The sequence below is a fragment of the Medicago truncatula genome, chromosome 6 (assembly GCF_003473485.1).
Source record: "Medicago truncatula cultivar Jemalong A17 chromosome 6, MtrunA17r5.0-ANR, whole genome shotgun sequence".
NCBI lineage: Eukaryota > Viridiplantae > Streptophyta > Magnoliopsida > Fabales > Fabaceae > Medicago > Medicago truncatula.
The window spans coordinates 2807838-2879926 of record NC_053047.1 but is presented as its reverse complement, the minus strand read 5'-3'; the positions used below and the strand labels follow the sequence as shown (position 1 = coordinate 2879926).

General features: G+C 32.6%; 7 protein-coding genes and 1 pseudogene across 7 annotated transcripts; 3 read left to right on the top strand and 5 right to left on the bottom strand.

Annotated features, from left to right (window-relative positions):
- Positions 1–1515: 1515 nt before the first annotated feature.
- LOC11412287 (UPF0481 protein At3g47200) lies at positions 1516–2995 on the bottom strand. The gene has a single exon (XM_003618422.4). The coding sequence runs from the start codon at positions 2954–2956 to the stop codon at positions 1727–1729; it is 1230 nt and encodes a 409-aa protein (XP_003618470.3). The 5' UTR covers positions 2957–2995; the 3' UTR covers positions 1516–1726.
- Positions 2996–18881: 15886 nt separating this feature from the next.
- On the bottom strand, positions 18882–20301 carry LOC11423787 (UPF0481 protein At3g47200). Its single transcript, XM_003618395.4, has one exon. The coding sequence runs from the start codon at positions 20296–20298 to the stop codon at positions 19042–19044; it is 1257 nt and encodes a 418-aa protein (XP_003618443.1). The 5' UTR covers positions 20299–20301; the 3' UTR covers positions 18882–19041.
- A 3098-nt stretch (positions 20302–23399) lies between these two features.
- Positions 23400–24030, bottom strand: LOC25495251 (kunitz-type trypsin inhibitor-like 1 protein). Its single transcript, XM_013595449.3, has one exon. The coding sequence runs from the start codon at positions 24027–24029 to the stop codon at positions 23400–23402; it is 630 nt and encodes a 209-aa protein (XP_013450903.3). The 5' UTR covers position 24030.
- Positions 24031–26275: 2245 nt separating this feature from the next.
- On the bottom strand, positions 26276–27762 carry LOC11433973 (UPF0481 protein At3g47200). Its single transcript, XM_003618397.3, has one exon. The coding sequence runs from the start codon at positions 27734–27736 to the stop codon at positions 26483–26485; it is 1254 nt and encodes a 417-aa protein (XP_003618445.1). The 5' UTR covers positions 27737–27762; the 3' UTR covers positions 26276–26482.
- A 9132-nt stretch (positions 27763–36894) lies between these two features.
- LOC11428444 (kunitz-type trypsin inhibitor-like 1 protein) lies at positions 36895–37650 on the bottom strand. The gene has a single exon (XM_003618400.3). It carries the CDS (start codon positions 37612–37614, stop codon positions 36982–36984), a length of 633 nt encoding a protein of 210 aa, XP_003618448.1. The 5' UTR covers positions 37615–37650; the 3' UTR covers positions 36895–36981.
- A 5890-nt stretch (positions 37651–43540) lies between these two features.
- Positions 43541–45101, top strand: LOC11428445 (AAA-ATPase At3g28580-like; annotated as a pseudogene).
- Positions 45102–58605: 13504 nt separating this feature from the next.
- On the top strand, positions 58606–60254 carry LOC112422667 (uncharacterized). The gene is made up of 3 exons (XM_024785997.1): positions 58606–59149; positions 59387–59583; positions 59790–60254. Exons 1-3 carry the CDS (start codon positions 58606–58608, stop codon positions 60252–60254), a joined length of 1206 nt encoding a protein of 401 aa, XP_024641765.1.
- Positions 60255–68259: 8005 nt separating this feature from the next.
- Positions 68260–69993, top strand: LOC11425334 (AAA-ATPase At3g28510). Its single transcript, XM_003618406.4, has one exon. It carries the CDS (start codon positions 68378–68380, stop codon positions 69938–69940), a length of 1563 nt encoding a protein of 520 aa, XP_003618454.1. The 5' UTR covers positions 68260–68377; the 3' UTR covers positions 69941–69993.
- The last annotated feature ends 2096 nt before the right edge of the window (positions 69994–72089 follow it).

The following is a 72089-nucleotide window of genomic DNA, read 5'->3' as shown; positions in this document are numbered from 1 at the left end:
GTTTTTATACAAGCAATTGTCATGGTAAGCATTTGTGCTATAAGCTTAAAATAAGATATTTATCATAATAGGGTCATGGGTGTTTTAATGTCACAAATTAGATACTCTCGTTGCATGATGAGGACTAGGCTTGCTTTGCTTATTTTATTTTTTGTTAATTTAAAGTAATCGTTTTGCGTTACTTACAAAACAAAATTATATTTATGTGAGTTTGTGTGAGGAAAAATTATGGCATCTCAACAACAAAAGTGACAAGAGCTTGAGGAAAAGGCAAAGGAGGGAGAGCCTGTTGTCATGTAGTGTTTTAGTTTTAACTAATTCAATTTAAAATCTTAGTTATGAAAATTGTTTAAAATTTGACATTAGTTACATTTGTTCATTGCTTTTTAGTACATTTGTTGTTTTTATTCATAGTTATAATTCAGAATCGTTTGTTGCCATTTTATTTATAATTTGACATATTATCTTTGGTGATTAATTTGGTGCCAGAATCATTGTTTAGTTCTTTTTTATACTTTTCTTCTTTTAACATTGTCTTCATATTGGAGGTTTGACAAATGATGTAAAATAATGAGATATTGTACCTTGACAAAAGAATTGCCATCATATGTTGCAATTATTTATATTTTTGACATTTTGTAGCATAGTAGACATAATTTGCTTGTCTCTCAATACTGATGTTGTATCTTTTATGATTAGATAGTTACATATTTGCTACAAAGTTTTAAATTTGATATTTGCGTATAAAGTGTTAAATTTTGGGCGGGGGTTGCCTATTTTTATAATCACACACAGCTTTTAGACAAAAAAAATATAAGGGAAAAAAAGCCAAAAAAAAAAAAAGAAAAGAAAAGAAAATCAATTGCTCCCTATGACGTGGCATAACGTTCAATATACGTGGAGGTGCCACATGTCCCGTTAACTGCCACGTTACAAAGGTTTAACTAACAAAACAAACCGAAGGGGTAATTGACTAACGTTTGACAATTTCAGAGATTTTTTTTTTTTTTAAGTTTCTTAAAAGTTAGGGTTGTTTTTGACGAAATTTACGATTTCAGAGTTTTTTTTTTTGCCTATTCACTCGTTGTACAACATCTACTATTTCATACAACTTGAAATATTAACTCACACTTGACACAACAACATCTATCAATCAAGTGTTAGACTCTCCGAGTAAGTGATCCATCACTCTATCAACCTTTTCACTTATTTTATGGATGTTCCTCTTCTTTTTTAATCATTCAAACTAGTTTTGATAAATTCACTCTTAAAAGTAATTTTGATCTAAATTCTCCAAACAACTTGAATTATGAAAAATCACTTTTCAATCAAGATATCCAAACATAAATCATGATACATTAAAGTCACTTTCACCAAAATCATTTCTATAAAATCAATTAATTCAAAAACAGTATTTTATCACCATGGAACGAAACACATGTGAGACGCGACATTAGTTAGGAATTTCTACCTGCACCCCTAGATTTTGCCAACAACACTATCAGACCAATTTTGTTCAACAACAATACAACATGATCAAGTTGCTTTTTTATTTAGCAGAACACCCATTTATATGAAATTACAATTTCAATCTAATGCAACACAAAGAGATTAATGAAACCATTGAAACAAACAACGTACATTGATAATAATAATAATAATTATGAACTCAACAATGAAAGAAATCACGCCTGAGAACAAACTTGCAAAGCATTAGGTTGTTGTACTACTTGCAAGAACAAACTGTTTGAAGTAAAGTGAGAGCAAGGAGTACGATTCCAGCAATGGAAGCAGCAGTTTGCCAAGGAGTTTTGCCATAATCACGCCTCAGAGTGGCTTTCAACTTATTCCAAGGATTACTACAAAATGCATTTATTTCTTTGCCAATAATAGAGAATTGAGAACTGATATTAGAATATACAACATTTTTGCAAATACCATTAAACCTGTTAGCCACAGAATCACTACTTTCTCCAAGCATATTATCTAGTATATCCCTCCGAACAAGTATATCCACATCGGTACCAGTATTTATAATGTAATCCAAAACAACAACATAATCAGCAATATATGACTCCTCAGGGTAATGACACTGCTCCAAAGCAACCATATTCCGAAATAAAGTTTCGGTTGAATCCTGAACTTTTAATTGAGGAATTTCAAGAACTCCTTCCGAAAACCTCAAGTCAAGTAAACACTTACTTTCAGTGTTCACTTTAAACCTAACTCCAGCTTCTAACAACTCAGTTGCACTCGGTAGATGTTTTATCCATTCTACAACTCTACTCGGCCGACTTTCAATAGGATGTTGCAAATGAAATATCCTAATCAGATCAGTGAAGTGCCTTATACTAATATCACCCTTATCAAAATCCAATTTTGATTTATTGTAATAACCAAAATAATGAATAGTGAGTTTAAGAAAAGAATGGATCATAGTGTTGGGAACATTAGTCAATGAAAGACTGTAAATTTTTTCAATAACGAAAAAGGGAAGCTGATTTTCAAGTAACCATAAATCGTGTATTATACCAGTACCTAACCAAGGTTTAAAGAGCTCCCCTTCATAACAGGATGTCCAAAAAAGTTGAATTATAAAAGCGGAATCGATTAAGATTAACTTAACAAGTTCATCATGAGAAAATGGTAGGGTTTCAGAATAACAACTTTTGAAATCAGATAAGATAGATTCTATGTAGACAACTAAGTCGTTTAAACATGCCTTGGTTCTTTGGAGAAAATCCTTGAAGTAAATGAGTTTCTGACTTTCCATGTTTTGGAGCTGGGGGTGACCATGGTGAAAGGGGCCAATGGAAACGACCTTGGGGGTGTATGCGTCTTTGTTGTGCCTGCGAATAACATAGGGGACCTTGTAGATGCAACACTCATCTGTTGAAGGTGGATGTGCTGTGTGGAGCATCGCATTGATATCATTCACCAAGCAGGAGGATGACATCTTCAGAGTCAGCAAGAGAATGAAAAGCTTGGTATTTGGAATTAGGTTTCAAGTCTTATGGCACGGCACTCCCTTGTGTCCTTATTTATATGAAGATTTTCAAAATGATTTTCATTTTTCTTATTTAATACTTGTCTTATGATATCATTTAATAGTATTTCACAAAAACCATGTAAAAAATACTATTAAATGATTGCACTGTTTTTGATGTTTTTTTGGTTTTTCTATTTACTTTTGCTGTTTCAAATCATTTTATGAATTTTACATATATTAAGAAATATATTAATGGGAAAATAAACATTAAATATTTATTGATATTGTAAAATGACATATTTAGAATAATTTTCTTTTTGCTAATTAAAATGATATATAATTTGAAACAAATTGAGTATAACAAAGACCAAAAGGAGTATTTCCAACGACAATCGAAGCATATGATAGACTCACACCCAGAAGAAGGAAGATGCTATTTAACATATACTTCATCCGGTCATTATTATAAGCAATAATCAACTTTTTAGGTTTATCGAATAAATGATGTATTTTGTCAATAATATATGGACCAAATACATTATTATACAAGTTCATACACTTTTTTTTTAAGCATTAATATTCTGATGACTTAGATTTTATCATGTTATTCTATTTGATATACTCTACTCCCTCCGGTCCTTATTATAAGAAAATTTTTTTTAAAATTTTTTTTTGGTCCAATTGATAAGAAAATGTCACAATTTTAAAGGAGAATTTATTATATGAGTATGTGTTGTTTTTTTTTTTTTTTTTTTTTGTTGAGGGATGAGTATGTGTTGTTGATGATGTGTTATTGATGAAGAAATGCCTGATCCATAGTTGTTTTTGAATTTTTTATGAAGAAGTGTGTTGAAGAGGAAGGAAGAAAGAAGATGACGAGGAAGGAAGAATTTATTTATTTTTTTTCTGAGTTTTTTTTTTGTTTAAATGTCATTCCATTTTTATTTCCTTTTATTTATTTTTAAATTGAAAAAAAATAATTTTTTTTTATTTTTTTATTCGTTTTATTAAATCCAGCTGGCAATAATTTAAAAAATATATATAATATGTGGCACCTCACTTAAGTGATTTGGGTTCCACGTCAGCGTTGAATGAGTCAAAATCGCAACATTTCTACCTCCATTTAATGTTTATATTTTTCATATTAGTGGGTATATTAATGTTTCACAATTTTTATCAGGATATATTTGTAAAAATATTCAAAAAATTACATTAATTAATGAACGTGTTGATTTTGAATTTTTTTTAATTTTTTTTTATTTCTTATATTAAGCATAGAAAGGGAGTATTTATTTATACTTCTTGTCATAAGAGTGATTCTTTACTTCCTGCATGGTGAGTCCTTTTAATCTCTCTTATCTTTATTTATACTTCTTGTCAAAAGAGTGATTTTTAACTCTCTTGCATGGTGGGTCCTTTTAATCTCTTTATATGATGTAGTTATAGGGACACAAAAAAGAAAGATTCACGGGGAAGTGTTTTTGTACCATGTTTCAATGGAATCATAGAGAGCAAGGTGGTGGCTTAATGTAGCCTAAGGTGGCTTAATGGATTAATGCTATCGTTTATGAGAAAAATTTATGATATATACCTAACAAGCTAATTCAAACCACGAGAGATCATCTCCATTTACTATAATAAATGACAATGTTCATTACTATTGTTTTGGTATAAATACGTGATATAAATATACACATTTTTAAAATATAGACTAAATTGCATTTTTGGTCCCTTAATTAAAATTTGATTTATTTTGGTCTCTTAACTTCTCTCTGTTACACATTTTGGTCCTTATGGTTAGTTTTAATTCAACAACGTTAGGTTTTCTTCATTTTCTTCTAGAATTTTTCTAGGATTCTTGTTGTTGAAAGTTGATGGAGATGATATGAAGATGAAAAAGAGGAAAAAAAGATGAAGAAAACCTAACGTTTTTGAATTAAAACTACTGGAAAGGACCAAAATGTGTAACAAAGTTAATGGACCAAAATAAATCGAATTTTAATTAAGGGACCAAAGTGATACTACTTAAATAGTTAACGGACAAAAAATGCAATTTAGCCTAAAATATATAACATTAATTGAACATTTATTCACTAAAACTATTGGTGTTATTTATTCACTAAAACACAAGAAAAACGCATTTCTAGTTTTGGTGTTATTTTTCATCTCTCTTCTAAAATTTTGACATGTTTTAGAAAGAGTATACTTCTAGGGTACATTAATTATTTGATTGATACTACACTTTTAGGCGACATAAAATTATTATTTTTTGTGTACATTCAAATTCATATTTAAATGTGGGCAAAGTGTTTTTTTTAAAAAGGTCTGTAAAATCATATTTGAGACATATGCACTTGAATACTTCTATCTAAAATTTGAATATTAATTTATTATATTGTGAGAGTTTAATCCTTTTTGACAGGTTAATCTAGTTGATTCTTTTAATCTTTATTTATTTATTAGATGAATTTAGTGTCATGCAGTGTAAATTTAAGACCCATTTTAAAGTTTTTTCTTTTTTATCAAAGTTCATTTCAAGTTAGTTTTTGTGTTTCAATTGGCCAGACATGTGCTACAAAAGGTAAAGAAGAAAGATAAAAATAAAGATAAAGATAAAGAACCAATGGAAGAATTTTAGCTTTAGTTAAATTATAAAAGTACTAAAAGAAATTAAAAAGAAAAATTAAATGATCTTGAGGTGTAATCCTGTACATGATGATTAATTGTAGAAAATGATAAACCGACAAAGGATTCAAACTAGGAGAAAAGCACAGCCATACTTGTACCCATGACTTTAAAAAAAAAAAAACGATATATTGATTGATTCAAATTAATAGAGTATAAAAATACAATAACATGATAAAATTTAAGTCATATATCTATATTTTCGGTGTCTCCTTTTGTATAGATACTTTCATCCATTTGAATATATCAAAAAGAAAATATCTAACAAAGTCATTCTTATATTTGAAACTGAAAAACTCCTTATAATGAATTGCATACTCTCCAAACAATTGCTCTTCTACGTGTGCAGAGTACACTGGCAGTTAATAATTATTTGTCCCAAAGACAATAGTTTAGTTGTCCTTTGTTCAATTAATGCACCGAGATCTTAATGAAGGAATGATTAAGATTATATTGTGTCAAAGTAAATGTATATTTTACGTTGTATTTGATATATTACTTCCTACAACACTAAATGTATAACTTTGATGATTTTTTTAATTTGGTTGACACAGAGCTTTAGAGGTTCATCAACTTGCTCAGGGCAATAGAAAGAAGGCTAAATGGTTTCGTCCCAAAGTAAGTATGGTGTAGATTCTGTCATTTTTTTACGTTAATAAATGAAATTTGTTTTTTTATTATATGAATTAATCACTATATAAAAATGGTCATTCATTTGTAGCCAATATTACTAAGTCTTGGATGGAGGTATTTTAATTTTATGATAACATGTTTATACTATATGTATTGCCAAATATAAACATATCCTTATTAATATTAATTACTTATATTAACCTACACATTGTAGGTATTCAATGATCCAACGACATTAACTGAAGATGACTTATATGATTTGCGAAACCAATGGGCAACTTGACTTGTATAACATGTAGGATTTACATGGTATATTTCACAGCCAATCTCATAATTTGACATTTGTAGAGAGAGTAGAATTTTGAACGAACTTGTATCTGTCTTAATGTGTGGTGGTTTTGGTGTGTCAAGTGCTTTTATGAGTTGAGATAACTTTTTCAATTGATTTTGTTTTTTGTAGATGAAAATTGATTATGATGTGGTTGAGATGAGACATTGCCGGTGCTTACGACTGAGATGAAATGAGATGCTTTTTGTAGCTGAAGCCTAGCATATTTACAATGATGATTTTGCTGTGGATTTTTTTGTTTGTTTGAAATTTCTGCCTAAAGTTGTTTTATTGGATTATTTCTAACTATATTGTATTCATATGCCTCTTTTATAGATTGGAATATTGGCGTAGGAAATAGAGGATTGATTATGTAATATCCAATTAGATAATATAACTGTTTTTTTTTTTTGCATTAAAATTATCCATAATTTGTTTCCATTTTGTTACTAAAAAAAAAATAAAGAGCATGTTCAAGCTTATTTGATAAGCCATTTAAAAGAAATATTTAAACAAAAAAAAAATAAAAACTATTTCACTACAGTGATTTTGAAAACTGACGTGAAATATACATATTTAACTTCAGTTTTAAATTTCAAAGTGGGTCTATTACAACTGTGCAGGCGGAACTGATGTAGAAATTCAATATTTCACATCGGTCACAACCTGATGTGAAAGGATGTGGACTTACCACATCATATCACCTTACATCGGTGGCAAACTGATGTGAAAAATCATTTTCAACTAATGTAAAAAATCATTTCTGTAGTAGTGAAAGGTATCTAAACTAGCATTTACATCGGCTGACAGGACACACTTCATCAATTGAAAATAATGGAATCATGAGGCGATATTGGAGGATAAAGTTGTATTCCGTTGGTGATAAATGTTGAGCATGTGTTTCTAAAAAAACACCCAAAAACTTTTTTTTTTGTCTTGTGGTCATGTAAAGCTTCACTTTTATATTTAGGTGTATCAAATGAGAGGAGTGTCATAATGACATGATGAGAGGAAAAAATAATGACTCTTGTATTAAAATGAATGGCTCACACTAAAAGGTGCACTTTAAATGGTAAGTGACTTTATCTTTTCTTTCCACGCGCTCCCTTTGTCTCAAACGTTTCTCCTTTCTTGTTCAATCTATTTCTCTCAATTCTCTATGGCAATTGACAATAACATCTCGTGAATCTTCGTTCTTGTACTTCCGTTCACACTAATAAACATAACCAGTGCAGTCTGCACTGGTTTTTCCAGGAAATTTGTCCTAATTTTGCATCCAATTGCAAATTAAAGTAAAGAATATAAAACATACAAAATAATATTTAATAGGATAAAATTAAAATGCAAGAAATAATATAAAAGGTATGTCGGGAAATGTCATAGAAATACCAAAATATACGGAACATGTCATAATTATATATCACCATGATCATAGTCAAAAAGTACATAAAAAAAGGTGCTTACGATATCCTCTTTAGTCATCTCGGCTTGCCTGGCCACAATATCATCAACTATATGCACCACATCCCGGATGATTGTCAGTGTGTCAGGCATCTCCCTGGCATGCTCCTTCTCTATGATCTGCTCCACGTTCGCCGGCCAGGGAGGAGATCCTTCATCAGGTGGGAGAATACGATGGTGAGAGACTTTGACATACCAAGTCATGCAGCAAGGCTCACGAGGACTATTTTTTTATTTTTTTTATATAAAATGCAATACTATATCCTCTTAACAAAAATACAATACATACACCTATTGATTTTTTTTGGTTAGTTAAAAATTTGAAATTTCTACTATATACATATTGATTCGTGTTCTAAATCACCGACGTGTTTTTCTCTTTTATTTTTATTTTTCCAGTTTTTTTTGGTGGCAGGGGTTCGAACCGGACTTTGCATATATTATGTATTATCCATACCAATTAAGATAAGTTCACGAGGACTTATTTTCCTAGTTTTACCCTAACTTACAAAATTTAATCTAATTTTTTTTTTTTGTCAGGTAGCCTAGTGACTAAAATTCACCTTATACAGTTAATAAGTGGGGTGTCCGAGGTTTGAACCCCGACCCCTGCATATAACAATGCATTGTCCCTGCCAACTGAGCTATGCTCACGGGGACAAATTTAATCTAATCTAATTACTATTATTATTATATTATATACGTCGGCTGATTCAACATTTACTTGGTTGTTCCCTCTATGGAAATACCCTCCTTCGTAGCCAAGTTACCCTCCAAAATGGATATGTGATGTTGGAGAATATTGGTGGGACATTCGGTTTTAACATTTATTTGGCCAAAGCACTTTAGCTTTATAACGAAAAATGTGTAATTATTGCATTGACCAAAGTAACAAATTGTAATTTTAAGAAAAAAATTTCTTTAATAAAATCCTTAAATAATGCTTTTAGCATACTCGTTAGCAAGACCTTCTCATTAATTGATGAAATATGTTCTATAAGATGCGTTAACGTTGTGGTCGAAAACCACTCACACATAGCTAAGATGCTGCTAACAATGACGTCATTCTTTCGAGCTACATTGCCTATTATGTATTTTTTTGTATACATTACATTATAGTTCTCTTTCTAACTTGTGTAAGAAATACAATCACAAATGAAACAAGCAATTGCATTTGCATGTAATTTCTGTCCTTATTAACACCATTGACCGGCAAGAGAAAAATGAGACTAACATGATAAATCCCACTAGTGATGTCTAAATTTGAGGATGAAAGGGGCTAACTTTGATGAATAGGGAGTGCAATGATAGTAGAGGTGTGGGAAATGAATTTGTGTATTGGTTTATGTATATTTGAATTGTAAGAGGTTAACGTCTTATAAAAAAACCGTTTAAACCTTGTTAGGTTTGTAGTTTGTGATTGGCCACATTTTGTTAAAACAAGTGTTCTAACAAGATATTAGACAAGATGTCTTGACATGTTGGTAAGACATCGTAGCGTGTTTTGTTTCACTTTCTTGGATTTTGTTTTTTTTTAAACGTGAGATCTCTGAAGATTCTATGAAAATATGATTCATGTAGAGTGTTGTCCAAGAAGCGTGTGTTTCTAGAAGCAAAAAAGGCCGGATTGAAGATTTGTCGTATTTCCTAGAATGGATGTCAAAACATTTAAGGAAACGATTTATATGCTTCCTGTATATAGTGTTGAAGACCGTATTGGATCAACTATGTGTTTAGCCCGAATTGCTCATCAAGTCCATGCTATTCTCGGGCTATATAAAGGAAGACTATAAACCTAAGAAGTCTACTGAAGCCGCATTTTGTGAAAGTGTCAATTAGGGTTTTATTATATTCATTGTTGTTTGTGAGCCACTCTTGTATCACCTTGATGCTAGAGTTGGACTGATAGTTGAGTTGTAATTGTGAATCAATCTTAAGCTTTTAAGTAAGAGTGGATTCTGTTTGGAGTGTGTCTCCATCTGGATTGTATTTGTTGTAATAATTAGTTGTGTGATTGAGAGGAAGTGAAAGGGGTCTCATATTTAGGAGAGTCTTAGAAAGATATACCACTCGTAGTGATTAAGTGAGAAGGCAGTGAACCAGAGATTGTTCACATAGGACTTTGAATTAATACTATAATAATGAATTTTCTTTATGGCTTGGATGTTCCCAGATGTAGGTGACGTTTCATCAAATTGGGTTAACAAATATTCTGTGTTATATACTTCCTGCAATTTACTTTTGTTATTTATTGTTAATTGTGTTTTTACGTTGTCCTGACACTGCATTCGACATTCTTGTGTCGTGACATCGTATACGATATTTGTCTCCTACGTGTCAGAATTTCAAATCATGATGTACATTGATAATGTATCTAAAAAGTTTTAGACTTATGTAAAGAATTATATGGATGATCTATATGATAGAAATTCAATCCAACAATTAAATTTGAAAAATATGTATTATGTAAAATGTTACTGAGCGATGTTATACTGATGTAATATAATTTCATTTCTCGTAAGTGTTTATTCAAAAAAAAAAATTGCAGAAAACTATTAGTGTTTATTTAAAAAAAAAAATCAAATAAACTAATAAATGGGAATGAAACGTGCACTGGTTATTTCATTCTGTGTCTCGTATTATTTGAACAACCATTTGGTTAACAATTTATAAAACAACCATATTTTATAAAGAAAAAGTAGATATTTGCACGAAAACCAAAATAATAGAGAAATAAAGTAAAAAATAGTGTGAATATGAGAAAGAAAATTGTCATAAAATAAATGTTCAAATATCATTTCTCTTGAATAAATATGTAGATAAATAAATTGATCATTATATATGGGTGGTTACGTAGTACTCCCTCCGGTCCTATATATAAGAAACAATTTACTTTTTTGATTCATTAAATAGTTGATGTATTTGGTCTATTTCACGATTCTGTAAACTACTCCCTCCGTTTCAAAATATAAGTAAAATTTACTTTTTAGGTTCATTCATTTAATTATGTATGTGGTTCATAATATGGACTATAAATGAATGAACCTAAAAGGTGAATTTTGCTTATATTTTGAGACAGAGGGAGTAATAAAATCTTACTAGAATTATTTGCATTATCACATAATGTATAATAACTTTTTTGAGAGGATAATAAATAATTTAAATTAGAGACATTTTTAAAATTCAGAACTAGAGAAAGAGTAAAAATGAGATCATTATGTAATTTTATATTTAAATATGTACTAAAAATATGATTTATATCCATCCATCTTAGTATAAACATATTGAGAATTTCTGTCTATTTGTGGCTATACAATGTTTTGTAGGATAACGGTCTTTGGTCGTGATTTTTATATTTTTTTTACCCTGTAAAAATGGAAGAAAACAATAACGTTGTCTTTTACGCAACAACATTCACTTGACAATACATAATGGAACTCTTTCCAAGGTGGGTAAGAATAAGAAATAAAACTACTTCATTAATGAGATAAGCAATTGTGCTGCAGTTTTACAATATCACTATGGTCTTTTTGCTCATCGCAAAAGGTATTGTGCCGCGGCACACCATGCATGGACTGGCATGAGAAGAAAGACTCAGCTATGAGAAACCCTATTAGTGATCATGACTAACTTTATGTAATAAAACATCTTGTCAAGTCTTTGTATACAAGATAATGTTCAAATTGTCCCAATTAATATTTTCAAAATATAAATTTTCTTGACAATTTTTGCCAATAGATAATTAAATTTGAACGAAATATCAAAAGAAATAGTTTGTATATAAGTTCCATAAGTATTTCGTTTGTTACAAAAAGTTTAGATCGGTTGAGTTGCAATGTTCACCAGACTCATAGTAGGTCTTAAGGTTAATAACAGAAGATGAATCAACGTCCTTATAGATGAGTCAATTTTTTATCAATTAAATAATTCTTGGACAATTTTTTTTTTTTGACTGATATCCATTAATACAAAATATTAACGGTTACAGTTTCAACCTCTACTTACTTTTCTCGATCTTGGAGTTGGGTGTGTGCCTTTAGTGGAGTGTTTCTTTTCTCTTTTTTATTTTGCCCTTTTCCTTCGAGGTCTTGGAGTGTCTCGGAGGAGCATTTTTTACTTTGTTTTTAGTCTTTACAAATACATCACTCTTGATTTTGGTTGTTAATGTTCTAATTTGTTTCAGTCCTTTCAAAATTAGTTCATATTAAAGATTGGTGTGACGGAATTAGTTGTGTCTACTTTCTTGTCTTTTAACTGAAAAAGATAATTTTTTCTTGTTGAGAGGAAAAATTAATGGAAAGATGTATATATGATTTGAAAATTAGTATTTATAAATGTGTTGTAGATCGTCATCTTCTTTGCTAACTTCTTTATTTTGAAAGTGTCCTGTGATGGTAAGAAAACAGCAATTTAATGAAATATTTCTGGTAAAAACAAAACAAATGTTGTAAATGCTTGGCAACCAAAGGAAAAAATTGCAGTATAATACTACAATTTTTGATGCAAAATGAGAGTTTTTGTTTTTTATGTTTTTTTGTTTTTTTTTTGTTTTTGCATAATGAGAGTTTGTTATCAAAGCAACCGAGAAAGAAGATAGTGAAACCTACACCCATTTTGGGCGGTTGGCATTGCAATGTGACAATAGAAGAAGTTGTGAGCTTTTAAGAATGGATGATAAAAGATTTTTTCTTGTTGGTGAGATAATAGAAGAAGTTGGAAACAAAACAAAATAAATATAGAATGAAGAAGAATATTAAACGTATGGGATTTGTCAAAAAAAAAAAAAAGAACGTTTGCTCAGTGGTGGAGCCAGGAATTTTATAGAGCCTGGGCAAAAAATTTATCGCAAAACGTTACTTCCTTCCTACGAATAATTTCACATTTCCTGCAGATAATTTCACATTTCCTACGGATATATCTTTCATGCGGAACCTAAATCCTTGGCAAAATCTGCAGGAAATGTGTTTCCTGCGAAATTTACACTAAAATCCGCAGGTAAATCCGCAGGAAAAGATAAAAATGTGAAGCAATAGTTCAAAAATGTGTTTCCTGCGGAACCTAAATAGGCTAGACCATAGGCCCCTGTCGGACGGTCGTTTCCACCCCTATTAGTAATTAATGATATTAAAAAATGTTATAAAAACATTTTAGTAACACAAACTTTACCTAACATTTGCTCAAATGTTACTAAACATAATTAGTAACATCTTTTTTTGATTTTGTTACAATTTTTAAATGTTCCTAAATAATGAGATCCAGTTTTACATTGCTCCTTTTGCTAGAGACCAAAGGAATTAATAGTTCTTATCGATACCATGGATTATTTAAAGGAGAGTAAAGTAAATTCAGTGACTAAAGAAGTAGCTCTATATGATACCATGAATTAACAAGACCAAAGTTGGAAACATACAGTTTTGTTTATTTGTATCATCTAAATATAATGGTTTAAATATATGTCTTTAAACCAAGCAGATAGTCCTGGGATTTTTAGTTTTTGTTTTTAGTCTTTGCAATATATCACTCTTGATTGTGGGTCTCTATGATTATGGCATCCACCTTGACCATATTCATATCAATAACAATAACTCTGTTAGTAAAATAAAATAAAGAGATGGTTAACAAGTGTATGATGCAAAAATAGAGGGAGGGAGTGATGCATTTCTTGTCTCCACTGTACAAAGTAGTGCAACCGTATTGCATCAATCTTAAATTGATCTAATACGGTACCCCTCTTGAAAGCAAGTTCTTGAGAGGTATAAACCCAATATGGCATAGAGTGCATTTTGATCTAACAAAAACTAAATTACAATCTCTTTCACAAAAATAAATAAATAAATACAATCTCTTTCTCCTCCTCCTCCTCCTCTCTCTTTTAAGATTTCAAAAATTCAACCTGGATATCATCTAGATACACGAGACACCAATCATTGCAAGGATCATATGACACCAATCTAAAACAAGCAGTAAACCAAACTAACATGACAGGACATGGTACGATAAGAAGTCGATTGTCAACCTTAGAGACAAATGATATGATGAATTAACTCATGATGTAGATAGACAAGATAGCAGCATGAATCAAAGACGAAGTGGCGCGCAAGAAAGGTTCAACTGGAACGGTGGAAATTTTGCATCCGGTGTCCGCTTGACCCCGAATTATACCTTTTTGGAAAGCCCCGAACCTCACGAGCAAAGCTCATCGCTTTGCCATGATGTAGGGGTTATTTTAGTCAGTCGAGGTCGTCTGAAGGCCCGAAACCGCCTTTTAGTATTTTTGCATTTTTTAGAACTTTCTATTTTGTTTCGTTTTGATATTTTCGGCCCATACAGGTTTATTATTTCTTTTAGTATTTAAGCAGAACTTATGCAGCCTAAGAGGACACTTTTTCATTCAATAAAATATTCAAAAAATTTCTCTCAATTATGGTGGATTTCGAAAACCTTATTTGATAGGTTTGTCGCTTGCAACATGTCTGTTTATTTGATAGGTTTGTCGCTTGCTAACCCTTGCTTCCGTACTGCGTCAACTTATTACTAAACTAGATTGAAGTCTGTCCTGTGCAATTTGTTAAAAAAACATAAATGTTATAGCTCGTAGTATGGTTCAAATAGCTGATCATTCAGGGTCTATAGTGTGAGCGACACACTGTTAGGGACCAAAATAAATGTTTACTCAAAAATAAGGTTATGAAGGCTTCTGTAGCAATGGAAATGAGCTTGAGCAAGATAACTATGGAGTCTGATGCTGAGGTAAAATGCTCACTGCTCAAATCAGAGTTTCTTCTTTGCTAAACATTTAAATACTATAGCTATTCTGCCCATTTGCTTAAAAAGATATTTAAATGGTACATGACATGGATGAATCGTAACAGAACAAATCTTCAATTACTCTTTGTGAATACAAAAATTTAACATCGATAATCAAGAAACCTCTTCAGAAGATAATCTCTTGATAGAGAGTTCATTTTCATCGTTACTACAAGAAATTGCATTCAAATCTGGAACATGATACAACTCCATTGTTCTGGAAACTGGTTCATCATATACGAGATAAATTGTTGCCTTCTTCACAATGCAATCATTCTCGATAACAAAATGGACCTCCACTTTGTTACCAGGTTATAGACTTGATACTACCCTCTGCCCTTCTTCATCCATCTTCGAAGGAGACTAATGCCTCACTCTTATAGAGCTGAATGGTGGCCTTTATATAATTTTTCAATATCATGTTTTTAAGGCCACTAGATGTTACATTATCTGGGGTTTAAGTATATAGACAATGCACATCATTGTCTTCAAGTTACGCCCTTCCACTTGAGGAACTTCAAATTTCACAGAAGAACATTCAGAATTATAGGTTACCAATCTAAAACTAAAATGCGCTCTTTGAAGACTGTTAGTTTATAACAGTTTTTTCATAAAATCAAAGGATGTCGCAACTCATAATCATTAATTACGTGTAAATCCAATATATAACTAGCATGGAAGATGGATACTCATGTTCTTCTTATGAGTAAGAAGTCTTTGTTGTTAATTTGAAAAACGATTGATATAAAAGATATTTTATGAATGTTTATTTAGACTAGTAAAACTATTTAATTAGCCAGTTTCAATTGATAAATATTTTATTATCTTCAATAAGAGTAGAGTATCTTATTAGCATTATAACTAGCAAGGAATGTTTTGATACTTGTGATGTAGAAGTAGTCATATTGATACTTGTGATGTAATTGTAGTTGGTTCCATCTCCTTATAATCTATCGCATATAAGACATCCAAAACTGTTGCTGCATCATGAGAAAGTTGAAATTCTGAGCAACATTCCACCCAAAGACTTGGAAGACTTGGAAGGTGCTTGAAAATTGATACTACTATGTGGTATATCTAAGATTATTTGTTGAAATTAGATGTTTGAAATGGGGGTGGCAAATTATTTAATTTGTTGGTGACATCCAAGACCAAATGATCAAGTTGTTTTATTTATATCAAATTACATTTTCGATCTAACACAACACACAAAATAATGAAACATTGAAACAAACAACGTACATTAACAATAATTATGAACTCAACAATGAAAGAAATCACTAGGAGGCTTGTACAACTTGCAAGACAGAACAAACTGATTGAAGTAAAGTGAGAATAAGTAGTAAGATTCCAGCAATGGAAGCAGCAGTTTGCCAAGGAGTTTTGCCATAATCACGCCTCAGAGTAGCCTTCAACTTATGCCAAGGATTACTGCAGAAAGCATTTAATTCTTTGCAAAGAATAGAGAATTGAGAACTGATATCAGAATATACAACATTTTTGCAAAGACCATTAAACAAATTAGCCACAGAATCACTGTCTCCAAGCCAATTTTCCAGTATTTTGTTCCAAACAAGTATACCCGCATCCTTACCGGTATTTATAAGGTAATCCAAAACAACAACATAATCAGCAATATATGACTCATGAGGGTAATGACACTGCTCCAAAGCAACCATATTCCAAAACAAAATTTCGGTCGAATCCTCAACTGTTAATTGAGGAATTTCAAGAACTCCTCCTGAAAATCTCAAGTCAAGTAAACAATTACTTTCAGTGTTCACTTTAAACCTAACTCCAGCTTCTAACAACTCAGTTGCACTCGGTAGATGTATTATCTGTTCGTCGATCGCTTCTCTACTCGGCCGACTTTCAATAGGATGTTGCAAATGAAATATCCTAATCAGATCAGTGAAGTGACTTATACTAATATCACCATCTAGGATACATGAATTATTTGATATATATACTTTTAGCCGACATAAATTATTATTTTTCGTGTACATTCAAACTCATATTTAAGGTGGACAATTATTTTATTTTTGGGTGAATATGTTTTTGGTCTTATAAAATTGGGAACTTCTAAATTTAGTTCTTACTTAATTTTAATAAGTTTTTTAATCTCTAAACAAAAAGATTACTTCTAAGTTTAATCCTTGTTACAACAAAGTTTGTTTAATTATCATTATAAACTCTTAATTTTTTAAACAATTTTTTGAGACAAAATTAATCATTTATACTTGTTCAATCACTACTTTACATTGCGTAATTAATATATCTTGTCTAAAATGTAAACCAAATACACATTTATGCAATGAATCTAAAAAGTTAAATGTTTCTTATAAATAGGATCAGAAGTATATGTATTTCGCAACCGTATCGGAAAATTTTGGTTGGTAGGTTTATATGCATTAATTGGTTGAATAATTTTATATCTTTCTTGGGTATAAAATATTACTTTTTCGAAACAAATGATAATACTGAAAACATTCAATAAGATTTCTCAAAATTATTATTAAACTTCCTTAAAAAAAAATATTAAACCAGAAAACAATCATAAAGTTTTCTGAAATAAAAACTAAAATCGAAATAGTTCAACGCAATAGGTAAAATGGATAGTTTAGGTAAAATGAAGAAGAATATAAATGTAGCAAATATATGGTAAAATAAAATCAATATCGTGCTTGTTTGGTCGTAAGTTCACATGGTCAAACATGAATTATGTACTAAATAAATCAACTAAGCAGGGGTTGTTGTAAATTTTGATTATATTTCAAAAATTTCAAATATTTTGTGTCCCATATTTTGTGTCCCATATTTTCAATTAAGAAATATCGAAAATATTTTAATAGAAAATAATTATCACATTATTTTTTAATACTACTGTTTGACTTGGTCTTGTAACATATATTATTAATTTCAAATTTTGTAACCCTTTCAATTGATATCTCTTGATGGGACTATTCTTAAGGCTTCTTTTACTTGACTCAAGAACTAAGTTTTTGGCATATATGTTACACGTACAGGTGGAGGAGGTAACAACTTTTCATTTGCTTTTCCTCAACCTTAAAAACAAAACCATTTTTTATACACCAAAAAATCAAAAATAATAGGTTACTCTCCTTTCAATACCATTGAGTTCTTGGGTAACATCACTCTAGTGTTTAATATATTCGAGCTGTTCTGTCACCTCTGATGTGATTTATATCAGAGAAGAACATGTGGTATCTTGAAAAGATATGCGCTTATGAGGCGGATAAATCCTTAAGGACAGTGACTTCGTCACACCTCATGTTATATAACGGTTTACTATTTGGTACGTCATTGCCGTCATCGCCGTTCATAGTTTCTTGTTTATTTACTTCAATGTACGTCAAATTAGTGCAATTTCAAGAAAGATAAGATTAATTGTTATCCCTCTTGTTTATTCTCTTTAATATTTTATTGATTCTTTTATTTATATATTGATTATTATTTATAGAGTTAATTTATTCCTAATTTTTACAACAAGGGGCTCTTAATAGTTTTACATGATTCTTTAAAAAAAAAAAACTAGTTTTACATGATTGTTTTTCCAAAAACGCTTCAGCCTTCAACATTTTATGTGACCTAGTAATCAATTTACCATTTAGTCAAGTGTTTCATTGTCTTATTTTATTGACGTTCCTCTTCTTTTTTAATCATTCAAACGCGTTTTGATAAATTCACATTCAAAAACAATTTTGATCTAAATTATCCAAACAACATGAATTATGAAAAATCACTTTTCAATCAAGGTAACATAAACCATGTTACCTCAAAGTCACTTTTTCACTTAAATCTATTCTATAAAATCAATTAATTCAAAAACAGTTTTTTTTATCAATGTGGAACCAAACAGATGCGAGACATGACATTAGTTATGAGTTTCTACCTGCACCCCTAGATTTTGCCAACAACAGTACTATCAGACCAATTTTGTTCAACAACAATACAACATGATCAATATGCTTTTTTATTTAACAGAACACCCATTTATATGAAATTACAATTTCAATCTAATGCAACACAAAAAGATAATGAAACCATTGAAACAAACAACGTACATTGAAAATAATACTAATAGAAATAATTATGAACTCAACAATGAAAGAAATCACTAGGAGGCTTGTTGTACAACTTGCAAGACAGAACAAACTGATTGAAGTAAAGTGAGAAAAAGTAGTAAGATTCCAGCAATGGAAGCAGCAGTTTGCCAAGGAGTTTTGCAATAATCACGCCTGAGAGTAGCCTTCAACTTATGCCAAGGATTCTTACAAAAAGCATTTAAGTCTTTGCATAGAATAGAGAAATGAGAACTGATATTAGATTGTGTAACATTTTTCCAAAGACCATTAAACAAGTTAGCCACAGAATCACTATCCGCAAGCATATTATGCAGTATTTCGTTCCGAACAAGTATATCAGCATCCGTACCAGTATTTATAAGGTAATCCATGACAGCAACATAATCAGTGATATATGAATCATCAGGGTAATGACACTGCTCCAAAGCAACCATATTTCGAAACGAAATTTCAGTCCTATCGTCAACCGTTAATTGAGGAATTTCAAGAACTCCTCCCGAAAACCTCAAGTCAAGTAAACACTTACTTTTAGTATTCACTTTAAACCTAACTCCAGCTTCTAACAATTCAGTTGCACCGGGTAGACTTATCTTCTGTTCGTCGAACATGTCTCTACTCGGCCGACTTTCAATAGGATGTTGCAAATGAAATATCCTAATCAGATCAGTGAAGTGCCTTATACTAATATCACCCTTATCAAAATCCAATTTTGATTTATTGTAATAACCAAAATAATGAATAGTGAGTCTAAGAAAAGAATATTGTATCATAGTGTTGGGATCATTAGTCAATGAAAGACTGTAAATTTTTTCAATAACGAAAAAGGGAAGCTGATTTTCAAGTAACATTAAATCGTCTGTTATACCAGTATCTAACAAAGGTTTAAAGAGACGCCCTTCATAATAGTCTCTCCAAAAAAGTTGAATTATAAAAGCGGAATCTATTAAAATTAACTTAACAAGTTCATCATGAGAAAATGGTAGGGTTTCAGAATAACAACGTTTGAAATCAGATAAGATAGATTCTATGTAGCAGACTAAGTCGTTTAAACATGCCTTGGTTCTTTGGAGAAAATCCTTGAAGTAAATGAGTTTCTGACTTTCCATGTTTTGGAGCTGGGGGTGACCGTGGTGAAAGGGGCCAATGGAAACGACAGTGGGGGTGTATGCGTCTTTGTTGTGTCTGCGAATAACATAAGGGACCTTATAGATGCAACAGTCATCGGTTGAAGGTGACTCTGCTTTGTCGAGCATGGCATTGATATCAATAACCAAGCTGGAGAGTGACATATTGAGAGTCAGCAAGAAAATGAAAAGCTTGGTCTTTTGACACTCCCTATTATATGAAGATTTTCAAAAAGGTATAATTTATGTTATACCTTGCTGCGGATTGGTTATTACTTTTGCATTGGAATGAATATTACTTACTTGGCGGTAAGTAAAAGAATTGGCTACCTAAGTTATTACTTTAAATTATACCAAAACGATATATTACTTACAGAAGCAGCTAATTTATGGTATACCTTACCAAATTTATGCAGTTCCGGTTCGTTTTGAAGAGAGTCATTGAGAAAATAATTTGTCTTAAAAAAAAAATTGTGTTTCACTATAAAAAAGGTGACGGTGGTTTCATGTTGTTGAAAATATGTGTTTTTAGTAGTATGAGAGAGAGAAAAAAAATAATAAAAGGCTAATAATTACAGTGATTTAATGTTGCATCCGTCCTTTAATGTAAGCTCATTTAACTAATTTCACATATATTAAAAAAAGTTGATATTATAGTTAATGTGTCAAGTTTGTAAGTGAATTTTATTAAATTGTCATTTATTTGTATGTCTAATATTTAATTTGACATTTTGGATTCCAAAATAAGTTAGTAGTAATTTTTAGCTCAGATTAAAAACTTGTAACTCAAGCAATGTTTTAGAGAGAATAGATGATAAGAATTGAGAATGTGAAATTGTATTATTGATATATGAACAAATGTACAAAGAGTTTAGCTTATATACTAGAATTAGTTAGATTGCTTGAAGCACAAGCTATGTAACAAACCTTAACTCTATAAACTAGTTTCTTACAAACTTGTAACAAATTCATAACAAACACAAACACTTAATGTGATTAACCACTAAGTGTGATTGTATCACCAAGTAAACTTGAATTAGCAATTAAACTAACATTAATAATTAAGGGTGTGTTTAAAAAATAATAATAAATGCACCTACTATATGTATAGAGACATATAAGAACTAAACTTTTTTTAAAAGGAGTTTATAATTAGGGACGGGGGAGTAATAAGGATAAGAAGGAATAATTAAGAAATACAATCTGTTTTGTATAGAAAAGAGTAATTATAAATTACCTATTAATAGGAAAAGGGAAAAATTGATTTTGTGCCAAAAAAAAGGTAAAGAATGAATGATGTCTAGAGAAAAAGAAAGAAAAAAAAAAAGGTGAAAAAGGTTTGAGAGAATTAGTTCAATTAGTTTAGAAAGAAAAGTGGAAAAGAGAGCTGGTTTCTTGATGCGAGAAATATGAGTGGTTGAACTTTCAAATTTAGTATTTCATACACACCTCATATATGATTACTTTATGTAAAAGGAACTATGAATTAATAACATTTTTCTTGATTTAATTACAATTATTCAATTTTACATTGCTCCTTTTGCTAGAGACCAAATGAATTAATAGTTCTTATCGATACCATGGATGAATTTAAAGGAGAGTAATTAAAGTAAATCCAGTGACTAAAGAAGTAGCTCTCTGTAATACCATGAGTTAACAAGAACAAGTTGGAAACGTACACTTTTGTTTATCTTCTATGATCTAAATATAATGGTTTATATATGTTTCTAAACAAAGCAGAAAGTCTCGTGATTTTTGTTTTTTGTTCTAAATATAATGGTATATATCACTCTTGATTTGGTTCTTAGTGTTTTAATTGATTTCAGTCCCTTCAAAAATGGTTCATATTAGAATTGATCCTTGTAAATTGTATTATATACTCTCTTAGACATGGACTAAAAAAAAAGTTAAAACAAAAATTATCAGAAGTTTATTAAATATATATTTATAGAAGGAAAAACTAATAAAATGTTTTGGCTAAGAGGCTATTATATCCTTGATTTTATGCCAAAGACAAAAATCACAAAGAATGACATCATTTGGTTAAAATATTATGCCATACCACATGCTTATTTCTTTCTGTATGGTTTGAATTTCGAAACATGACACCATACTTGGTACGATTTTAAGCATCACATCCACATTTTTTGTTCCAACACTACTTGTTACAATTTTTTTTCTTGAATATTAAGGCCTTGATATACATTTTTTTTCAACTCAATATACTCAGCCACTATATATCTATTAATTTCCAATTAGGTGATTTCTTGTAATTATGGTGTAGGAGATGTAGGTGAGGTCTTGGAAGCTTGTGACTATGAACGTGTAATTATCTTCCGTTGTACAAAGCATTACATATATAAATCTCATAATCACATGACTCAAAATATTAATTATGGTTGTTATTTTTTTAATTATTTTAAAAAGAAACAAAATTAATTCATTTTTTTTCTTAGACGTGTCTAAGATTGTGATCATATTTTGTGATAATGGAAGGAAGTCTTACTCCATAATAGAATCCTATTCTAGTCCTTTATTGTAATCTAGCTATAAAATTGAACCACCACAAAATGGTAGGACATACATTGATTTCATCAAATAAATAAGCGAATGATAGAGAGAGTGTTGAAAAGTGACCTGTACTTTCATTATCATAGTATTTTATTTTAAATGACCGGTATTTTTCTTTGACAAAATTTAAATGACCCGTATTAGTACTGTTAATGATTTTTAGTATTATTGTAAAAAAGAAAATAGAGTTAAGGTTAGTTGGTATAGATGTAAAATCTATACATCCTCGTGAGCTTAGCTCAGTTGATTGGGAGAATACATAAAATATGCAAGGTTCAGGCCACTGCCAAAAAAAAAAATGTAAAATCTATACTGAACTTTCAACCTCCTTTTTATGTATATTTTTTCTTTGTTTAATTTTTTTTTTTTTATTCCAACACATTTATGCCCTTACTTTGGTTACAAACTTGAGTTACAAATGTCACCTATCCACCAAACCAATTATCATTGTAGTTAGAGGCAAGAATATATAGATGTAAAACGTTTTTTGTTTTTTTTATAGATGAAAATCTTATCACTTAACCGATCCATACAACTGAACATGGCTGCCAATTTTTATCAACATCAAGAACAACAAATAAACAAATAAAAAGACAAGAAAATGGAATGCAAGATCATCAATTACAACAAAGCAAGTGTAATTATTAGTATTAACTAAGAAAGGAATACATTACAAGTTGTACTCCACTTTTTTTTTACAAAGCACTATTTCCATTAGCTTCAACAAATAGAACAGAATAAACATCAATTGCAGTCAAAAACAAACGTGATCCACCTTCTTCAGAATTGAACATTTGAAGTCCAATATAGCCACAATTTCCAGTTACATCCAAACAAAATCCAAGCCTATAAACATGACCAGATCCATGTTTCACTATTAAGAATTTGCCACTTATTGTTTCTATACCATGATAGTTTGTTGCACCACCAATACCAACACAACTTAGTTGAGTATTATGATCAACAAACATCAACCATTTTGATGCTTCAGCACAATCAGCCTTTTTAGTGAACTCGATCTCAAGATCGGTACCGGTCAAGATATTACCAGTGCTGTTTTCTGGGATGGTGAATTTAACTGGTAAACCTATCATAGCATTATTTTGTAGGACAGTTACTGGACACTCTAAATTACCAACTTTGTTTAGGGTTAGTCCTCCACTGTTAGGGTTTTCACTAGCTGGAAAAATGTAGTATTGGCTACCAGGGATAAGGGGGGTACCATGTATGTCTAATACTTGTTTAGCAGCATTGTTTGGTGAAAGATTGGTGATAAAAACAAATACTAGGAAGAAGGAAAGGCTAAGGGATAAAATGGGATTCATGGTTTTCCTAATGAGTGTAAATATTGTTTGTGTTTTGGCCACAACCTCTGCTCTATATATATAGTGGGAAATAGGTAAATATTGTTTTTGCTTCATCGTTGCTCAATCAGCAACAATTAACAGTGAGGACTTATTTTGCTAACGGATCAAGTTGCTCGTTTGTTTAGCAGAACACCTATTTATATGAAATTACAATTTTGATCTAATACAACACACAAAATAATGAAACCATTGAAACAAACAACGTACATTGGTGATAATAAGAATAACAATAATTATGAACTCAACAATAAAAGAAATCAAGCTAGGAGGCTTGTACAACTTGCAAGACAGAACAAACTGATTGAAGTAAAGTGAGAAAAAGTAGTAAGAATCCAGCAATGGAAGCAGCAGTTTGCCAAGGAGTACTTCAATAATCACGCCTGAGAGTAGCCTTCAACCTATGCCAAGGATTCTAACAAAAAGCATTTAAGTCTTTGCATAGAATAGAGAAATGAGGACTGATATTAGAATGTATAATATATTTGCAAAAACCATTAAACATGTTAGCCACAGAATGATTGTCTCCAAACCAATTTTCCAGTATTTCTTTCTGAATAAGTATATCGGCGTCCTTACCAGTATTTATAAGAAAATCCATAATAGTAACATAATCAAGAATATATGACTCATGAGGGTAATGAAACTGCTCCAAAGCAATCATATTCCAAAATAAAGTTTCGGTCCCATCTGCAACTGTTAATTGAGGAATTTCAAGAACTCCTCCTGAAAACCTTAAGTCAAGTAAACACTTACTTTTAGTGTTCACTTTAAACCTAACTCCAGCTTCTAACAACTCAGTTGCACTCCGTAGTTGTATGCGTCTTCGTTGAGTTTGCGAATTTTAGAGGGAACCTTGTAGATGCAACAGTCATCAGTTGAAGGTGGCTCTGCTGTGTTGAGCATGGCATTGATATCATCCACCAAGCGGGAGGATGACATCTTGAGAGTTAGCAAGAAAATGAAAAGCTTTGATCGTTGGTGTTAAGTTTCAAGTCTTTTGACATATTCTTTCACATGATGACATGTGAAAAGAGCACGGTTTGCGGCTACAGGGTGTTCAAACGTGGTGTACAATTATGAAAAATCTTGTTGTAATGGATTTTGAGTATTATTGTTCGTTTATTAAAGAAATTTAATTATAAAATAATATTAACTCTAAAAACTCTAATTAATTTATAAACTAATCATTGATAAGCTTATGTCAAGGTGTTTGGATAAATGCATCACCATATAGCACCTAGCCCTGCCAGCCTATTTAACTAGACTCAAGTCAACTTCTTTAAAAAAAAAAAAAAACTAGACTCAATCCAAAATGTAAACACAAGAGACTAGATGATCTATCTCCCTTATAAGTATGGTGGCCTTAACTTCTTTGAGCAAAGGAACATAATATGCATATATGCATGAAAAGGTGTAAAAGTATAACATATGTTCAGGGACTTTAGTCGCAGGAGAGATGACACCTTCTATTACTAATGACATGATTTTATAGCAATTTTAACAGAAGTTGTCATCTTTCTTTGACTGAAGTTCATATGCATCCTCATTTGTTTCATCACAAGAAGTAATTAATTAAGAACATCTTACATTTTAATTCCTTCTATTTTTATCTAACAAAAAATTACAACATTAATCAAGCCTAAGAAAACCACCCCAAACCTCAAAGGTACTCGATCAACCAACTGACTGATACTAAGAAAAACAAAATAGAACAACTCCAATACACAAATCTAAGAAACTGAAAAACCGCCCAAACAGTACACCAGAGATTGACAGACTAGTTGTTGAAACAGCCCCTGCAATCATACTTGAATCACCATGGACCTTTTGAATTTTCTGAGCGCCTCAAAACACGCTAAACAATCCCAATATCCACTACTATTGGATGATCAAGCCTAAACTATTGAGAATAAAATGATAAACCTGGTCTCAACATTTTATTGATGTCATTTGGTAATCAATTTACCATTTACTCAAGCACTCTCTTATTTTATTAACGTGCCTCTTCTTTTTTAATCATTCAAACCAGTTTTGGTAAATTCACACTCAAAAGTAATTTTGATCTAAATTATCTAAACAACTTGAATTATGAAAAATCACTTTTCAATCAAGGTATCAAAACATAAGTCACCTTAACTTAAACTCACTTTTCACCTAAATCAATTCTACAAAATCAATTCTTTCAAAAACAATTTTTATAACCAAACACACACGAGACGTGACATTAGTCAGGAGTTTCTACCTGCACCCCAAGATTTTTTGCCAACCACGCTATCAGACCCATTTTGTTCAACAACAATACAACATGATCAAGTTGATTTATTTATATGAAATTATAATTTCAATCTAAGTACACAACACACAAAAGATAATGAAACCATTGGAACAAACAACATACATGTGAGAAATCACTAGGAGGCTTGTACAACTTGCAAGACAGAACAAACTGATTGAAGTAAAGTGAGAACAAGTAGTAAGATTCCCGCAATGGAAGCAGCAGTTTGCCAAGGAGTTTTGCAATAATCACGCCTGAGAGTAGCCTTCAACTTATGTCGTGGATTCTTACAATAAGCATTTAAGTCTTTGCAAAGAATAGAGAATTGAGAACTGATTGTAGAACGTGTAACATTTTTACCAAGACCATTAAACAAGTTAGCCACAGAATCACCGTCTCCAAGCATATTTTCCAGTATTTCCCTCTGAACAAGTATATCCACATCCTTACCAGTATTTATAAGGTAATCCAAAACAGAACGATAATCAGTAATATATGAATCATCAGGGTAATGACACTGCTCCAAAGCAACCATATTCCGTAATAAAGTTTCAGTCGAATCCTGAACTTTTAATTGAGGAATTTCAAGAACTCCTCCCGAAAACCTCAAGTCAAGTAAACACTTACTTTCAGTGTTCACTTTAAACCTAACTCCAGCTTCTAACAACTCAGTTGCACTCGGTAGATGTTTTATCATCCCTAGGCAGACCCGGTCTCTACTCGGCCGACTTTCAATAGGATGTTGCAAATGAAATATCCGAATCAGATCAGTGAAGTGCCTTATAATAATATCACCCTTATCAAAATTCAATTTTGATTTATTGTAATAACCAAAATAATGAATAGTGAGTTTAAGAAAAGAATGGATCATAGTGGTAGGAACATTAGTCAATGAAAGACTGTAAATTTTTTCAATAACGAAAAAGGGAAGCTGATTTTCAAGTAACCATAAATCGTGTCTTATACCATTATCTAACCAAGGTTTAAAGAGACACCCTTCGTAATAGGATGTCCAAAAAAGTTGAATTATAAAAGCGGAATTGATTAAGATTAACTTAACAAGTTCATCATGAGAAAATGGTAGGGTTTCGGAATAACAACGTTTGAAATCAGATAAGATAGATTCTATGTAGCCGACTAAGTCGTTTAAACATGCCTTGGTTCTTTGGAGAAAATCCTTGAAGTAAATGAGTTTCTGACTTTCCATGTTTTGGAGCTGGGGTTGACCGTGGTGAAAGGGGCCAATAGAAACGACCTTGGGGGTGTATGCGTCTTTGTTGTGTCTGCGAATAACATAGGGGACCTTATAGATACAACAGTCATCGGTTGAAGGTGACTCTGCTGTGTTGAGCATGGAATTGATATCCTTCAGCAAGCGGGAGGATGACATCTTGAGAGTCACCAAGAAAATGAAAAGCTTGGTCTTTGGAATTAAGTTTCAAGTCTTTTGACATTCCCTCTTATCCTTTTATATCTCTTAATATTTGTCTTTATGATATCATTTTATATTTGTCTTTATGATATCATTTTATATTTCACAATTTTTTAGAAAAGTATATTTGTAAAAATATTCAAACAATTACGATGATTAAGAACGTAAAGTGGAAACAATGAGAGGGTTTTTCCCATGGCACGTGACAACAACAACCTTTTCAGGGAACATGTAGAAACAATTGTGGGCTATATTTTCCTTTTCGATGTCATAGTCCCAAATGAAAATGTTACTTCCCAAGGGGATGACATATAATTTGTTAAAATCAAGCACAAGACTATTACAAGAAAGAGGGGCATAATTGAGGAGTGGGTGGAAGAATTGAGTTTGGCCACGCGTATTTTGGCTAACTCTTATCAACCAAGGGAAAAGTAGGGTTTGTTCTTGTTGTTTTTGTGGTAGAGATTTTGTTTGGAGAGGTGACAGAGTGAAGGGTTGTTGCCGTTGATGGTATCTATGTCATTCGGGTTAGAGAGGAATGGTAATCTGAGGAGTGGGAACTTGAAATGAGTGCAAATAATTAAGTGGGTGTAGGTTGCTAACTTACACCTTAATGATTTTAGGTGGATGTAGCTTGCTAATTTACATCTTAGTGTTTTTAGTAGCTTGCTAATTTACATCTTAGTTTAAATTGGTTTACACTAATGGATATTGTTTTTTTTTTTTTGTACAAGTGAAAATGTGCACTTTTGCTAACTTGGACCTTCATGTTTTTTGTTGGTCTAAGTTAGCAAACTCATATATATATATATATATATATATATATATATATATATATATATCTTAATTGACATCATGTATGAACAAAAAGTTGGTACCGTGATCATCATCTATGAAAAAAACAATTTAAAGACGATTTTTGGAGAAATCAATTAGTCAAGAACATATCATTGAAAAGAAACATCCAAAAAAATGTGTAATAAAAACATAGGGTAAAATATAAACAAAGATGCGAAGATGGTATAGGATTAAATTAAAACATGGTAACATAACCTTTTTTGTAAAGTCGGATTCATGCTGCTTCCTAAGATTCTCTGATTTCAAATCTTATATATTGACAAAATCCCCTTTTGTTTTTTTTTGCATTGGAAGCTTATGTTATGTTACTCTCTACTCTCATGATGCATAAGAAGCCAAAAGCAGTTTGGAAGCATTGCACGCATTTAATATCATTATTTAGAAGCTTACATTTGGTGACAAATATTCATTGCAAGACAATTCCACATTTGCGAAATCATCAAGTTAAAAAGGAAACACTTTAATTCCAGGTTCAACTTTATGCCAAAAAGCCTGTTTATACTTTTCAACATTTAAGATATGTAATACCAGCTTGTAAATCCCTTCTAAGTTCTAATGAATGAACTACGAAAAAGATCTTCGGTCCATATTACCGAAGTTCTTATCAATAAACAACGAAGAAAATCTCCAAATAGCTACAAATAAATCAAAACGTAATCCAAGTAAACAAGGAACGGAGAGGATGGAGGTGAGGTTTAGCATGGGAAAGCTACTTTTTTCCCACCATAGGAAAGTTAGTTTTTGACCATTAGATCATAGGTTTTTACAATATGTCAACTTAAGTAAAGCAAACAAGAAAAAGTTTGTTGTCATAATTATGTAATGTAACATATTGACAAGTCATTTTCTATACAGAACCCTTGAAAATAACATATAAAGAAAATGGGACTCCAAACACTGGGAAGGGAAAGGGTTAAGAAATATCTCTCTTAAATAAAAAAAGTAGGATTGGTACATCCAAGGTTATAATATTTTCTATACAGAACGCTTATCTCTCTTAAGGAGATAGCCTTCAGTCCATAAGCAAGCCTTGAGCAAGTTTTAAGTCATTTGATAAAATGATTGTAATGGAGAAAGAATCGGATCGCTCTCTTTTCAGGTTTTAGAATGTTCGAGATAGAAACCGGTATCGATAGGGATAAAGTTAGTAGGAAAAACAATTTAATCATAACAATCACTAGACTGTAATCTCAGATCTCAGAGAATGGGTTCTTTTACAACACAACAAATTAGCAAGTAACACATAAACAAAGAAAAGAGATATTCTATGTCGCAAGGCATTTCCTATCCAACAACTGCTTGCAGAGAAGACTTGAAGAATCCACCAAAACAGTTATCCAGCAACTCAAGTTTCACCTCATTTTTAAGACATGCATCTTTTCACATCAATATGTAGTTAGGAGTTTGCTGCTAAACTCTGCAAAAGTAACAATAAATGAATATAATTAAGCACATCAACTATAAACAAAATTAGAAACAATTAGAAGCTATAAGCAAAAAGATAAGCTATAAACAATTAGAGGCTATAAGCAAAACCTATAAGTAGAAGCTATAAACAATTAGATGTTATAAGCAGAAGCTACAAGTAAAACCTACAATCAGAAGCTATAAGCAAAAACATAAGCTATAAGAAAAACCTATAAGTAGAATCTATAAGCAAAAACAAAAAAATAATGGAAAAGTTGTGCTTTAGGGTGGAAATTTGGAGGATCGAATTATTGGATATCAACAATTCCCCATAAAATACACAACAGTCAAAATATGAATTCTAACAATTTTTTTTATTCAAAAATGCATTTTTTACATGAGAATGGAATTCTATATCTTTATTTAGAACTACCAGCAAGAAAGAAAAAATAATAATTCTATATAGTATCAACACTGTGGTACTATTAATAATTCCAGATGACAAATTCTATTTCGTCCACTAGAATTCCGTGAATAAAATAGATTATTTGAGTGGAAGAGTAAATTTCTTTCTTTTGGTGGTCGCCTGGTTCTCCTAAAGTCTGCCTTGTCTTCCTTGTTTGTCTATGTTTTTTCCTTCTTCAAAGTTCCGTCAGGTATAATCTCTCTTATATTGAATCTTTACCGACTAAATTTTTTTAGTGTGCGAGTGAGGATATTAGAAAATTTTCTTGAATTGGTTGGAATAATATTTGTTTGAATAGGGATAATGGAGGTTTAGGGGTAAGACGTTTGACGGAGGATGTTAGTGGACATAGGGGGTTTATATTGGTGGTGGCTTGTTATGTTTGGTGAACGGGAGGTTGGAGGTTGGGGGACGGAGTGTTTCTTCTTGGTGGAGGGAGGTAGTGAAAATCCTTGATGGGGAAGGTGTGGAGCGTGGTGAGGAGAGTATTGGGACGAAGGTTGGTAGTATCAATAATAATAATAATAATTAGAATTATTTCCCACATCGGATAATATGAAGAAATATGCAAAAGGCTTGGTCATATAAATAAAAGTCTTGTGTGTTAGTACTTCTTGCACTAATAGTTAGTGGGTCTTGTTATAGCTAATATTACTTCTACTATTCAAGGGCCACCTACCGATTCACGCACCAAGCCCAAAGAGTGCTGTGCGTGACAACTAATTCACGCACCAAAGCCCAAAGAGTGCTGGGCGTGACGGGGGTGTATTGGGAAAAACTCATGTCCCACGTCGGATAGATATGACTCTTGATAAGAGTTTATATAGTACGGAGCTTTGGGTATTCCTTTATCCCTTGGCTTTATCAACTCCACTTATGCCTCTTTATTCATCCACCACAAACCAGGTGTTACACTATACTTATTAGTATATGTTGATGATATCATTGTCACCAGGAATTCTCCTGCAGAGGTCTCCACACTCATCGCCACACTCGCCGCTCGCTTTTCTTTGAAAGACCTTGGATGTCTTAATTATTTCTTGGCGGTCGAAGAAAATATATCACTAATCTACTACATAAATCAGGCATGGGAGATACAAAACCAGCATCCACACCATTGTCTGCCACATATAAGTTACTAAAGGATTTCGGCGATATCCTTCCATCCCCAACCGAGTATCGAGCGCTCGTTACTCGCCTAGACATTGCCTTCATCACAAACAAACTCACCCAATTCATGCAAAACCCCATAACGGCGCATTGGACTGCACTCAAAAGAGTGCTCAGATACTTGGCAGGTTCCTATGACAAAGGCGTCTTCATTTCGACGACCGCCCCATTAAATCTCCATGCCTACTCAAATGCAGACTGGGCAAGCGACATGGATGATTATATCTCCACCACTAGTTATCTGTTATATCTTGGCAGCACACCCATCTCTTAGAGCTCTCGAAAACAACGTTCTGTTGCTTGCTCTTCCATAGAAGCAAAATATAAAGCCTTGGCTAACACGGAGAGTGAGCTTCTATGGGTCCTTTCCCTATTCAATGAACTTGGTCACCCTCCAACAGCCAATCCAGTCATCTATTGTGACAACCTCAGTGCTACCCACCTTAGTGCTAATCCAGTATTTCACTTTTGGATGAAACATATAGCCTTAGCCTATCATTTTGTCCGAGAAAATGTACAAAATGGAATGTTTCGAGTATCCTTTGTTTCTAACGATGATCAACTTATTGATATTCTAACCAAACCCCTACTTCATTCTAGGTTCGATTACTTACTGTCCAAGTTGCATCTCTCTTTCAGACCATACAACTTGCAGGAGGATATCAACAATAATAATTAGATTTATGTCTCACATCGGATAATATGAAGAAATATGCAATGACTTGGTAATATAAATAAAAGTCTTATGTGTTAGTATTTCTTGCACCAATAGTTAGTGGGTTTTGCTATAGCTAGCATTACGTCTAATATTCAAAATTTGTAATTAAGAATTACATTATACAATTTCTTTCCTTCTATATTTCTATAGGTAGTGGGAGAGATACCTTTTTTTGCCGCTTGTGAATTTATTCCCTAGACTTTTTTCCATCTCGAATCAAAAGGAAGCAAAGGTTAGGGAAGTGGGTGTGGGGCAAGGAGGGGGACGGTATTGGAACTTATCTTGGAGGAGACAACCGTTTTCGTGGGAAGCAAATCTTTTTGAGAATTTGATGGACCTCTTGGAGGATGTAGTTTTTACTACCAAAGAGGACAAGTGGGTGTGGTCGGTTGTGGATGATGGAATTTTTTCCGTAAAATCCGGGTATAACATTTTGGAAGCCATTTTCCTTGTGGAAGAGGGTGTTGGGGCTTTAAAGGAGGGGGTTTATTCTCTCTAATTTGGAAGAGTCCGGCTCCGTCTAAAGTAGTGGCCTTCTCTTGGTCTTTACTTCTTGATCGAATCCCCACTAGAGTTAATCTCGCCATTCGCCATATCTTGGCTCCGGATGAGTCTCCTCTTTGTGTTTTGTGTGGAAGGCGGCCGGAAACATCTACCCACCTATTCTTACATTGTGATGTTTCCTTCTTAATCTGGCGTCGTATTTTGAATTGGCTAGGGATTAACTTTATTACTCCTCATAACTTGTTTGCTCATTTTGTTTGTTGGAATGGTGAATGGAATCGAAGAGGCATAAGAAGGATTTTTGGTTGATTTGGCACACTACTATTTGGTCGATTTGGAAGGAAAGAAACGCAAGGATCTTCAATAACCAAAGGAAGGATGTGGAGGAAATTGTGGACGATATTAAAGCACTTTCTTGGGTTTGGATGTTGAGTAGGTTAAAGATAGCTTCTTTCCTCTTTTATGAGTGGACATGGAATCCACGAGAATGTCTAAACAGAAGATGAACGTGGCTTTCTTTTTGAATCTGCCTTTCTGTGTTGTTGTAGCTGGAGCGTTATTGTTGGTGCAGATCTATGGGAGGGATTTTGTAAATTTACTTTTTTGGAATTTGGTTTGTTTCCACCCTTCTTGTTTATATGTGCTTATTTTCTACTTGTTCCGTGCCACTGCTTTGTTTATAAGGTAGGCAGGAACCTGTTGTTTGGTTGTAACAGCTAGCTTTTAGAGCACTTCCTGTGCTTGGCTTTCTATATATTTATGCTGATTTAAAAAAAAAAAAAAAAAAGATATATATATATATTTTCAAAAAGCATTATCATACTAAAATATACTCAGCCACCATCTAACACAATATACTCAGCCACATGTGATCCTTATTATATGTTTCTTTGTGTTAGGTAATTCTGTTTCATCTTTATTTTTTCCTCCACCCACTATCTATTAATTTCTATTTAGGTAATTGCTTGTAATTATGGAGCAGGAGATGCAGGTGAGGTCTTGGAAGCTAGTGACTATGAGCTATTATTTGCAAATAATGAGAAATACATATAGAGAATGAAAGATACGTTGGTTTATGATTTTTACTCTAAAAATAGAAAACATAAAGCTATTGTTCTGAACCCATGGGGTTGCATTTATATAAGGAATCAAACTGGATTCTACCATTAGTGAGGAATCACACATGCACTCTAACTCAACAAGACAAAAAGGAGTGATAATGCTTGCAACTCTTCAATTGGATGGATCGATCCCACGCTCATTGTTGCCACACAAAACCAATTGTTTGTTACACATATATGCTAGGATTTTATTTATTTGTAGAATTCACATATATGCTATGCAAGGTTCTTCAAAAACAGGTCCGTTACCCAGGGACATATCCAGACTTTTGATACATGTGGGGCTAAATTTTCAAAGAAAATAATGCAAACTATATTAAAAATAAGAAATAACATTGTTTGATACAATACATTACAATGAAAAAACACGTTCAACACTTGCAGTTGCTACCGGCAAGAGCAAAACCAACTTCAAAAGTTAATAAACCATAACAAATGTGTTGCATTTATTTGTTTCCATAAGTTTTGCACAAAGATCCGAAAGCCGTTTCAACTTAGCAAATTTTGGGTCAAATCGAACATTTGTTACATAACTATTAAGTTGATGGTGTAACGCCAATTCCAACACATCTATTAAATGATTTTGATAAAACTCATACATCCTCAATAATTTGTTCACATTAAAAGCTGCAATTTGCAGGATTCAAACATGAAACACACTATAAAAGAGATAGTTTACTCATTTACCGACTTATTTTTTTTTGTGTTAAATCTAGTATTAAAAAAAAAAAAAGGAAAAGGCATGTGGGACTTTAGCCCCACATAACCCTTGTGTGTATCCGCCCATGCCGTTACCGCGAAAACAGCCGCGACATAAAGGTATAGGTGGTGGCCATAACCGTTTTTCTCCGTGTTAGTATAGTAAAAAAAATCATGGAAAGGAACGTGACAAAACGCTGTTACGCCGCACAAAATGCCGTTTCCGCTGTGAAAGCGGTAAGCAACAAATTTATGTCCTATTTGATTTTTTATTCTCTTGTTTCTTCTAAACTCGATAAAACCTGAATTAATTAGTAGTTAACTTGATTTTTAGAAGAACACATTCATTACAAAATTATGAGAAGAATTTCACTTGTGATGAGAAAAATATTCTACTACTTATATTCTATTTTCTAGCTAGCATAATTAACTGGAACTTTGTTATAGAGCATTGAAGGGTTGCCTTTGATGTCCAGTGTTAAAGAGGACATATGGTATTTTGTGGATTTTTTTTTTCAATGTGTTACTTCTTCTGAATTATTTTGCTAGATAATTTGATTGTTTATACAAGATTTAAACTTCAATAGATTTCTTTTAGGCTTTGCTGCATAAGGTTAAGCATATTCTTATTAATTTAGAATTCTTTGTATGCGTTTTTGTTATCCATTCATAGCTGCCACTATAACTAACACCAATGCTTATTCATGTACCTTCTGTTATTCATAACTAAGCAATGATTACAAAACTCAAAAGGAATAATGGTTAATAATTTCAGGAATCCCCATGAGTTGCATATGTTGTTGAAAGTCAAACTAATCCTAATTAACATTGCAATGACCTAATCATACTCTAAACCTAATTGTTAGGCGCCAAACTAGGATAACCGGTTGATCTTTAACCTTTGTTTCAAATTTAAAATAAAAATACTTTGGGTTAAAATAATCTACAACTATTTATGTTTGCTTATTATCATAAAAATTATTTTTTGTTTGTTTTGAAACTCTTACACTTGATTTCATTGCAATTATAAAATAAATAGATTTAGAAGAAGATACTTTAATTGACTTTTCATTTTGTGGCTAAAAATGATATTTTTAGCAATAAGGATTTTTTAAAAATAAAAAACAAACACAACAAAAATAAAAAATAATTTTTTTAGTTAAAAAATTAAACAAACGGGTGTCATAAAGCAATATATTAACTTCTCCATTTTTAATGTCCCGGGCGGTAGCACGGGTAAAAGACCTAGTTTGATTTTTTATTCTCTTGTTTATTCTAAACTCGATAAAACCTGAATTAATTAGTAGTTAACTTGATTTTTAGAAGAACACATTCATTACAAAATTATGAGAAGAATTTCACTTGTGACATTATGAAAAAACAATACGATATTAAGTTATTATACATTGTATAATAGTGTAACCAAGTTTATTAAGATTTGTGCAAGGTGATTATTTCACACCGCAACGACCACTCTATCAACAACGCAACATCATTGATAGCCTAAATCGCAAAAATTTTATCGCAGCCGCAACTTATACAACGACCGTTATTGAAAATCTTGATGCTATGTTGCTCCATAGAATAATCGACTGTGAGACTAACTTTTTATTTAATTAATATCAGCTTCAATATTAATAACTTACGTACAACTCCATTCCCATGATAGAGGATTATTCTTGTATGGTCACAAAACTAAATATAAATCTCTTAAGCACCCTCATAAAATATTAATTTTACATTTTATTCATTTAATTTTTTTAAAAATATTCAACAAATTAATTCAAAAATTTGTTTTTTTAAGTTTTCCTAAAACTTGTGATCATACTTTGTAATTATGGAAGACTTCCTTAATAATACAATCCTAGCTAGTCTTACCATTTATTGTCATATACTTAAAATTTTAATGCAAATCTTGCCAAACTTTCCATTATCTTAGTAATTGTTTTTGAAATGACCTACATATTCACCAAACCAATTTATATCCCTATTATCATTGTAATTAGAGTTAAGATTAGTTGATATATAGATGTAAAACGTAATTTATTTTTTTTTGACAGATGTAAATCTTATCACGTAACCGATCCATACAAACTGAACATGGCTGCCAATTTTTATCAACATCAAGAACAACAAATAAACAAATAAAAAGACAAGAAAATGAAATTTAAGATCATCAAATACACAAAAGCAAGTGTAGTTATTATTCATTAAGAAAGGAATACATTACAAGTACTCCAATTATTTATTAGAACTCATACTAAATAGACAAAGCACTATTTCCATTAGCATCAACAAATACAACAGAATAAGCATCAACTGCAGTCAAAAACAAACGTGATCCACCTTCTTCAGAATTGAACATTTGAAGTCCAATATAACCACAATCACCAGTTACATCCAAACAAAATCCAAGCCTATAAACATGACCAGATCCATGTTTCACTATTAAGAATTTGCCACTTATTGTTTCTATACCATGATAGTTTGTTGCACCACCAATACCAACACAACTTAGTTGAGTATTATGATCAAGAAACATCAACCATTTTGATGATTCAGCACAATCAGGCTTCTTAGTAAACTCAATCTCAAGATCGGTACCAGTCAAGATATTACCGGTGTTGTTTTCTGGGACGGTGAATTTAACTGGTAAACCTATCATAGCATTATTTTGTAGGACAGTTACTGGACATTCTAAATCACCAACTTTGTTTAAGGTTAGTCCTCCACTGTTAGGGTTTTCACTAGCTGGAAAAATGTAGTATTGGCTACCAGGGATAAGGGGGGTACCATGTATGTCTAAGACTTGTTTAGCAGCATTGTTTGGTGAAAGATTGGTGATAAAAGCAAATAGGAAGAAGGAAATGGTGAGGGATAAAATAGGATTCATGCTTTTCTTAATAAGTGTAAATATTGATTGTATTTTGGTCACTACTTCTGCCCTATATATATAGTGGGAAATAGGTAAACAAGACTTTCATCTTACACTATTTAATATATTTATTTATGCTTTTTTTTTTTGTTCCATTGAGTACCTCTTACCAATGAATAAATAAACAAGACTTTTGCCGCTTGATAAAATGACTATTACAAAAATTAGTTATTACTGGTAGACACACTTTTTACCATACCTCTCCCATACACCCCTTATGTGGCACCTATTTATTATTAAAAGAATTTGACTTATTCAACAAAATCATTCTCTCTCTCCTCAATCTGAGTTTCACCCAAAAAAAAAATATGCCTCAACTCTCTCCCTCCATGATCTCTTTCTCTCTGCAAATCTCTTTCACATATCTCTCTCGTGGATCTCTCTTTCTCTTATTTGTTCACGGTTCTGTTTATATTTGTGACGAAACATCAGACGACGGGGATTATGGTGTGATCAGAAGATGAAACGGAGGGGCGACGACAGTGGTGAGAACCGAAGATGAAACAGCGACGACGAAGGTTGTGATGAGATCTGAAGGTGAGACGGTGGGTGAAGTTGGTGGTGGTGAGTTTTGACAGTGATATGACGGACGAAGGTGGTGCTGGTGATGGCGACGACGAACAGGGATACGGCTGTAGAGTGTGGTGGTGGTGGAGAATAGATCGCGACAGGGTGTGGTGGTGGTGACGGATAGTGGAGAATAAATCGCGACAGGGATGGTGGGTGAGGATGAGTAGCGATAGTGGATGGTGGGCGACGGTGGTTCGTGAGAAAGAAGAAGGTGATGGGGTTGGAGAAACGTGAGTACAGAGAGGGTGGGAAGGAAGAGGGGAGAGCAGTGGGTGTGAATTTACAAAATTGCCCTTAATGTAATTAATAAAAAATGCTACATAGGAGGTGTATAAGGGGGTTTGCCACATAAGAATGTTTGTGTATCAGCACTCTACAAAAATAGTAGTGGAGTGTTATGTTGACACCCTTTTTTCATTACCTTTATTATACACCCATATAAAATTACATTTTAGTAATTTGATCCGATATGAAAGAGAGTGTTAGGTGGAGCGGTGAGGGCCACATGTTCACATGTCACATTTGTATGTGGTGGTAGGAAAGGTGTGTGCCACCTATAGTGGTCAATGTATCACTACTGTAATCACTAACTCTTATGCAAGGTAAACATTTCATTGACATGAGAATCCATCTTGCATCCAACATATTTTTAAACGGAGAATAGTCAGCGAGAAATGCTGGTGAAATTTTCTTATCTACACAATGGTAACCCAAATTCAAATTAAAGGGATGAACAAATTTATTTGAAGATAAAATTGAAATAAAATTGATTAAATTAAAACAATAAAACTAATTATTTGAAGAAAAAAAAACATCTGAGAAGAAAGATGCACCACTAAAGGTCTCTTTGTTTGCTTCATGGTTATTTAACTCACTTCTACATGAATGGATTTAAATATAAATAACTTTATATTTAACTGATCAAATTTAAATAAAATGAATTTTAGAAAATATATTCATTCAAAATCAATTTTTTTTATCATCGCATGGCTAATCATGCTCTAATACTTTAAATCATGCAATATTAAAATCCTTCAACTCAATAAACTAAGCCAAATGTGATCCTAATCCTTCAACTCACTAAATAACCTATGTTTCTTCTTTTGGGATTCTGTTTCATCTTTATTTTTTCCTCCACCCACTATCCATTAATTTCCATTTAGGTGATTACTCGTAATAATGGAGCAGGACTATGAGTTGTATTATTTGCAAAGAATGAGAAATATACAGAAAATCAAAGAAAAAGTTGCTTTATGATTTTCCTCTAAAAGTGGAAAACATGCAGATAATGTTCTGAACGCATGTGATATTGCATTTATATAATCAGGAATCAAAATGGATTCTACCATTTTTGAAGAATCAAACATGCACTCTAACACAAGACAAAAAGGACCGAAGGTTGTTTCTTACACATATATGTTATGCTGCTCCGTAGAATAATTGCGTGAAACACTAACTTTTTATTCAACTAACCTCAGTATTTTATTGCCATCCACCTAAATAATATTAATAACTTACGTACAATTCCATCCTCATCCTCATAAATAGAAGCCTATTCTTACCAATTTATTCTACTGCCATCTACATCTACCTAAAAAATAATACAAATCCGGCCAAGTTTCAGCATCATATATAGTATATTTTTTTTAAATGACCAATATTGTTAGTATTATTGACATGCTAAAAATAAATAAAATAATTCAGTATTATAGTGAAGTTGAGATCCAAGCTTTAACCTCCTTATCATTCCTTTTGTTAACCCTTACAGTGATGAAACTATATTTTTTTTTGTTATAACAAGGAGGGCCAAAGCTTGGAAAATGAGAACGAAACCGAAATTAACGAGGGATAGAAATCTCCATTACATTAGCAATCAACAAATGACTAAATTGAGACGGACAATACAGAAAGGAAACAGTTTCAGAACCCATGGAGCAACCATAATTAGATAACTCATTTGCCTATTGATTTGCTTCACCGTAAGAATGAAGCACCACAACCTCCCACTCCAGCTCTAATAAACAGAGAATCTTGTGGACTATAGACCTAGCACAAGGACTTCAACGCTCATTTGAGTTAAGGCCTTCTACCACACCCCAAAGCTCCGCCAAATAAGCACGGGTAGCACTTGGGTGACACATTGTGGTTGGTGATATTGGTGACGTTGATCAACCACAGTGTCACAAGTGTCTTTCTTCTCTCTCTCTTTCACAAATTTTTTTATCCTTTTATACGCTTGTGACATTGTGATTGGTCAATGTTACCTATGTATTATCCCTATACGACCATCCTCTTTACAGGAAACTTCCATTTTCAAAAGGAAGCAAGCAATTTATATCTCTATTAGTAACATGTTTTACTCATTTATTAGTATCATTTTAAACAAATCTTAGATAGTAATTCATGGCTGAGTGTTATTATTATTATTTCCAAATGACTAAATTATGAATACCAAAACCCACACCCCTTTTCCCTAAAAAAAAAAACAAAAAAAAACCCACACACTTTTCCTTAAAGCAAAAAAAAAAAAGAAAAAAAACCACGCCTTTTTTTAAAAATATTGGGGATTAAGTGGTTATCTCGTTATGGCTGGATTCGAACCCCAAATTCCCATTTATTTATTACGTATATTTAATACTCCCTCCGGTCCTTATTATAAGCAACAATTGACTTTTTAGGTTCATTGTATAAGTAATGTATCTAGTCTATATTTATAACGACGAACATTAATTATTCAATGAATCTAAAAAGTCAAATGTTGCTTATAATAAGGACCGGAGGGAGTATGTTATACTCCACTATAAGACTATTCATTATATTTCTCTCTAACCTAACACCTCAAAAGAAATTATTACAGAAATATTAGGTGCTTAAGTGGATCCCCTATGTTCACATAATCAATTTTACAGAAATATTTAATAAGCATCAGTTCTCTCTAACCTAGCACCTCAAAAGAAATTACTCCCTCCGTCCCTTAATAAGTGACCTAGTTGACCCAATTACGCATACCAATGCGTAATTTTGAGTTTAAATATCTTGAATAATATATTGGAAAAAATTATGAAAATTTGATATTTTGAAAATACTTATCGAGACGAATCTAACGACATCTTATATGATGTTATTTATCTTTGTATATTAGTTGAAAAATACGGTCAAAGTCAGTTAGGTCAAAATTAAAAAAATTCTAAATGGGTCACTTATTAAGGGACGGAGGGAGTATTAAATAAGCCCTACAAATAACTCTATATCATTATATTTCTAACAAAATTTATTCATTTTACTAAGATTTATTAAATGAGACCCATTAAAAATGAAGAGAGAGAGGTTGCTTCCATAGCCACCCTCCTCCATTAGCACTCATATGTTACACTCCACAATGGAGGTGCCTATTTAATGTGGTTCTAAATAGGTGAATCACATGGTCTTATATCTTCGAAAATGATGACTAACTTAACAGGTTTCTTTGTGGCTACCCTGGATGATCTTTTTTTTTTAGCAAAGGATACATTGACGAGATAATTTTTTTTTATTTTAAAGTTGACAACATAATTTATATTATCAGTAATATTACATTTTTAAATACTTTCGGAGTAGATGTTGTTAAACCATTTATTAGATGGTTATGAACATAGTTTTCGTCACGTAGATCGATAAGAACATCATATTTATATGGAACATCAAAACCTGAGGTATTCATTTCGATGATCCGACAAAACTACTTGATCTGTCAAAAGATATGACGTTGTCAAAATCCCGACTTAAATCTTAAAATTTAGGATTTTGCAACTTTCTCCATCTTCAACGATTCAAATCATAGTAGAATCTTAAAATAAGCAAAATTCATCGATTTTGATTGCAATTTTACGATTTTTTATAAACAAAGTCATTTATGACTATGACATGTACTAGTATTATTTTTTTATGTAAAATCCGTCGATTTTGATTGCGATTTTACAATTTCTTATAACAATTCTACAAAAGTAGTTGAGTAAAATCCTTCAATTTCGATTATGATTTTACGATTATCGATTTCGCTCTTCTCTTTCAACCTGAAGCAAAATCCCAATTTGGCAACCTACGACTAAACTTTGAAAAATACACTTTCAAAGTTCAAGGAGTAAAATTCTTGGGATTCATTATTATTCAAAGGGGAATTGAAGTAAATCCATATAAATGGATATCAATGCTAGAAATGTGTATCCCAGGTTGTATCACTATTCTATAAGCTCTTGAACAAATCATAATTGTTCCAATGGAGTACCCGTTAGTGTGATCAAGGTTTAAATGAGCTAAACATATTGTTGTCTTAACCTCCGGTATTAACCTGACCAACTCCAGACGCTAAACTAACTCCTATAAGATAGATAATATTATTTTTTTAACAAATTAAAATGAAATATAATCACCCCGCATAAACACTTCCAAAATAATAATCAAAACTCAAACAATAATCCTAAATAATAACTACCCCTCAATAACAAAAAATAAAAATAATAATAACTACACCTCTTGCTTCTCTATTTGTGGTGGCCATTGGTTAAGCAATTAAAACAAATAAGTTTTTAAAAAAAAGTAGTATAATCATTACTTGATCAAATGTAACATCTTACATTTTCAAGACAAAACTTCTACTTTTAAATTCTTTAACCATTGCCTTTATGACCCTGGTTAGCAACACCTATGATATATACTCTTATATTGTTGGTAAGTTCTAGTCATGAAACTACACATGCACACAAAAGTTAATACAAAATAATCGTATATTAATTATCATACCAGTACAATAGATTAGTAGTATTTTATTTTATTTTGTAAATGTAGTGAGGGCCCAGGCCCACATGGAGCTATACGTGGGTCCGTCCCTGGACACTAATAAATTAATTAGTCATATTTCATAGCCAGATTGCCATAAAATATGATAAGAGATTTCGGAAAAAAATATGATAAAATATTTTTTTTCTGTTTTTATATATTTTTCTTTCTTTTTAATCTCTCCTTAAGATTCCGTAAAAAAATATGATAAAATATTTTTTTTTCGTTTTTATATATTTTCTTCTTTCTTTTTAATCTCTCCGTAAATTGTGTAACAAATAACAAATCTTCACCACAAAAACAAAACATAACAAATCTTGTGTCTCCTAGTTTAACTTGGTCACTAAGAAACTCGTAAGAAAGAAACAAAACCTGCTTTGATGAAGAAACCCTAAACCACTCCTTATAAATACCACCCCATTAAAGAGTTTAAACAACACAGGAAATAATAGAATCGCAACCCAATTCATTCAAACGATTCAAAGTATTAGCGATGGGAATGGGAATTTGGGGATTGACACAACTGGCCTCAGTTGTGGCTATTATAATGTTTGTACGTGCCTTGTATGAGCAATTCTGCCCTTCTGATCTTCGTAGATTTGTTCGAAAATAAACGCACAAATTTGTAGACCTTATGTCCCCTCACAGCCAAATAAGTTTCTTTGAGTTATCTGGAGAGCCCCTCGAACAAAGTGAAACTTACACAGTCATCCAAACATATCTTGGTGCTAACTCGAGTGAAAGAGCCAAAGTTGTCGAAGATAGCCAAACTCCGGTTATCTTTGGCATAGACGACAACGAAGAGATCACCGATGATTTTAAAGGAGTCGAAATTTGGTGGTCTGCAAACAGCACAATTCCAACGGCACAAGAATTTTCAGGAAGACCTAATTCGGATGTGATAAGATACCTAACCCTAACCTTCGACAAAAGGCATGGTGATCTCATCACTACCTCGTACATCCAACATGTGTTAGAACAAGGAAAACCTATTGCACAGAAGAAGAGGCAGCTAAAGCTTTACACTAACAAACCAAGCGATGATTGGCTGGGATGTATAACAAATCAAAGTGGAGTCACACAACTTTTGAGCACCCTGCAAGGTTTGAAACACTTGCTATGGAACCGGAGAAGAAGGAAGAGATCATAAACGATCTTGTTAAATTCAAGAAAGGGAAAGAGTATTATGCTAAAGTTGGAAAGGCGTGGAAACGTGGTTATCTAGTTTATGGTCCACCAGGAACCGGAAAATCTACCATGATATCTGCTATTGCGAATTTCATGAACTATGACGTTTATGATCTTCAATTAACAATTGTCAAGGATAACTATGAGTTGAAAAGACTTTTGATTGAGACATCGAGTAAATCGATTATAGTTATTGACGATATTGATTGTTCTCTAGATTTCACTGGCCAAAGAATGAAGAAAAAGGAGAAAGGTCATAATGATGAGGAAAAAGACATTCTTTTTAAGAAAAGTGAAGAAGATGAAGACAAAGATGAAGAAGAAGAGATAAATAAAAGAAAGGTAACACATTCGGGTTTGTTGAATTTTATTGATGGAATTTGGTCAACATGTGGAGGAGAAAGGATCATAATTTCACAACTAATTTTGTGGACAAACTTGATCCTGCTCTTATAAGGAGGGGAAGGATGGATATGCACATTGAAATGTCCTATTGTAGCTATCAAGTGTTCAAGATGCTTGCAAAGAACTACTTAGATGTTGAGTCTCATGATGATTTGTTTCCAATTATTGAAAAGTTGTTGGGAGAGACTAATATGACACCTGCTGATGTTGCTGAGAATTTGATGCCAAAGACGATCATTGAAGATGTTGAGACTTGCGTGAAGAATTTGATTCAATCTCTTGAGATTTCAAAGAAAAAGGAAAAGGAGGATGCAAAGAAAAAGACTGAAAAAGCTCAACTGAAAGCAGATAAAGATAAACAACAATTGGCTCAAGAGGATGAAAAGGTAGAGGAGGCAACTGAAATATTTGAAGAAAAGGTGGAGGAGGCAAGTGAAAAATATGAGGAAGATTTTTTAATCATATAGATTAAGGAGAATATTGTCATGCATTTAGTTTGGATTTGTTTTAGTTTTTTAAATAATGCTTTGAAACTTTTTAATAAAATAAAAGTTATGAATTATGTTCATATTTGCTGCTTTGGCTCCTTTTGGGTGAGCATCACCTTAAAATACTGTCCCTAACTTAAATCAATATTTTCTTATTAGAGTAATTGCTTTGGTTATTCATGCCTGATTATTACTTTCTCCGTCTCTTTTTATAAGCACCGGTTTCCACTCACAAATATATGCTTACAAAAAGGGATAAATATGATGAAAGAAATAGATAATATATAGGTATCAATGTTGTTCTCCTATATATTTTGACATTTCTTGGTGTTAGAATTGGTTCTATCATGTATGCATTTTCATGACGGCTGGTTTGCTAAGGCAGATTGTGATGATGGTGCTTTTTAGAGACTGGAATATCATGTTTATTACGATGTCTCTTAATTGTTTCGTGAATTAGATAAATATAATGATTGATGTGAACTTAGTAACTCCAAATCTCACACAATCAAATTTAAATTTGTGGTGCAAGTATCAATAGCAACCAATAATCAAAGAATAAACAAGATAAAGATAATAGAGAAAAAAGAACAACATCAATTAGCATTTCGTTCCAACAATGACCGACGTTAGGGGAGATTGATTTCTTCAATCCACTATCAATGAGTTCTTTACAATAAGATACAAAAGAGTTGTAAAAAATTATCTTCAACAAGCTCTCCATAAAACTACCAGTAATTCATTCTATAGACAAATTTAAATTGACAACAGAAAATGTTTGATAGCGAGCGACGAGGTTGCGAATTTGTGTTCCTCATTCTGAATATGTATATCTTATACTTATAGATTACAGAGACAGTCGATGAGATAGCTAGATAAGAGCGCATGAACTATCTTCATTACCACTTAGGGTTTATGCTTTTTTTTTTTAAATACTGAATTTTTTTAGAATTGAAAAATGATTATTATTTTTATGTAAAAATGATTTTCTTAAAAAGGTAATGTGTTCTGGACTGGTCAGAAGGCCACTTCCACTATGACACATGGACCAAACGCCCACTAGGCTACGAAAGATGTCTGCAGTCAGTGTACACCACCTCACTAGAGCACGCTTTTGTGCATCAGTCGCCATACACATGTCCTTTAACTTCCTCCTAATCATGTGTCGCATCTTATGGAAGAGTTATTCTCACTCACGCCATTATAAGGGTGACTTAGATTCACCTTCAAAGTACGATTCACCTTTCGCACACGTTTTGCACACCCTTTCTCAATTCCAATAATGATTTGAGCGTTAGCGTGCTAACGTGACTGCAGACACCTTTCGTTTTACCGCGAAAACTCGTCGACACCGTACTATAGCACTTTCTGCGACTGCTGTCTACATCAGTCTCTTACCGGACAGATAAGAATGTTTTTGGAATTTGATTTAAAATTTGTTCAATATCCGTTGGGACATCATTGTATAAATATTTTTTTTTTTTTTTTTTCTTTCAAGTAAATATCTCATATTTTATAATGGCAAATTTATTGAATTTGATTCAGTTGATCATCATGAATCCGAATTGCTGTCTCGATATGACATGAATTAAAATGAATTTAATTTGCTATTAATCATCATGAATATGTATCTTTACCTTATTTGCAATTGTGATACTTTGACATTGATCAACAATAATATCACATGTCAAAGTATATTAACACTTCCTTCGAGAAAAAACGTAAATGAACACCATCAAAAATGTCATCAATAAACTTCATATCAGAATGTCAACATCGTTTCACTAATCCTATGATTATTTTAATAATAGATTCATCGTCAAAAAATTTATTCTCTTGAATGTGCGACATTGATTTAAGATAAAATACATCATTAGAACAGGATGAAATGAGAATTATTAGCTCAAAGGGAAAATACGTATTTGTTGCATTCATTTAAAAAATTATATCGGCTAAATATATTATTTGCCAATGATTATCCTTTGAGACATTGTCAATAATAATTATCTTTTGTATTAATAATCTTAGGTAACTATTTTATCTAATTTAGCAATCTGCACAAGAGATCTATATTCATCAGACAAAAGATATATTTTATCTAACTTATCTTGACTTATCAAGCTATCACGTTTAAATTAAAACAAGAAATCTCTATTCATGACGTTTAAATTACTCTTCTACAAGGTGTTTAATAAATTAAACTTGTGTCTAACATACCATATAATAATTTATATAAAGAAATATATTTAAGAATATAACGTTAGCGTCGGAGAAAAAGCGGATAGATGGGCACATGAGTGTCCGTCTGAACGCTGTTAAATATAAATAAAAAAATAGTAGTTGAAATATTTATGTATGTGAACTAAATTTTTAACCACGTATATAAGTTTATAAATATATCCCTTCATTCCTTATTTTCTTAAATTAATTTATAAGATTAAATAAGTGAATTTAAGAATATCAAATTTTTTGTGTACAATTGAGACAGTGAGATTTGGAATAAGGACCTCATGCATGCTACTCAATCCCCTCACCACTATATCAATCTTAGTGACTTAAATTTAAGAATCTCAACTGAATTTTGACCAATATCATTTTTTTTTTGTTTCTTTTACTATAAGTTAAAAGTATATTAATACCATTTTTTTTACCGATATACTTTCTAAATATTTTTCTACAATCAAATAGTCATAAGAAATATTTTTCTATTAATTCACACCCTTTAATTTTAATTTTTGTTATTTTGTTTGGTTAGGTTTATGTTCCTATATTTTTTCCTTTATTGTAATCTATTTTTAGCTTTAATAGAATTCAAAAAAAGAAAAAAAAAATTACTTAAAGTCAAAAAAAGTTATTCAAAAATTTTCACATAGTAAATGGAAATTTAGTTAATTATCAACATTTTGTAAATTTGTATAAATTAGTACACATCCCTCTTACATATCATTACAAGCTAATACCAACTTTAGTTTATTTGTCAAGAAAGTTAAGTTAAAATGGATTCTTTTTTCAAGGTAGTGTTGAAGCTAGTGGTGTTGCTTTTTGCCGTTGTGAGCACACTTGTTGGAGGAGTTCAAGGGAATGAAGTTATTCCAGAGACTGGGGGAGGAAATGTTTGTGTGCCATATATACCATGCCATAGGCCAGGCCCATGTTGCCCCCCTCCATCTCGGAAGGCTACAAATCCTTAAACTTTTGTAGCTTTTTTGTTAATGTTTGGAATAACATACTTGAGCTTGTGAAAGTTCTATTATGTTTTTAATAATACAATAATATGAATAAATGGGAGATTATAATTCAGAAGTTTACACTTTAGTTTTCATATGTTACTGTACTTTTACTACAAATATTATTTTCTTTCTAATGTTTGCGTTTTAAAGCATATACTCACCTATATACACAATAATTGAAATTGGAGGTCAAGTTCTACGATAAAAATCACATTTAAAAAATAATTGTTCCATGTCTTCATTCAAAACATAATTTGTCGAATAATTTTGATCGTTTAGAGCAATAATCCGCCGACTAAGCATATTATCCTTTGTCGGATCACAATTAAGAAGCAAACATCAAGCAAAAATATAAATTTTTATCGGAACCTCTTTTAACAATAAAATATGATTGTTAGCCGGATAGATGTTTTCTTCCACTTCAATCAAGTTGTTGTAAGAAATGTTGAATGTATAACATTTGGACGAATGCAACTTTCAAACCCTTGACCTGCCATACCAACCTACAAAACAACTGAATTTTACTGCTCAACACACTTCCCCACCAACTCCTCTTCCCAAGCAAACTACCTCATTCACGACTTCCATGCGTCACCATTAACTCCCCAACCTAAAGCATTCATATATTCTACAGTCTCCATTTTGTTCATCATTAAGTCATAAAGCCTACTATATAAACCTTCGTGGAGATTGTGATACTACTGTGCAACTGATGATAAACTTTTTATTTTATTGTTGAGTAGGGATATTGCACTTATTGATATAAGTGGTTTCTAGCTTATTCACTTAAGTGATTCTTGTTCTTTTAAAAGAAAACTCAAATGCAAGAGTGTAAGGTGAGAATGTCTCCTCTATTATATTATATACCTTTACTATGTTTTAAAATTGGAGCCTTGCCGAGCCTTACAAAACTGACTTGGTAGGTGAAAGTGTCTCCTCTTTATAAACTCATATGAAGACTCTTATTTGTCCGATATAGGATTTGAGTTTTTCGGAATACACCCCCCTCACGCCCAACACTCTTTTTGGGCTTGGTGCGTGGATTGGTAAATGACCCTTGAATTCGACAAGTTCTAATACCATGAAAGAATGGTTTTTCTTGATTGTTTCATTATGTTGTAATGTGTATATTTACAATGACAATTGCTCTTCTCTCATTTGATTTTGCTCATTCTCTTCCAACGTGAGTTAACTCACGCAGAAAAATACACCTACGTGAGTTAACTCACGTTGAAAATACAACAACATGAGTTAACTCAGTCTGAGCTTTTTTACGGGAATGAGCAAAACCAAATGGGAGAAGGTCAATTCTCTTATACAGAGACATTGTCTTGGGCACCAATTATCTTGGGCATCATGTATGTCTAATTTGGACCTCAATTATCTTTAACTAAAATACAATAGGGAATTACTTTTCCCACCCTATTGCATTTTCATGCGCCCTATTATTTTCGAAAAATACTCTTTGTTCGGATTTTAGAATCTGAAACATGTATGGTTTCTAAAATCCAAAAGTTAATAAGTTGTTGGAACCTGGAGCACCTTGGAAATGCTTGTGTAATTTCTGTAAAACTACGTTTTAGATTGTATAATCCGGAATCCTTTTAGCCATTTTGGATTATAGAATCCGAAACCCTTTTTGCTCGACCAATATCTTTAGAAATATTTTTAAATAAAAATGATTTATAGGAAAAAAAATTCTATAAATTAACGCTCTTCAATTTATATTTATCTAGAAATAAAAAAGTATATTATCACTATTTTTTTCAACCAGTATATCTTTAGAAATATTTTCATATAAAAAAAAAATAATAAGAAAGATTTTTCTATAAATTAAAACTCTTTAATTTATCTTTTCACCTTTTTTATTCTTTTTATTACAATTGATTTTGTTGGGTTAGCTTTCTGTCCATATATTTTTTTCCTTATTTTCATAAATATATCCCTCCATTCCCTGTTTTCATAAATTAATTACCATTGAGGCAATGAGGTTTGAAATAAGGACCTCATCCTTGCTACTCAATCCCCTCACCACTACATCAATCTTAGTGGCTTAACTTTAAGAATCTCGATTGAATTTTGACCAATATCTTTTTTTTTTTGGTTTCTTTTACCATAAGTTAAAAGTATAATAATACTATTTTTTTTACCAATATACTTTTGAACTATTTTTCTATAATAAAAGAGTGGTAAGAAATATTGTTCTATTAATGCACACCCTTTAATTTGTCATTTTTGTTATTTTGTTTGATTAGGTTTATGTTCCTATATTTTTTTCCTTTATTGTAATCTATTTTTTAGCTTTAATAGAATTCAAACAAAGAATAAAAAATTACTTACAGTCAAAAAATTATTCTAAAATTTGCACATTGAAAATGGAAATGAGTTAATTATAAACATTTTGTAAATTTGTATAAATAGGTACATAACCCTCTTATTTATCATTACAAGCTAATAACAACTTAGGTTTATTTGTCGAGAAAGTGAAGTTAAATGGATTCTTCTTTCAAGGTAGTGTTGAAGTTAGTGGTAATGCTTTTTGCCATTGTGAGCACACTTGTTGGAGGAATTCAAGGGAATGAAGTTGTTCAAGAGACTGGAGGAGGAAAGGCTTGTTTGCCATATTTGCCATGCTTTAGGCCAGGTCCATGTTGTCCCCCTCCGTCTGGGAAGGCTACAAATCCTTAAACTTTTGTAGCTTTTTTGTTACTTTTCGGAATAAGAAATGTGAGCTTGTGAAAGTTCTATTATGTTTTTAATAATACAATAATATGAATAGATGGAAGATTATAATTTCATATTTAAATCATGATGTTCTCCACCTAATAGATTAGTCGGTTCTCCTAATGAGCTTAAATTCTAACATTATTACCAATTTTATTTACTTAATGTGCGACTCGTCGACGTCAACAATGGCTTTCACTCTATCGATACTCAAGAGCGGACTTGTTTAAGGCTTGGTGTGGCTATTGCCTCGCCAACTCATCCCAAACCTTTTTCTTCTTCTTTATATACAAGTTAGTTTTTATACTATATGATAACATATACCTTTAATATGTGTTGAAATTGGGGCTTAACGCATCGTTAGAAAACCGACTTGTAAGGTGAGAGTGTCTCCTCTTATAAACTCTTATGAAGAGTCTTATCTATCCGATGTAGGACTTGAGTTTTTTTCAACACACCTCCCTCACACGCCCAACACTTTTTTGGCGTAGTGCATGGATAGATAGGTGACCCTTGAATTTGATAAGTTTTGATACCATGAAAGAATTGTTTTCCTTACCGTTTCATTATGCTTTAATGTCTATTTATACAATGACACTTTCTTCGGAACCAAGTATCTTGGGCATCATGTATGCCTACCTTGGGCCTTAATTATCTCTAACTAATATACAATAGAGATTACTTTTCCACCCTATTGCTTTCTTTCACGCCCTATTATTTTCCAAAAACACCCTTTATTCAAATTTTAGAATCCGAAGCCAGTTTGAATTCTAAAATCGAAAAAGTTCATAAACTGTTGAAACCTGTTGCACCTTGATGTTTGTATAATCTTTGTAAAACTACATTTCGGATTGTATAATCTGAAACCCTTTTAACCATTCCGGATTATAAAATCTGAAACTCTTTTTTCTCAACCAATATCTTTAGAAACATTTTTATGTAAAAATAATTAATAAGCAATATATTTCTATAAATCAACACTCTTTAATTTATCTTTATCTAGAAGTAAAAAGTATATTATCACTATTTTTTCTCTTTTTCAATAAATTAGCACTCCTTAATTTATCTCTATCTAGAAGTAAAAAGTATATTATCACTATTTTTTCTTGATCAACATATCTTTAGAAATATTTTCATATAAAAAATAATAAGAAATATTTTTCTATAAATTATCACTCTTTAATTTATCTTTTCACCTTTTTTATTTATTTTCTTGGGTTAGCTTTATGTCCATATATTTTTTCCCTTTATTTGTACCTGTTTTTTGACTTAAAAAGAGTCACACAAAGAATAAAAAATTAATTAAAGTTAAAAAAATATGATTCTAAGATTTGCATTTACGTAATTATCAACATTTTCAAATTTGTATAAATAGGTACACACATCACTAGTCTAGCATATCATAACAAGTTAATAACATCTTTGATTTTATTTGTCGAACAAGTTGAGTTGAAATGGAGGCTTCTTTGAAGATGGTGGTAATGCTTTTTGCTGTTTTGTGCACAATGTTTGGTGGTGTTCAAGGAAATGAAATTGTTCATGGAAATGTGAAAAAGGTTTGTATTCCATTTGGACCATGTCCTCCTCCTCCTATTCCAGCCATCTGCTGCTTCCGACGACCTCCTCCTGCAAAGGCTACAAATCCTTAACATTTTGTAGCTATATAGTTACTTATTCAATAATAAATGTGAGCTTGAGAATGGTCTATTATGTATTTCATAATATAATTATTTTAATAAATGATAAAACTATAATTTGATCTTCTATATTATAGTTTTCATATTTTGTTGAATTTTTACCACGAATATTAGAATTCATTCACGAGAATTAAGAATAATTTTCCAAAAACTAGTTGTTATATTGAAAAACCTCGATGTTTAACTGAATATTGTGACACAAAATTATTATAGGAAAGTTTTATTTAAGTTGTAATCAAGCCCGTTATCTTGATATTTACAATACTCATAGTTTTATTTAAGGTGTAATCAAACCCGTAAACGTTGCACCACTTCAACACTGCGTAGGTGAGGAAAGAGTCGATTCGGTGTCCTTGTTGCCGCCGGTCGAATTGAGTTTTTTCATAGTCACAGTTGCTGCATCCCGTGACTTGTTTCAAAACATTGTCTCGTCGTACTTACTTGGTGGTTCGAGTAGATGGTGGAAAATCCGGTGTTGCTAGATCTGCAACATCTGAGTTCGTTTGGTTTTTGTTTAAAGTCGTGTTATCTTCCTTAGAAGTGGCGGCAGAGACGGTTCCATGTTTCAATTGCAAAATGGCTGCGGTTCATTTTTGGCTTTGTTTTCCTAATTCTATTATAGATTTGCTGAGATCTCCAGGATTTCAAAGTTTCAGGAATGCGTCAGCCGTGCAAGGGAAGATGGGTATGTGGTTTTGTATCCTAGTCATCCTTCTATTTGACATAGGACGGTGTGGGTTCGAAAGAGTCGCTAATGCTTGTTGCCGTGCATGGAGTTGATGAATCTTGAATTGTTTCTATGTTGACAGACGATTCATACGCTAGTTTAATAATATCTGTCATTCACTTCGTTTGATTTGGACTGTGAGGCTCGAAATGGTCGTTTAGCTTGCTGCCATTGTTGTAGGGAGTTGATGGTACATGAATCGTGTCCGTGTTGACGGAGGGTTCAATCACCGCATCAAAGACCTTTAGTTAGTTTTAGGATTAATTAGAGGTTGATACACTTGTGTGTTGGTTTTAATTTTTGTATCACCCGTTTGAGGTCGACTTACACACTTGGGCGGTTTTACTGGGTTAGATCTATGTCCCCCCAGTTTTCTCTTGTATTTTTTTTACCTTTTTTAAATAATATATATGAGCACTAGGCACATGTTTAAAGTATAGTTGAGAAATCACATATTCTCTTTCTTGATGTCTTATGCTCTGACCTTATCAAAAACACAACAAAACAAAAAAAAACCAAGCCCATAACCTTGATAAAAAAAAAAAAACAAATAATTGAAGCCTTATTTTCTTTTTATTTATCATAGGTTTATGTTTGATTCAGAGATGATCATTTCGAAACTTTGAGATGGAAGACTAGACTTAACCAAATTAAGGACATGTTTCACTTTCTATTAAAGTCTTTATGTAATGTTTTTTAAGGATGTGCTTGGATGGAGGGTTTAGGAGGGGAGGTTTACTTTTCATTTTTAAATTATAGACACTATGAAATGTTTTATAAGAAGTTAACATATTAACATGATAAACAATCATATAATACATCAATCCATTGAATAATATTTACACGTTATGAGAGAGTTTAGGAGAGAGGGCGCACGACCTGCTGGCTTCCGGCAACCATCACGCCGGTCTCCTTCGCCGGTCACGCGTTCGAACGGGGGGGAAGGGCCATATGCCGGGGAGGCAGAAAAGGGTGGGACATATGGGGAATGGGTCTGGGTGAGAAATAGGAGAAGGAAATCATTGAGACCGGAACAGGACGGACGGAGCGGACAGCGTCGTTTCAACGGACATGGAGGTAAGGGGCACGTTCAGGAGAGGCGGTTTGATCAGTCTGGAAGGGTTTTTGATCGCTTCAGGTTTGACAGTAGACTGGGAGCATGTGCATCTTCTCCTATGGTTAGGGTTTTTTCTGGTTCTGTACGCGGACGCTCCCTGACTTCCAAGCAAGGGCGTCCGTTTTCTTGCTCGCGTGATGCATCAAACAGACACAAGTCTAGGTACTCTTCAGTTAAGATTCCAGCGCGCAGATTCTTTCCCTTGGGGTCTGTTCAGCAGCGTTCTCGTGGACACTCCAATGGTGTCTATAACTATGCAGATCAAGGAAGCAGGGACGATAATGGCAGCGGCAGCAATGTTAGTCATGACTCAGCTGTGTTTTACATTACGAATTTCCCGGATCGTCTTCTGTTTGTGGATTTGAAGAAAGTTTTGGAGGTGTGTGGTATTTTAGCGGATGTGTATCTTTCCCAGTTTCGTAATGTGCGTGGACAACGGTTTGGTTTTGCAAAATTTTTGAAGGTACGTGATGTTGACAAATTGAAAAAAGCACTCAATAATGTTTTCTTTTGGGATCTTAGATTGTTTGAAAACGTAGCTAAGTTTGATAGGTTTGTTGAGGGTGATGTAGAGAAGAGGCTTTAGGGAGAAAATAATAGGGGAAATAAGGAAGGAAAAAACCGAGGGAGTTGTTAGTTAGAGAGACTGAGAAAGGTGATAGTAGGAAATTGGTACTAGGAAAGGTGAAGGTGGCAGCCATTCGTAGTGAGTTAGAGAGGGAGAGCGTGATCAAAGTGGGGGATGTTGTTTGTGGTAGAAAGGTGGAGGGGATGGTGGTGAAGGAGAAACCAGAGGTGTTGAAGGAGGAAGGGAGGTCGAAAATGGTTGTTGGGGAAGGAAGTGAGTCTGTTTGTGGTATGTGTTGCATCTGAAGTGGTTAGAGAGTATTTACCTTATCATGATGATGTTGTTTGGGCTAACAAATGTCTTTTAGCCAAAGTTAAAGATGGTATTTGCTTCTCTGGTATACAACAATCTTTTTTAGATGCTGGTTTTTTGGATTTTAATTTAATTTCTCTGGGAGGGGATAATGTAGTGTTATCTCCGGGTCTGGATGGTGACGTCACGGAATTGTTTAGTTCAGCGGCTGCTTTCTTGGGTAATTTTTTATGTGATTGTCGTCCTTGGTCGAAAGACAGTAATGTTCAATATGAGAGGGGTGCTTGGATTAGATGCTATGGGGTACCTTTACATGCTTGGAATGATAATTTTTTCTTGGAATTGGCATCAACTAGAGGTCGTCTTCTCAAAATTGATGAGATTACTGTGAATAAAGGTAGACTGGAATATGCTCGTTTTTTGATAGCAACACCTGAATTGCAAGAACTGAATTTTTTTGCACATTTTGTGATTGATGGGAGGAAGTATCCTATACGATTTATTGAAGATTTGGAATTTGGCTTAGCAGTGGATGCTTGTTTATCTGAATTCGAAGATGACAATAAATCACAATGCTCAGTTCCCGAAGGTATACCACATGAAGAGCCTGTAATTGATGCTCTTGTTCATCATATTCATGAGGATATTGTTAAATATTCGAAGGAAGGTGATAGCGCAGCTGTACCAGCCATTTGTTCAAGCATTCAAGGTATGTCAGAGAATATTGTTAAGAAGGAAAATGCAGCTTCTTCCCATTCTATTCATGAGGCCGAGAACACAACATTGAAGAATGACGTTGAGGTGTTTAATGGCACTAAGAAATGCGCACCTATAAGACGTAAGGTGGCGCCGTCGTTGCTTGGTTTGAAAAAGTTAGCAAGACTCTCAGAATTAGACAGAAAGGAATTGATCAGGTCTTTGAAAAAAGATAAGAAATCTAAAAGACTATTTTTGAAAGGGAAGTCGTCTAAAACATCTTCCAATTTTTCTTCTAGCAAGACAAATAAAGTTTCCTTGTCAGCAGGATCAGGTAATTCTGGTAAGTCTAAAGATTGGGAGAATTGGGTTGTGCTTCATGGAAATGCGAAGGAAGTGGAGGAAGATATTATAGAGGTGGGAAAAAAGATTGGTATTCAGTGTAACAACAGTTTTCAGGCTCTTTCTCGAAGTGGAGTTCATGGAGGGTTGGAAGGTTGTGGACGGGGAGTTTGATTGTTTAGTGTGGAGGGAGCGGCTGGGGAGGTGTGTGAGGTGTTGATGCTTTTTTGATGAAGATTTTATCTATTAATATTAGGGGGCTTGGAGCTTCCGAAAAAAGGAGGGAGGTTAACAGATTAGTTGCCGAGAGGAAGCCGTCAATGTTATGTGTACAAGAATCGAAGGTGGAAGTGGTTGATGAGTACTTGTGTCGATCTATTTGGGGGCCTGATCCCATGGCCTTTTCTTTTAAACCTTCTGTTGGTGCGTCAGGTGGTATTATTACTGTGTGGGATCCTAGTGTTTTGGATGTTTGGTTGACGGTAAATATTGCAAATTGTTTAATGATCAAGGGGTCGTTTATTAAGAATCACGAAATGTTTTGTTTAGTTAATGTTTATGCTCCTTGCAATAATAGGGGGCGACAAATTTTGTGGGAAGCCATTTCTAATTTGTTCTTTGTCCATGGTGATGTGGCTTGGTGTGTGCTTGGTGATTTCAATGTTGTGCGTAATAGTGAAGAAAGGAGAGGCCGAGTTGAAAATATAGTGTCAACTGACTGTGATTTTTTCAATCAGTTTATTGACAGCAATTCTCTCATTGATTTACCTTTGTGTGGTCGTAATTTTACTTGGTATCGGGGAGATGGTGTTTCGATGAGTCGCCTAGACCGATTTCTTTTATCTGAATCATGGTCGACTTTATTTCCTAATTGTATTCAAGTTGCTCTTCCTAGAGGGTTGTCGGACCATTGTCCCATTCTGTTGACTATTGATGAGGAAAATTGGGGGCCTAAACCTCTTAGAATGCTCAAATGTTGGGCGGATATTCCAGGGTATGGTGAGTTTGTTAAAGAAAGTTGGCAGTCGTTTCAGGTTCAAGGTTGGAGTGGCTTCATTCTGAAGGAAAAACTTAAAAGATTAAAGGAAAGGTTGAGGAGTTGGCATTCGAATCATACTCTTAACATTAACAGTAAGATTCAAGGGGCTAAACAAAGAATGGCAACATTGGATGCTATAGGAGAGAATAGTCCTCTGAGTGATGAGGAAGTGAACGAAATTCATATGCTTTCGGCTGATATTATGGCTTTTTCGAAACTTCAAGCTAGTATGCATTGGCAGAAATCAAGAATTAATTGGTTGAAGGAAGGTGATGCAAATTCAAAGTTTTTTCATGGTATCATGTCATCCAGAAGAAGGTCGAACTCTATCATTTCTTTGTCAACCGAGGATGGTATTATTGAGGGTGTGGGGAATGTGCGTCATTTGATCTTTCAACACTTTCAAAATCATTTCAAGAGACGTCCACAACCGTGGCCAGATATGAGTGGTTTGGTTTTCAAATCGTTGTCAATGGCGGATGGGGCGGATCTCATCAAACCTTTCTTGTTGGAAGAAATTAAAGCAGCAGTATGGGATTGTGATAGTTTTAAATGTCCTGGACCAGATGGTATTAATTTGGGCTTTTTCAAAGACTTTTGGGACATTTTAAAGATTGATTTATTGAACTTTTTTGCGGAGTTTTACCATCATGGTAAGTTAACTAAAGGCCTTAATTCTTCTTTCATAGCTTTGATTCCAAAGGTTGAAAGTCCTCAAAGGGTAGCTGATTTTCGTCCTATAGCCTTGGTGAGTAGTGTTTATAAAATTTTGTCTAAAGTTTTGGCCAATCGGTTGAGAAAGGTGGTTGGTAGTGTGGTGTCGGCTTCTCAGTGTGCTTTTGTTAAGGGTAGACAGATTTTGGATGGTATTCTGATAGCAAATGAATTGGTAGATGATGCAAAACATAATGATAAAGAGCTACTTATGTTCAAAGTGGACTTTGAAAAAGGCGTACGATTTGGTGGATTGGAGGTACTTAGATGAAGTGATGGATAAAATGTTATTTCCGCGTCTGTGGTGCTCTTGGATTATGGAGTGCGTTACAACTGCTACAGCTTCAGTACTAGTGAATGGTTGCCCGACTGATGAGTTTCATTTTGAAAGAGGACTCCGTCAAGGGGATCCTCTATCTCCGTTTCTGTTTCTGCTAGCGGCTGAAGGCCTTAACGTGATGATGTCTGCGGTTGCCTCCAATGGATTGTTTACATCGTATTCAGTTGGGACGCAGATACTTGTGTCGGTGTCTCATTTGCAGTTTGCTGACGACACTTTATTGGTTGGTATTAAGTCTTGGGCTAATGTTAGAGCAATGAAGGCTGTTCTTTTATTATTTGAAGCTATATCAGGTCTAAAAGTTAATTTTCACAAAAGCATGTTGTTTGGTGTGAATATTACTGAGTCGTGGTTACATGAGGCAGCAGTGGTAATGCATTGTAGACATGGACGGTTACCTTTCATTTATTTAGGTTTGCCTATTGGTGGAGATCCTCGTAAACTTATCTTTTGGTACCCTTTGGTAGAGAGAATTCGTCGTCGGTTATCTAGGTGGAAGTCTAAAAATTTATCGTTGGGAGGTCAGTTGGTTTTACTAAAGTCCGTTCTGTCGTCCATTCCAGTTTATTTCCTTTCCTTCTTCTAAGCTCCCTCATGTATCATTTCTACCCTTGATTCTATTTTTCTTAATTTTTTTTGGGGTGGTGGTGAGGATTCTAGGAAAATTTCTTGGATTAAATGGGATAATATTTGTTTGAAAAAGGAGAATGGAGGTTTGGGTGTGAAAAGATTACGGGAGTTTAATTTGTCTTTATTAGGAAAGTGGGTGTGGAGGGTTTTGGAGGATAAGGAAAGTTTATGGAATGTGGTGTTGCGTGCTAAATACGGAGAGTTTGGGGGGAGGGTGCGGTTTTGTGAGGGTGTTGGATCGATTTGGTGGCGTCAGTTAAACCAAGTTAGAGCTGGTGTGGGGTTGGTTGAGTCTACGTGGTTGGTTGATAACATAGGCAGGAAGGTAGGTGATGGGAGTACTACTTTGTTTTGGGAGGACTCTTGGTTGTTAAATGTTCCTCTGTCAGTGGCTTTCTCTAGACTTTATGAATTGTCAGAAAATAAAGGAGTGATGGTGGGGGTGCTTGGAGGTGGAGACGGATATTATTTGCATGGGAGGAGGAGTTGGTGGCGGAGTGTGTGGAGCAGTTGATTAATTTTGTTTTTCAGGTTGACATAGCTGACAGATGGGTGTGGAGACTCCACTCATCACAAGTATACACGGTGCATTCTGCTTATTCTTACTTAACAGCGGTGGATACTAACATCACTGCAGATTTTGATCAATTTCTATGGCTTAAAGCGGTTCCCTTAAAAGTTAATATTTTTGTTTGGCGGCTTTTTCTGAATAGACTTGCTACAAAGGATAATCTTCGTAAGAGGAATATCCTTGAGGCAACCAATGTTTCTTGTGGTGCTTTATGTGGTAACGAGGAGGACATGGATCATTTGTTTTTCCAATGCAACTATTATGGTCGTTTATGGCTTATGATTTCGGATTGGTTAGGTTTTGTTACGGTTCTCAATGGCAATTTATATTCTCATGCTCATCAGTTTTGCGCTCTAGGTGGGTTCTCAAAGAATTCTATGCAAGCTTTTACTATCATTTGGATTTCGGTCTTATATACTATATGAAAAGACCGCAACAGGAGGATTTTCCAAAATCAAAGTGCTCTTTTGGAGTTTCTACTTGAAAGAGTCAAACTCCAAACATATTGGTGTTTGAAAGCTAATTTCATCTTGTTCGTTTTTTATTATTCGTATTGGAGAATTAATCCTTTACCTTGTTTACAGACTGTTTTGTAAAGTCTGTTTTTGGTTTCTGTTTCATGGCTTACATAGCCTTTTTGTATTGTATTTAACTTTATCAGATTTCTCAGGCAATTGTATTTAACTTTATCAGATTTCTCAGGCACATCTTGTGCTTGAGGGATTGATTTTATTATATTTCTATTAGTTTCTTCAAAAAAAATATAATACATCAATCACACTTAATTTATTTTAGAAAAACATGTTATATAGTCTGTAGTTTAAAAACGAAAAGTAAACTCTCCGCTCATTTCCCTTCCCAAACCCTCAATCCAAACACACCTTAAAAGATCGAAATGAAACAAGTATTAATCAATCAAAACAAGTCCTTCCAACACAAGTTGTACTGGAAATGACTTATTAAACATCTGAGATACATAATAAAAAGTCTGAAAACAACCAAAAGAGAAAACATATCGAGTTACAATAGTTAAATAAGGAATACGATTAAGCCTACAAAGATGATAATCAAAATCGAAAGTAACATATCTCGATTTTAACCACCAAAATAACGGAAGCTTAACATTTTCACTTAAAGCTTGCAGATGCTCCTCCTGATGTTGAAAAAATTGTTTATTTCTCTCTTTATGAATGACCCAAACCACGAAAAGCCAAATAATATTAAGTGTCAAACGAACATTTTTAGAATAACCCACGAACCCAACAAACTGAACGAGGTGATCCAATATTGAATTATGTACAAAGTGTATTTTTCGGCGTGCTGATCTTCAGTTAGAAAGTATAACTCAATGCTATCAAAACTTAGATATACATTTTCTTTTACTTGGTTGGGCTTTTGATTAGGCATTCTCTCGTGAGCCTTAAGCAAGTTCTCCCATCATGAGCTTAGGATGAGAAAGAAGAGGAGGGTTTACTTTTCTTTTTTAAATTACGAACTATATAAAATATATTTTTTTAAATAAATTTATAGTGTGATTGAAGTATTATATGATCGTTTATCATGTTATTATTTTACTTTCTTACAAAATATTTCATAGTGTGCGTAATTTAAAAACAAAAAGTAAGCTCTGTCCTTTCTTCCTCTCATAAACCCTCCATCCAAACATACAGTGTGTTTGAATGGAGGGTTTGGAAGGCGAAGGGAGGGGAGAATTTACTTTTCTTTTTTAAACTACGGACTATATAACACGTTTTTCTAAAATAAATTTAGTGTGATTGAAATATTATATGATTGTTTATCATGTTATTATTTTAATTTTTAAAAAATATCTCATAGTGTGCGTAATTTAACAACAAAAAGTAAATTCTTCCCTCCCAAACCTTCATCCAAACACAGGCAAATTCTTCAAGCAAGTCTCTATAAGTATGAATATTTTATTTAAGGCCGCCTTTGGATTCGATGGTTCACTGTCTACACCCATCTGTCTTAAGAAAAAACGATAACTTTTTTTTGAATGATTAACAAAAACGTTAACTAACACTATGCACTAATATTTCAAATAACTTCGTAATTATAAAATTTAAAACCTTTTTTGGGGGAAAATTTAATAATTCTAACACTTAAACGTACATCTCTAAAAAAAGATGACAACTAGGGTACCCATAGAAGAATGGTGGATAATTTACCCCAACCAATACACATTAGCCACATAAGCACATTTTTAAGTGGTATCCATGAACTATCTTGACCCCACCAACAAATTGCTCATTTTCATTGGTTGGTGGGTAAATTACCCACCATTCTTCAAAGGTAATCTAGAAAAAAAAAACCCTAAAAAAACACCTAAAAGTATATATAAATATGAAATAGTTGAATCATTTAAGAATTCATTTGAATTTTGCCTGATATCATATGTTTTGCTTATCTATAAGTAAAAAGATTATTACAGCTAGTTTTTTCTTGACCAATATCTTTAGAAATATTTTTATATAAAAAAATTAATAAGAAATATTTTTTCATAATAATTATATGAATAAAAGAGAAACTATAATTTCATCTTCTATATTATAGTTTTCATATTTTGTTGAACAATTATACGACGAATAATATTCATTTAGACGGCGGAAGAGGACCCTGAGAGCAGGTTTTGTATGCAACCTTATGTATTTTTTTTTTTTTTAGACTTTGATACTACCTCTATAAAAGGTGCATCATTCACAGCTGCCTTTGCTAACCAAAAATGCATAAAATGCATCCTCTTGTAGTGTCAGACAACCGTGGCGTCATCAGGAGCCACTATACTACTGATATCAAGTGTTGTTTCTTTAACGAGAGATAAAACAGATTCTTGGTCCCCTCCAAGATCACCTCTAGCTAACTACTACATCAGATGCATTAAATAATTGAATGCTAAAAGTGTTATCATGTGAAACCAGGCTGCGGGTAAGAGGAGTTACCAATTGTATAGTGCTGCTGTCGGAATGTCCTCTGAACACACATTATTTTCCTCATCATTAGACTGTGTCGTTGTTCCAATATCAATGGTTGCCTCAGCCTTAGTTGTTTGTTGAACCTGCTCAATCTGTTGTTGCGGCTAGGGGGAACAACTTTTGTTTCTGTGTGCACCTCACTACAACCGGTGATGTAACATGTTCTTGTGCGCTACCAAAAAGAAGATGCATCTTTGTTTTGGTAGCCCATTCCATAAAAACTCCACAGTTAAATGTGCTTGATTTGGAGTAGTCTTTGGATGGGTGACCTACTACGATGTTTCCGGTAAGCGTGCGAGTGAGGACAAAACACGCTGAAAAGATTCGTGTTGGTTTGTAGGGTCAGTCGGCAATGCTTAAAGTCGTAAGGGGTGTTCATAATGGTATCAGAGCATACATTTCCCTAGTACGGTATGGTTTGAGGACAAACCAAGCGGAAGTTGGTGGGCATGTAACACCCAAGGCTGACGAGGGCAGGGACTGGTTGCCGGTGCACAAGCCACGACAATGAGCGGCTCCTGACAGTTCTAGAGGAATCGAATCACATTAGAATGAGAGGATCCCGAGGCCGTGCAGGTATGGGACTGCATGGTTGAAGGAAGGTTTATAAGAATTGTTAGGGACTACCTATATCAAAAAGATGCTTCTTCTTTTCAGTAGCCCATTCCATAAGAACTCCACAGTTAAGCGTGCTTGACTTGAAATAGTACTAGGATGGGTGACCTACTGAGAAGTTTCCCGATAAGCGTGCGAGTGAGGACAAAACACGCTAAAAAGACTCGTGTTGGTTTGTAGGGTCAGTCGACAATTTAAATGAGATTGTCGCGTAATTTTTTGGAGATTATAGCTATTTGATTAGCATTGACTCGTTATTTTTTAGTCACGACTGAACTTTTAATTTTTCAATAGAAAGTGGAAAAAAGTTCAAATACCATAGAAAAATGGAAGGTATTAGCACTCTTTATGTTCGTAGTACTCTATGAGAACCTTTTGATTTTATTTAACTTTTTGTGCTTAAACTTGTTTGCTTTTAAAGGGATGAAAATATAATTGAACGATGAGTTAAAAAGAAAAAGAAAATTGATTTTAGTTGATTTAGAAGGACAAGTCATTTGTCTACGTACCTGTGAGGGATCAAAACCTCGTAGTTCGGTGTAAAAATTGAAGTTTGATTGGTTTTGTTTTTTTATGAGTTTTGAAAAAGGTTTTAAAGTGAAAAGACAAATGGCAAAATAAGCTTGTTTGTATTTTTTAATTTAAAAGAAGATAGACTCAAGGTATGATTAAATAAATTTAAAATAAGCTTTGATTTTTTTTTTACACTAATTAATTAAAAAGAAATGAAAAATAAAATAAACCTAATACGAAATAAAAACAAATTAAAATAAAACTAAAAGATGGAAAATAAAAGGTAAGATAAAACTAAAAGACTAATAAATAATAAAATAAAATAAAGTGAGAAGAGGGCATAAATGCAAGATCTTTGATCAAAAATTGGGGTATGAAAGAGATAGTAAAATCATTTATGAATTCAATCGAATTGTGACCAATATCATGTTTTTCTTTATCTATAAGTAAAAAGATTATTACAACTAGTTTTTTCTTGACCAATATCTTTAGAAATACTTTTACTTTAAAAATACATTAGAAATACTTTTATATAAAAAAATTAATAAGAAATATTTTTTCCCCTTTATTTGAACCAATTTTTTACTCAAAAAAGAGTTATACAAAGAATAAAAAGTAAATTAAAATTGAAAAAAAAAAAAAAAAAAAAAAACATGATTCTAAGATTTGCACGTAATAAATGGAAATAATTGTACTTAACAACATTTTCAAAATTGGATAAATAAGCACACCTCACTAGTCTAGCATATGATAACAAGTTAATAGCATCTTTGATTTTATTTGTCAAGAAAGTCGAGTTGAAATGGAAGCTTCTTTGAAGATGGTGGTAATGCTTTTTGCTCTTGTGAGCATAATGTATTTCATAATATAATTATATGAATAAATGAGAAATTATAATTTCATCTTCTATATTATAGTTTTTATATTTTGTTGAAATTTTATCACGAATATTATTTAAGTTATTAAGTATGCGTGTTTAGTTAAAAAAAAAAAAGTTTGTTAATGCAAATACTCATCTACATAGACACTACTAACACACACAGAGAATCAGAATCAATTGGACACACTATAACACACAATTTTGTTCCATTACCAACATAATTCTCCCTCATTCTCTTACTCTAAATCATTCATCAACTCTCTAATGCATGAGTGAATTGCTGGAATCATAAATCTGTAAAATAGTGTTAAGAGATATATTTGGTGTGGTTGTGCAATACACGTGAAGGAATTCATAGTATCGTGAAGAGGATTCGCCGGTCATTCCTTATTGCATCCAATAAAATTGGTGGGGGCGAATCGAACCTAAATGTTAGTGTGACAACCCCATGCGCTTTGAGTTTTACATTCATAACCATTAAACTTTCCAGATTTCAAGTGCAGCAACTTCTTTTCAACAATCAAGATATACAACAATATTTAGAATATATGTGCACATTTCATCTTCATCATTTTCTTGATCAAATTATTGGAGTAGATCCACAACACAAGTTTCAACGGAAAGGACATATGGGGTCATATTAACCATCCACCAAGAAGAACACGCAAAATAAATGTCTTCCTCTAGTTATGAAAGTATCATGATAATCAAACAAGTCCAAAATGTGGGCCCTACTTTTTCTTTTTGCTTAAGGTCTCGTTCTCCTTTTTCTTACCCTTTAATACATTAAAAAAAAGAAAAAGAAAATTGATTTTAGTTGATTTAGAAGGACAAGTCCTTTGTCTACGTACATGTGAGGGATCAAAACTTCGTAGTTCGGTGTAAAAATTGAAGTTTGATTGGTTTTGTTTTTTTTATGAGTTTTGAAAAAGGTTTTAAAGTGAAAAGACAAATGGCAAAATAAGCTTGTTTGTATTTTTTAATTTAAAAGAAGATAGACTCAAGGTATGATTAAATAAATTTAAAATAAGCTTTGATTTTTTTCGACACTAATTAATTAAAAAGAAATGAAAAATAAAATAAATCTAATACGAAATAAAAACAAATTAAAACAAAACTAAAAGATGGAAAATAAAAGGTAAGATAAAACTAAAAGACTAATAAATAATAAAATAAAATAAAGTGAGAAAAGGGAATAAATGCAAGATCTTTGGTCAAAAATTGGGGTATGACAGAGATAGTAAAATCATTTATGAATTCAATCGAATTGTGACCAATATCATGTTTTTCTTTATCTATAAGTAAAAAGATTCTTACAACTAGTTTTTTTTTTTTACCAATATCTTTAGAATTACTTTTACTTTAAAAATACATTAGAAATACTTTTATATAAAAAAATTAATAAGAAATATTTTTTCCCATTTATTTGAACCAATTTTTTATTAAAAAAAGAGTTATACAAAGAATAAAAAGTAAATTAAAATTTAAAAAAAAAACATGATTCTAAGATTTGCACGTAATAAATGGAAATAATTGTACTTATCAACATTTTCAAAATTGCATAAATAAGCACACCTCACTAGTCTAGCATATGATAACAAGTTAATAGCATCTTTGATTTTATTTGTCAAGAAAGTCGAGTTGAAATGGAAGCTTCTTTGAAGATGGTGGTAATGCTTTTTGCTCTTGTGAGCATAATGTATTTCATAATATAATTATATGAATAAATGAGAAATTATAATTTCATCTTCTATATTATAGTTTTTATATTTTGTTGAAATTTTATCACGAATATTATTGAAGTTATTAAGTATGCGTGTTTAGTTAAAAAAAAAGTTTGTTAATGCAAATACTCATCTACATAGACACTACTAACACACACAGAGAATCAGAATCAATTGGACACACTATAACACACAATTTTGTTCCATTACCAACATAATTCTCCCTCATTCTCTTACTCTAAATCATCCATCAACTCTCTAATGCATGAGTGAATTGCTGGAATCATAAATCTGTAAAATAGTGTTAAGAGATATATTTGGTGTGGTTGTGCAATACACGTGAAGGAATTCATAGTATCGTGAAGAGGATTCGTCGGTCATTCCTTATTGCATCCAATAAAATTGGTGGGGGCGAATCGAACCTAAATGTTAGTGTGACAACCCCATGCGCTTTGAGTTTTACATACATAACCATTAAACTTTTCAGGTTTCAAGTGCAGCAACTTCTTTTCAACAATCAAGATATACAACAATATTTAGAATATATGTGCACACTTCATCTTCATCATTTTCTTGATCAAATTATTGGAGTAGATCCACAACACAAGTTTCAACGGAAAGGACATATGGGGTCATATTAACCATCCACCAAGAAGAACAGGCACAATAAATGTCTTCCTCTAGTTATGAAAATATCATGATAATCAAACAAGTCCAAAATGTGGGCCCTACTTTTTCTTTTTGCTTAAGGTCTCGTTCTCCTTTTTCTTCCCCTTTAATACATTAAAAAAAGCAAGAAAAATCCATATAATCAACTCTTTTTTTTTTGTTTGATTATACATCAAATAATATATATTTTTTTAGAAATCATCAAATAATATTTAAAATTAAGATACTTTGTAGTGGGTGAGATTCTTTACGCCCCTTTGCATCACGCAAATAATAGAACTCCTTTTCCATTTTATTGTCAACTTCAAATATAGTTAAAATATAAAATAGTGATATTTGAACAACTCATTTTATACAATTTGTATGATAATTTTTTTTTGTCTTTTTTCATTGGTAAAAAACAATGGAGAGAGAAAAAGGAATAGAGAGAACAATAGTATAATGTAAGTATGTGAAAAAAATTATCAAAAGATTGTCACAAAATGGTTATACAAATATCATTTCTCTAAAATATATATGGAGTGTTTTTAAAATTGGATCGTCCCTCGTGGTGTTTGCAAATATAAACACTAGTGTTCTAATTTTTTTTGAATAAACTAGTGTTCTAATTATGTACCTCTCCTTAGAGGTATGCTGCCACTATATAAATACTACTATTGTTTTTTTAATGTGAAAATTTATGTCTAATCTTTTAACTCAATTTTCACACATGTTTCAACAATCCACCACTTGAATTTTAAAAATGGTTTTAGAAATAACGTCAAAGACGTTTTTATAAGATTGATAATAAAGAAAGATGTACGCCGTTAAATTATAGTACTAATTAAATTCTTTTTTTTTTTTGGTGGAATAAAAGAGATTTTTTTTTTGACAAGATGTGGAATTAAATAGATATATTTTTCTAATTGAGCAAATAAAATGTTTTTTTTTTTTCGTTTTTATATTTTCTTTCTTTTTAATCTGGCCTATAGTTTTCAATTTCAGCACGCCTACAAAATCAACAAATTGTATGTCTCCAAGATAACTTGGTCAAAAAGATAACTTGGTCACCAAGATACAAAATCTAAATCACTCCTTATAAAATCATACCATATAGGTTAAAGCAACACACACAAAAAAATAAAAAAAATAGGCACAATCGTTTCTAAGTATTAGAGATGGCAATGGGAATTGGGGAAATATTGTCACAATTAGGCTCAATTGCGGCTAGCCTTATGTTTGTTTATGCCATGTATGAGCAATTCTGCCCATCTGATCTTCGTAAGTTTGTTGAAAACTACAAACACAAATTTACAGATCTTATGTCCCCTTACATCCAAATAACTTTCAATGAATCATCGGGCGAGCGTCTCAAACAAAGCGAAACTTACACAATCATCCAAACATATCTTGGTGCGAACTCGAGTAAACGAGCCAAACGACTTGAAGCCGAAGTTGTGGAAGATAGCCAATCCCCGCTTGTCCTTAGCATGGACGACAACGAAGAGATCGAAGATGAGTTCAATGGAGTCAAAGTTTGGTGGTCTGCAAATAGCAAAGCTCCAAGAAGAAAAGCATCTTCAGGAAGATCTTTCGATGTGGTAAGATGCTTCACCCTAACTTTCCACAAAAGGCATCGCGATCTCATTACTTCCTCTTACATACAACATGTGTTGGAACAAGGAAAGGCTATTATATTTAAGAATAGGCGACTAAAGCTTTACACCAACAATGGTGGTTGTTGGTGGATGTCGGGGTGGAGTCACACAAATTTTGCACACCCTGCAAGGTTTGAAACACTTGCTATGGAACCGGAGAAGAAAGAAGAGATCATAAACGATCTTGTTAAATTCAAGAAAGGGAAAGAGTATTATGCTAAAGTTGGAAAGGCTTGGAAACGGGGTTATCTACTTTATGGTCCACCAGGAACTGGGAAATCTACCATGATATCGGCTATTGCAAATTTCATGAACTACGATGTATATGATCTAGAATTAACCACTGTCAAGGATAACAATGAGTTGAAAACACTTTTGATTGAGACGTCAAGCAAATCAGTTATCGTTATTGAAGATATTGATTGTTCTCTCGAGCTTACTGGTCAAAGGAAGAAGAAAAAGGAGAAAGATCATACTGATAAAAATGAGAATAAAGAGAAAACTGATAAGAAAAGTGAAGAAGAAGATGAAGATGATGACAACGATGATGAAGAAGAAGAAGAGAAAAGGAAAAGCAATGTAACTCTTTCGGGTTTGTTGAATTCTATTGATGGAATTTGGTCATCATGTGGAGGAGAACGGATCATAATTTTCACAACTAATTTTGTGGACAAACTTGATCCTGCTCTAATTAGGAGGGGAAGGATGGATAAACACATAGAAATGTCCTATTGTAGATATCAAGCGTTCAAGGTTCTTGCTAAGAACTACTTGGATGTTGAGTCTCATGGTGATTTGTTTCCAATTATTGAAAAGTTGTTGGGAGAGACTAATATGTCACCTGCTGATGTTGCCGAGAATTTGATGCCAAAGTCGACCACCGAAGATGCTGAGTCTTGCTTGAAGAATTTGATTCAATATCTTGAAATTGCAAAGGAAAAGGAAGAGGAGGAAGCAAAGAAAAACGGTGAGAAAGCTCAACTGGTGGCAGGGAAAGATAAACAAGAATTGGCTCAAAACTATAGGATGAATAGGTGGAGGAGGCAAGTGAAAAATATGAGGAACTTTTTTGGGTCATGTTAACCGGTGCCTCCGGGTATTAGTTAAGTAGCCAAAATTAGAAAGAAAAAGCAAAGTCAACATTAAAATCAACTTTTTTTCAAGTTTCAAAAAGTAAAATACATAATTTTCGAAAAAAAACATTTTCCGGGGGCACTGGGCACTACTTAACATTTTCCAAATTTTTTAATAAGGGAAATGTTAACTAGTGCCCCCAAGACACTCTTTAAACATTTTAAATGGTAAGTTTTTTTTTATGAAAAATTGTGTATTTAATGCATTGTAAATTGTAATAGTTATTTTTGAAAAAACAATTGCTAAATTTGGAATCCTTAAAGAATTCCCGGGAACATTAATTAATAAGACCCTTTTAATAAAAATTTGATTGGGGAGAATGCTGTCCTACATTAATTTAGATTGGATTGATTTCAGTTTTTTTTAGTTGGATTAATTTCAGTTTTCTTAGTAATGTTTTGAAACATTTTAATTAATAAAACTGTAGTTATGAACTATGTTCATGTGTGCTGCTTTTGAATTGACACATTTAAAGATAATGTTTAGGTTTGGCCTTTGGGCATGTTGAGGGAATTTTGTCTGAATTGTGTTGTTAATAGCTTTGGTTGTTCATGCTTGATTAATACCTCCTCCGTCTCTTACCAAGTTCCACACACAAAATTAATTATATATATGAATGCGTCGTTGTCTTATATTTTTTATATTATAGGTAGCGACATGATTATGTTGTGTTCGGTGTTTGTGTCGGATTCAATGCTTCATTGTTTGAATGTTGTCTTTGTATTAATAGTATCTCTTCTTCGTGTGAAATCAAAACAAGACATATGGGGTTTTTTTTAAAGTGCCAAAAAAAAAAAAATTGGCATGTGATGGATGGTTCTATTCTTGTGTTGTTTCTTTGTGTTAATTGGGTGGAGCATTGAGATCTATAGTATGTAATAAAATAAGATGTATGCATTTTCATGAGGGCTTCTTAGCTAAGGAAGAATGTGGTGATGGCTTCTACTCTAAATTGGGCATCCTATCAAATACACTTGTACTCGTCATAGTTTAATCGAAACAAAATTTTAAGGCTTATTTTTTTTACACAACCCAATTTGGAGCTTATTTTTTACTATTACACATCATATATAATGATGTAGAATAACATTTAATAACATTTAACGGAACACCGTTGTATTTGAATTTTTAAATTCTATTTTAAAAAAATAAAGGTAAAGTTACATTTTTAATCACTTAATTTAATTTCAGGTAATAGTTTGGTCCTTTATCTTTTTTTCATTTTAATTTGGTCCTTTTTATCCATTTTCATATGAATTTTTAAGCTTAAAATTAATGATTTTATTTTCTTATGGTCTTTCAGTCTTCAAATCTATGATCCTCGTTTATGTTTGGATAAGAATATTAGATTTGAAGCTTGAAAATGTATATGAAAATGGACAAAAATGACTAAATTGAAATGAAAAAAAGATAAAGGACCAAACTGTTACCTGAAATTAAGTTAAGGGACTAAAATTGTAATTTTGCCAAAAATAAATTTACTGAAGTTGTTACTAGGTTGAGTCACGACCATATCGCTCTCTTTAAGACATTCCATGGTACTGTCCAAAGTAATGCAAAGGAGACTATATAAAACAAGTTAAACTACAAGAACACGATTAACTACTACGCTGTAAAAACAACGTTCGAAAATTACACCTCCAATATGATACTAAGGCCACTCATATTTTAGTACTGAAACCAATCAATTATGGTGCTATGACCACTCTACTATGGTATTGTGACCACTCAAATATGATGTTACCACCATTCTAACTTTTAACAAATCCAAATACCAATATGAAATTTCAACCACTCAAATATGGTGGTATCACCATTCTAACATATAACTTTATCCAAGGGAAGGAAATATAAAAGAGATTATATATACTTTTATTTTAAGATCATTCTTAATTCTGAACAGGACATTATTCCAGAAAAGGGACTATGATCTTAAAAATATTCTTTATTCCGCAAGGACAAAAATTATTGAGGGACTATGCTCATAAAACCGTTCTTAATTCCAAGGGATATTATACCCCGAAAAAGGACTAGATGAAGAGAAGAAAGACTCGTTAACACAAGTCAAAGTGGAAGAGCGAAGAAAATGATTCAATGT

Excerpts from the sequence above, each read along its gene's own strand:
- LOC11428444 (XM_003618400.3), bottom strand. The coding sequence starts at position 37,614 with ATGAATCCTATTTTATCCCTCACCATTTCCTTCTTCCTATTTGCTTTT.
- LOC11425334 (XM_003618406.4), top strand. The coding sequence starts at position 68,378 with ATGGCAATGGGAATTGGGGAAATATTGTCACAATTAGGCTCAATTGCG.
- LOC25495251 (XM_013595449.3), bottom strand. The coding sequence starts at position 24,029 with ATGAATCCCATTTTATCCCTTAGCCTTTCCTTCTTCCTAGTATTTGTT.
- LOC11412287 (XM_003618422.4), bottom strand. The coding sequence starts at position 2,956 with ATGTCATCCTCCTGCTTGGTGAATGATATCAATGCGATGCTCCACACA.
- LOC112422667 (XM_024785997.1), top strand. The coding sequence starts at position 58,606 with ATGGAGTGCGTTACAACTGCTACAGCTTCAGTACTAGTGAATGGTTGC. Across the intron at positions 59,150-59,386 it reads TAAAAATTTATCGTTGGGAG|GAAAGTGGGTGTGGAGGGTT; the intron begins GTCAGTTGGTTT and ends TGTCTTTATTAG. Across the intron at positions 59,584-59,789 it reads TTGATAACATAGGCAGGAAG|GTTGACATAGCTGACAGATG; the intron begins GTAGGTGATGGG and ends TTTGTTTTTCAG.
- LOC11433973 (XM_003618397.3), bottom strand. The coding sequence starts at position 27,736 with ATGTCATCCTCCCGCTTGCTGAAGGATATCAATTCCATGCTCAACACA.
- LOC11423787 (XM_003618395.4), bottom strand. The coding sequence starts at position 20,298 with ATGTCACTCTCCAGCTTGGTTATTGATATCAATGCCATGCTCGACAAA.